At 37.9% G+C, this 72,089-nt stretch overlaps 1 non-coding gene across 1 annotated transcript; it reads right to left on the reverse strand.

Moving 5' to 3' along the window:
* Positions 1-24,039: 24,039 nt before the first annotated feature.
* LOC111549678 lies at positions 24,040-58,205 on the reverse strand. Its single transcript, XR_004229066.1, has 3 exons — positions 58,086-58,205; positions 24,688-24,758; positions 24,040-24,438 (listed from the first exon to the last, which is right to left on the reverse strand). It is a non-coding gene; the product is annotated as an uncharacterized LOC111549678 (transcript).
* Positions 58,206-72,089: the final 13,884 nt, after the last annotated feature.

Raw genomic sequence — 72,089 nt, forward strand, 5'->3', positions numbered from 1 at the left:
TGCTGCTAATTTTGCATCCAAGTAGAATTATACTGTGATTAGGCTAATAGAGTGGCATTGGAAATCTGTAGGCACTGCACTGGAGACTCACTATCTAGCAAGCAGCTGAACAGAAGCAGGAAAGCATCACTATCTCCACCTTACCTGGCCCATGAGATGCTCATGCAGAAACAAGCTTGTGCAGAGGCAGCTCGAGAGAGAGAACAGAGGCTTCCTGACATTCTCAGGAAAAGGATGCTAGCTTCAAGACCCAGACCCAAAAGGGCACTTAGTCTTGTGGGAATTGCATATATCTGGAAGTGCAATACTCAGACTTTTAAGGAAGCCTACTAATAACTTTTCTACAACCCGCCAAGTGTCTTGCCTGCAGGAATCCCACGCCTAGTAGACAGAGACTCCCAGAGGAGCAGCTTAGAAACAAGCCCCCTCTGAGATGAAGCCTTATTGATTTAAGCCAGGAAGGTCTTGCCAGGGATTTCTTTACCTGGGGTCACCCTCCACTCCAACTTCAGTAAGAAAAGAGAGCATTCCACAATGTGGAGATAAGGCGGTGTCCGAGACTACATATAAACGCTCAGCCTAACTGAAGAAACAAGATATTCTCCTCTATTCTTTGGCACTATCATAGTTCTCTTTTTCCCCTGACTGCCACCACCTCTCTCTTCTGCCGCATCCACACTGGGACTTGGATTAAAGGCTGATTTACATCTGTTGTGTGTCCTAATTTCCCAAGAGTGTATGAATGAATTTACAACAAAGGAGTTTCTCCTTTTATTTCCATGAAATGTGATGCGTGGTGTCATTCAGCAGCTAGTGACATGTGGGATGGCAATAATAAGGTCTTGCCTTTTGAAATAATCTGTGAACAATCCATGTTTAACTGTTCTTCCTATTCAAATTAATTCAGATATTGAAATTATACTGCAGAGTATCTGAATTCTTAAAGCACCACACTTCAGGTGGCAGCATGGTAGAAAGAGGCACTGTCTATTCCTAAAATGAAACTGGTTATCTGGTACTTATAGTGAACACTAACATGTTACAAACCACATCCAACTCGAAGCAAGGGCCTCAGCCTCCTGAGGTTCATGTAATGATAGCTGGTTTCTCAGCCTCATTCTCTAAGCTATGCTAACACCGTTCTAATTTTCATTCTACATATTCAAATCCAAGTATGCAGGTTAAACCTGCTGTTCTTTCTCTGAAATGATAATACTTGCTTGGTTTGGAAGCACCAAAGTGAAGACCTTCTCACCTATTGAACAAATATTATTAAATTTCTTCTACTTTCACACCTCAAGAAACCTGTCTATTTTGTTTTTAAGTCAGAGGCTCTCATCATGGCTCAAATTTCTTTGCTCAATTTCATGTACTAGAAACAGAGATGCACAACATACAAGTTTCATACTCAAGCCCTTCAAGTGTTTCTGACAAGAAACTAAATCTTTGAGTCTTTATAATACTCTGATGCTGATTTTATTTATTGATTCTTCAGTATAATTGAGAAGAAAACTGGTTTGGTTACTTAAAGACGGTCAAGTTGCTAGACAAATGTTTATTGAATGAATGACACGCACATAATAAATATTCAAATAATACAAATTCAAATGAGTACTATCATACCTAATTTTTTCCATCCAATAGAAGTAATAGTTATAATGGCTATCATCTGAGCTTTGTTTCAGATACCTTCCAATATTTATGGCGGGCAGAAAAATGGTCCCCCAAAGATGTCCACATCCTCATCCCTGGAAACTATAACTATGCTACCTTACATGAAAATAGAGGCTTTGCAAATGTGATTAATTTAGGGATATGGAGATGTGAAAATTATTTTAGATTACCCGGGTCAGACCAATTAATCACAAGGTCCTTGTAAGTGAAAAAGGGAGGCAGGTGAGCAAGAGTCAGAGAGAAATTTGGAGATGCCATGCCCTGGCTTTCAGATGCAGGAAGGGAGCATGAGCCAAGGAATACAGGAAGCCTCTAGCAGTTTAAACACACAAAGAAACGCCTTATCACCTAAGGCCTCCAGAAGGAACACAGCCTTGCTGAAACCTTGATTTTAGCACAGTGAGAGCCATTTCAGACTTCTAATCTCCAGAGCTCTTGGATAATATGCGTGTGTTATTTTAAATTTGTGATAATCTATTGTAACAGCAATAGAAAAAGAGTATGAGTCACATGTAACAGTCTAAGATATCCATTACAGGAATAATTCAATTGATCATCATCCACCCTAGAGTCAGGCCAGTTAAATACAGTAAGAATTGGAGAATGGGAGAGAAATTAATATTTTTAGTGCTACTCTGTGGTACCAGAGAGTGATGGGTAGAAGGACCTTCTGGTACCACAGAGTAACCACTACAAAAGTAATTTACTAGCGTTAATCCATTTGACTCTAAATGCAATACACATTTTACAGTTAAAGAAACTGAGGTATCATGGGGTTAAATGCCTCACCCAGATTCCCATTGCTAGAGGTAGGAGCATTGGAAGTCTAGCTCTAGAAATGGCACTCTTAACCCACCATATATGAAACTATAATGCATGACGTATGACCCATCGTGCTAACATTCTTTATCAGAGGTTGTCCATCAATCACAAACTATTTGCATGGCATGTGGATTGCATCCTGTTTTTTATGGTTCCCCCTTCCATCTCAGTCATTTCTCTGAAACTTTCTCATTGCTGACAATCCCTGTTGTCCTTAATCACTATGCCAGAGACGGTACCTCCACAACACACCACAGCACAGAAGAAAATAACAGGTAGAATCAGGGTTCTATCTTGTCCATATGCTAAGGAATGTTTGCTCTAAGATGTCACACCAAGAATGACTTGGTAAAGGCCTAATTCAGTCTGAGTAGAGGGTTGGATGCCTCATTACTGAAGCAAAAGTTACTCTGGACAAAATTAGGTTACAGATACAAATTTGAGATAGATGTTATCCAACATTTCAAAAAAGAAAATTCAGCAGGCTAGGAGAATTAGAATGGATTTTCAATTAATCCTTCACTTGATTATAAGATCCTTCTTGGTAGGAACAATATTTAAATTCAATTTTAAGTCCTCAGAATTTAATACAGTTCATTGAACTTAGTAGAAATTGATTAAATGTTGATTGGCTATGTTATCCAGAAAAATATCGCAGAGACACTGTTTCATTGCTCAGGAGCCTCTTTTGATGTTTTCCCCCTATTAGTCTTGAAAATATAGATCCATGACTCTCTCATACAACATTTTGAAGTTTGGCCTTCTGCGATTTTCTTTCTTACTAACAAGAGAATGTTAGCCTGTCTGCAGAACGTAATGTGGCATCATCAGAATCTTTGAGAACATAGCAGATTGTTTAACTTGCTTTTAAGGAGCAATAAACAAACTAAGAAAAGTTATGATCCATGGTACATATAGGCTGTGTCACAGGATTTGGAAAGACAGAACAGCCAAGGATTCTGAACAAGAAATTACTAAAATGATGTCCCTTTAAAATATAAGCTCCTTCTCACACATATTAATAAACAAAAATTACTTACAGAAAATTAACAGAGATCTCTAACATAAAACTCCTTTTGGATAAAATATCAACAACACTTAAACCCTAAAAACCTAAAAAGTATTAGAGAATGAGCAGGGAGCCATACTCGTTTCTGCTCTTAGATGAACCTTAGGTCAATTGGGAAAAAATTTCTAAAAGTAAATGTCTGTAAACTGTCTCTGATTTTAGGTTAACAAAAGCCATGCAACAAATTGGGAAAGAAAAAAGTCCATAGATAAGACATACATCTTATGTCCAATCTCTTCACAGTCTTCCTTGTGCCTGCACTTTGTTTAAAGCAGTCATTTCCATGGGGCTGAATGCACGTAAAGGGCTGAGCCAACCAAAGGGCATGAGATACTCTTGAGATGGAGAGCTTGGAATCTCAAAGGGGATCAATCAATTGCTCTGAGGGATGGTAAGTCGGATTTAAGAGATGGGACTTCAGGGTAAAGGCAATGTGGGCTCACTTGATTCTTCCTGCCCTATGATATTCTCCTGCTTCCTCCTGGATTTCCTCTTCCAGTTTGGGTCCTGTTGTCTTTCTCCTTTTGTTCTACCCTCCTAGTCCATTTCCCTTGTTTTTCACCTTTCTCTTTTTTCCTTTATTTCCATGTATAAATTTACGGTCTGCTTCTTTCTTCCTATTTAACTGGCTGTGACAATTAGCTGAAGCATATTTTTATTACTTTATGAAACAAAATTTTAAGTTCTTTTATTTTCATTTTGTTAATGAGCAAGTTGGCCATTTTATGTATCTTTTTCCTTTCTGATATTAGTTCATTTTAAGTTCTTCCTATGTATTTTTCTGTAAATTGTTTTTCAAAGACAGAGTCGCCATCCTTGCATAGATAGACCCTCTGCATTGCCTGCTTTTCTTCACTTCCTTCATTGACATATATGAAATCCTTGTGGCCCCTGTATTTCAAGAAGAGAAGCGGAATGTGGCAAGGAATGCTCACTCCTCTTCAGAAAGAAGCAGTCATTTGCTAAAATGCACAAAGGGCAATTGTGAAATTTTCTATGGGGGCTGTGATTTAATTTCTTATCATTGCACTGGTGGAGATAAAGGTGAGAGGTCTTTTATTGATGTGCTTTTCTTTTAAAATAACTTTCAGTGCTTAATGGTAATGTGAATCTGATCCACATTTCGACTGCATTTAGATTTTTGTTACTGGCAAAAATAGAAAACTCATTGATGCCCCAAAATATCTCTTTATAATTCAAGTAATATCATGTAGGATAAATCAGTATGAATTTCAAACTCTTGAAAGCATTAAAGACAAAGGCCTCTCTATTCCAGAGGGAATGTAGAAAATATGAATAAATCATAATGTTCTGCTGTTAAGGTATTGCTAGAGGTCAAGTGGACTTGGAGCTATGTGGCAATTTCTTATGTGGGTATTTTAATAGAATTTCATTTCTCTTAAGAAGGATAAAATTTTGCATCTTGTATTATTTTCAAATGAGGGATACTCATTTGAATTAATATCAAGAAGCATCCCACGCAGAATTTTTAAAAATCATCAATCTGCCATCTTATCCACATTATTTTGTACCTTCAGGCTCTTGATGTAGTTTTTATGAACAGGATTCAAATAAATTGGCTCTTTTTCCTTGGTGGTTTCTTTAATTACTTTGTTATTATCCAAGGAACTGGTTTAATTTAAATGAACACTGTGTTCCTGCTACTACTATCCAGAGAAAACACAGACTCAGAACATGCTGTTTTGTAGTTAAAGTGTATGTCTCTGCATGGGGACGCCAGAATTGGGTAGTTCAATGGCAGCTTCCTACTTTATATAAAGAGCAAATCCAGCCTTTCTTGTGAAATCATTGTCTTCTCCAAAACTCCTATTCATCTCACTAGATACAAAGAATAAATAGTACATGTATAAATAAATATTCTTTAAGTAAATATGATAGCATTCAAGCCAAGCAACCCAGCAAATTTAGGTAGTTCTTTTCCCCCCAACTATTTTTATAGGAGGTACATTTTAAAACCAATTATAGGCTGAAGTTATCATAAGTGATCCAACCCTCCACTCAACCTCCAAGATTTTGACATTACATCAAAGTCTTGTTACATGCTTATTTGTAACTGAGATGTTTGCAAAGGTGCTGAATTCCCCTTTCCCTTTGTAGCTTCCATCCAACAAAAGTATATTATAAATTTCAAAGGAACAATATATATATATATATATATGCACACACACACACACATATATAAATATATATACAAACATTAGGATGCCATAAAGTATTTTACAGACACCATGAAAATATAAAATTGTATTTCATTTCCTGAAATAGTTACAGTTTCAACCACAGCTCCATCTCTTTAACTGAAGCCATGTGTGAGAAAAGCAAGTTAAATCTTTGGAAACACTCTATTTTGGGCTATTGACTGAGACCCTCCAGAAATCATAGCTTTTCTCCTGCTGCAAATAGAGTGGAGAACAGACTTTCTCATCTGCTAGGGAATGAGAAAGAACTGGTATGTCCGGGGGAGAGTTCTTGACCTATGAACAAATAGCCAAATAGCAGTCTCATACTTTGTTTCATCGTTTATCTTTCACTTGAGAATTAACATTTCTGTCATACAGTAGAGCCTTATTTTTTTCGTGTGCGAAGAATTTATCTAAAACATGACCCTTTGCCAGAAGCGACAGCAAAACCCGTGGCACCAGCAGAGTGGGTACATCTCCTTAAAATGGTGCTAGAGAATACTGTATACATGATGAACAGAGAGGTAAAACATTGTCACTATTTGCAATGGAGTGTCTATGTCTCAAGGTCAAACTAGAATTATAGTTAGGAGCCTGCTTTCTGGAAGCAAATACACCTGGATTTAAATGTTTGCTTTGCCTGTTACTGGGTGATCTTAGCTCCTCTCAGCCTCAGTTTTCTCATTTCTAAAATGGGGATAAAAATAGTGTCCAACTCTTCGGGTGGTATTGTGAAAATTCAGTGTGAAAAAGCATGTGGAAAGCTTAGCATGGCTCCTGGCATATGAATGCTCAATATCGTCATCACTAATAGAGCCGGCTCAGAAAATTCCCTTGATCCCAGGAAGCAGACTGTCTGTTGTTACCCAACACACTCCTGTAGATTGCGTTTCTCAAAAATGCAGTTCTTGGACTACTTGCATCTGTCTCTCTCGGAGTGCGTTTAAAAAGTACAAATTCCTGGGCCCCACCCAGGACACCGGAATCTCTGAGTGTCAGGCTGGGCGTCTCCACCTTTAACAAGTTTACTAACTTTGGAAACCGCTGCCCTAAATGAGGTCACCCCTCAGCCCATCCACTAAAGCATTTGACCCTGACAAAAGGCGCGCTTGATTCAGACAGCTACAGTCATTACTGATACCTGCTGAGTGCCTTTTTACATAGGTACTTATTCAAGTGCAGAGATAATGAGAAAGCGGTGTTAATGAAACAAACTGTATTAAAGTGTGTGCTGTGCCTGGAGCCCCCTGTGTGTTTTTCTCTGGCTGGTCTTTCACTCGGCCATTTTATGTACCCACATCTCTTTCTGTCATTACCTGGTAAATCCTCCTGATCCTTCAAATCTAGCTTAGAGCCCACTTCCTCAGAAAAAACTGCCTGACCACATTCCTTTCTCCCATTCTTGTATTTCTAGCCAAATAGCATCTGTAAAAGTCTTCTGGCTCTTAGTCATTGCTGTACCTTGTTTGTACTGTTTCTAAAGCTGACATCACTTGTTCATGTCTCTTGCTGGTCTCTTGCCTCTCCACCTTTCTCATGGGAATATAAATCTCTTAAAGGCAAATGCCCTGTGTTAGATTTACACTTCTCAATTGTCCTCAAGTACTCAGCACAGAACTTTGAAGTTTGTTTTCCGGAAATACCTGTTGAATGGGTAGGTGTGGACCCCACTTCAGGTTTTCTTTGTATGTCTGATATAGAGGTCTTGAGTTTCCTCTGATTAATCTTAGCAACCTCAGGTAGAACTGTCAGATGTTATATGCCTCCTGAGATTAAGAAGTAGGAAATCTGCAGTATCATCTACTAAATATTCTTCCTTGAAATATTGAACCTGGATCAGAAAAAAGCCTCTAGATCTGACTACCAGGTAGAAGAAGGGTGATGGAATAATAAGTTAAGCACTACTATACAAAGTCATTAGTCAAATTCAGACTGGAAAGTGCTGACAGACAAATGATGACTTCGTATCATAGAGAAAGAGGACTGGGGGGCACTGTTAACAATAATAGGGCTTTAAAGACATAAGTATTTGCAGTAGGTGGAACTTTGAGATAATCAGGGAAATTTGAATGTGGACTAGGCATTTAAACGAAATAAATAATTACTATTAAGTCTTTAGGCATCAAAGTGATAGGGTGGTTATATTTTTTAAATGCCTTTATCAGTTAGATATGTGTACTGAATTATTTATGAATAAAATGGACTAATGTATTTTTAAATATTACAAGAAAAACATAGTAGGGGGAGATAGACAAAATGTGATTGGCAGAGTGTTGAGAATTGTAAAAGCTGAATAACAGGTAAATGGGAGTTTATATGTTTGAATAATAAAAACTTTAAAATGCTTAGACAAATAGTAATATTTTCTGAAAAATACTTCATCCTCATCTTTTCAGCTGAAATGAGAATAGGAGAGCTTGTCTTAGATATGAAAAGCTTTGTTTTTAAAGTAGGAAGAATTTTTTAAAGCTATCATTTGAAATATGCTAAATTTTTATTTATGTATGTATTTATATGTTGATTTGTTCCGCCAAGGATTTAAGGAGGAAGTTTTTGGAATGGATATAATTGCTGTGGAAAACATTGTTTATGCATTCGTTCATTTAGGTCACTTGGAGGAGGCTGCAGCACCAGAGGTCTCTGGTTGCATGTACAAAGAGAAGAAGATAATAATCTAAGGGACCCCCTCACCTGGATGATTCTCCCATGTCAGTCAGGCAGAAGCTTGATTGAACAGATGGGCCTTAAGCTTTGCCCTGAAGGCCAGCTGACTGTGTCAAAGCAGAGGGCAAAACAAATGGAGTCATATGCCCTCCTTGCAAAATCTTTTCTTTTTGGCAGAAGCAAGTAGGCAAAGTACAGGCATTAAAGTCATGGTTGACTGATTAAACATTTATTCCATTGCTACTCCCAAAGAGAATTTGAAGTGGTGTCATGGAAATGTATTCCCAGAGCCTCTTGCTCCAAATTTGGGAGTGGAGATGCCGGGAAGATGGTAAGATGTGTGGCCACGGGAATGGCTGAATTAACTATTTAGGTACAGCTGGAAAGCGAAGATTCTTCGATGCACTCTGAGCACCAGCCAATGCTTCAAATGTTGAGAGTTAAGACAAGGTTGAGCCATTTCCTAAAGGGATGAGAATCTAAACTTCATTTATTTCCCCTAAATCCAGGGAGACAGCTCTGAGCCTTTACTGTATTGGAATGAACCATTTGAAATTGCCACTATTTGGCCATGTTTGACATAAAAGAATAGCAATTTTATATGGTTCAAACTTAACAACTCAATTGTCAGATGAATTGTGTGGTGGCAGTAGAAAAGAGAAGAAAGAAAAAAGAAAAGATAAAAAGAACTAATAGAAAACTATGAATGACAATAGGAGATAAAGGACTATGTTTGTTTGTTTGTAGCCTGAGTACCTGGGAATATTATATCATTAACAGAAATCAGAATAGAAGCCAGGACTGGGATGAGAGAAATACTAAGTTTATCATGACATGTTCAGTTTGTGATGACAGCAATTGGAGAAATAAAAGTAATAATTTGAGAACAAGATCAGAACCAGAAGTAAAGTCAACTGCCAATGGTATAAATAGTTAAATATGAATGAGTAAATGTGTTCATCAGGGAAAGAGTCTAATAGGAAGAGAACAGAGACCGAGAACTAAAATCTGATGAGATGGAAGAGGAATTCAGAGACGAGATTAAGAAAGAGGACTCAGAGAAGCCAGAGAATTCCATGTGTCATGACAGTCACAGAAATGATAGTTTATAACACAGAATTTCTGCAGAGAACCCAGGTGGTTTGAATAATGCAGTTCAATGCCCCCATTGACCCTTTACCCTCTTACCTTCACAACTAGTTTTTGCTTATTTGTTCATGTGAGGAAACTAGTATATCCAAAATATTTCAGCCACGGTACTGAAGTTTTCTAGAACCATTTTTAAAAAGTATTCCCCCTCTCTCTCTTTGATTTTTAGATTCTATCTGGACTTCAAATGCCATTCTTTTTCATTCTTTCTCAGTGTCTTAAATCCTACAACAACTAGCATGATGATAACTGAGTTGCCAGGAGCAGGGAATTCCAGCCCCTGCCTGTCTCTCTTCTTCACATGATGCAGTGGGTTTAGAACCTGTCTCAGTTGTATGCTAAGCAGAGCCAGCACAGCCTCTGCACCATCCCAGGCATTCATGCATCTGGGTAGTGTGGCCTCAGAAAAACTCCCATGACTGCCCTGATTTTCAAGAGAGGTTTCTACAAGTTAGAGAAAACAAAGCTGTTCTGTTCATGCCCTTTTGTCCAGCCCTGGGAACAACTCGAATCCTGGAAAAGTTGCACATTTTGAAGATTCCCTAGGGTTTTATCATGATTTGGAGGAATGCCATTGTTTAAGTTGTTGCTAATAATCTGAAGTTTTCCCTAGTTAGACTCTAGCTGCCAGGACACAGGAAGAGAAGAGAGGACTGAGAGGGAAGACTTTGCTTTCATTTAACTTGACCTGCTATCACAAAAAGGCCCAGCACATTTTTCCTGAACAACTCAAGCTGGTTTTTCACTCCATCTGACCTCCCAGCAAGAAAGACTTCTTGTTGAACACCTGGGTCCTGCCCCAACAGTTCTGGGCCCAGTCCTCGCCCTGGCACAACTCTCAGCCGCATGTGCCCTGATCTCTCTTCTCCTTTATTTAAATATAACCATCCAGACTGGAGAGCGTGGCTGGGATAAGAAGGAGCTAATAGACCCCACAGGGTCTGTGGTCTCTGGGATGCCTGGAGATTATGTTTGCCTAATTAGTTCGGCTCCACTATCAGTATGGATAACCCAGGGAGCATCGTGATTGGTTTCACAAAGTTAATGGATGATCTGCCATGAAAACACGATCACCAAGGAGCCAGCCACAGCTCCAGCTGGAGGCTGAGTCCCAGCTACAGCCTTTCCGCACTTCATCTCACACTTCTTGGGCCTGTATAATAATCCCTCTTGCAGAAGATTTGAGCTTCTCTGTTCCGCAAAATATAAGCAACCCTCATCTTTTCTCCCTTATGCTAAACCCCCATGGCCTGCAGCTGGCTAAATTTGGAACAAGCACCGTATCTGAATGTTCCAAGGTCCTGAAAGAAAGAAGCCCTTAGACCCCCATTACCACTTAGACAACCGAGAGTTAAGCATCGTTTAGCTCCAGGCTGGGCCTCTGATAATTCTTCATTATTTTGATTTTTGACACAAAGAGAGAAAGTGCCTCCCAGATCAACAGCACTCCAGGACCCCACGAATTGGGGAAACTTAGAAATTTCATTTCTGTGCATTCTGAACTTCGTTGCAATCTTGCTGTTCTGGCTCCTGTGAACTTGCTTATGGTTGCAATTGTGACTGATAAGCATATCTCGCAAATGCCACATAAATCTTGGGACAACTTTTAGAGTAGTAAGACTGCCCAGATGACAAGGACCAAAAAGTGGAGCAATGTATATCCACAGGCAGCACTATCGTAAGCGTTTTCTGCTTGTTCAGCCTGCCAACTCATTGAATATCTGCCCTGTGCCGAGTACTGGTCTAGTTTCTGGGGCTACAATAGTAAATTAGATAGAGCACTTTTCCTTAAGGGTCTTTTACAGTCTAATGGGGAGAGCAGGCCTGTGTCTCATATTTTCTGCCATCCCCTGTCCATTATTCCAGACATGCCATTTATGGGAAGTGGAAGCAGGATAAGGAATGGTTCTGGTTTTTCAACACACAAAGGAAAAAAAATTCTTTGCTTAGTTTGACTCTAGCAGACTGTCTGGAACTTTAGTCCCTAGGATAATTCATCCTGCAATGGTTGTGGCCAGCCTGTGGCTTGCATTTCTATCCTGTTACCTGTAGCTTTGATGTGATTGAATAGTAAGTCCAAGCACAGAAAAACAGCAACATGAAGAGACGCTCACCATGTCCCCAGTCATGAGGAAAATAGACCTGAAATAGTCAATAGTTTTTAGGTATCCAAAAACTCAACTCAAATTGACAAAGACAAAAATAGCTTATTAGCAAATATAACTTGAAAGAATGTAGGTAACATAATGCTGTCATGGTTGGGATAACAGAACTTGGCCAATGTCACCAAGGACTCAAAATTACTATGTCTCCTTGTCCTATATTCCTCTCTGTTAGCTAAGTGAAGAAGAGAGTGCCCCTCAGACACCTGAGCAATAATTTAAACAAAAATACCAACTCTTTTTCTTATTTGACGATTTGGTCATATTCCCAAATCTGAATCAATCATTTTGGCCAGGAAATTGAATGTGTTACTTGTATTGTGTCACATGTCCAGTGTGGAAGTAGATGTGGTCTCAACATCACCCAAAGCCACACATAACAAATAACAGAAATGAAGTGGTCTCCCAAAAGAAACTGAGGTTAGTATTTTCAGAAGAAAGAATATGGAATGTTAGCTGACTGGGATTGTGGAGAGGAACCCACAAATGGCAACTCTAAGGATTTTGATTAGACATATTGCAAAGTAGGTTATCTGTGTTCATGTTGTTTCCAAAAAGCAGAACAACATACAAGGTGTCCCTGTAATTGGGTAAAACTAATCAAAAGAGAAACTAGGAATAGTCAATATTCCAAAATTCATAATAGACTTTTAGAAACTGATACGGTTTGGTGGTTACCCACATGATGCTGTTCTCATAAGTGAGTACTCACAAGATCTGATGGTTTTATAAGGGACCTTTCCCCCTTTTGCTCAGCACTTCTCCTTGCTGTCACCATGTGAAGGAGGACATGTTTGCTTCCTCATCCACCACGATTGTAAGTTTCCTGAGGCCTCCCCAGCCCTGTGGAACTGTGAGTCAATTAAACCTCTTTCCTTTATAAACTACACAGTCTTGGGTATGTCTTTATTAGCACTGTGAGAATGGACTAATACATAAACACAGGACTGAAGGGCAGAAGGGAAGGTGTAAGTTGAGAACAGAAGGCTTCAGTCCTAGGAGGACCAGGGCACCCAAGTCAGTTACTAAGGCAGGCTCCAGGCAAGGATCCAGTCAACTGAAGGGGTGTGCCAGATGAGGCTGGATTTTATGATAAAGCCAAAGTATCAAAATTGGATCATAGCACTGACTCTGACTTGGGCAAGAGTGTGAGGCAGAGTGGAGAAGCCAAGGGTGAAGTTATACTCCCTGAATCCCCACATGAAAAGGTCAAGGTCAAAAGGTTTCAACTGATCTACAGCTGTGGGGACTGTAGCATTTAAAAGATTGGTTTGACCCACACCTGCTAGACTCAAAAATCTCATAAAAAATGCATTTCTTGTCTAACTCTGAACTCAGGTTTTCTTGGCTGTATACTTCCAAATGGGTATCAAGTGTTTGGGTCTTTGTTGGGAAATGAACTGAAAATCTGAGTCCAAGTCCATGAAATTTTTCTGGTAGGAAATTATCACTCTTGCTCCTCAAAAAAGTATAGAAGTAAAGCAAATATCAGATCAAGGGTGACATATTGGCATGGCAGATAAATGCATAGACCTGGTTCTAGGCAGACACTATATGAGCTGTGGTAAGCGGAAGCTTCCTGTGTGGCCTCTGGAATGGTGGTGTTGAGGCATTTGGCACTTTAACTGATAATAATTCCTAGATAGTACCCTCCTGGCAGTGGAGGCAGCCACTTGTCCCAAAGTCCTCCACAGCTAAGACCTTTCCTGTTAGCACACTTTGCAGTGCCCCTTGCTCTTTGGTATTTCAGACAGCCCTGGACAACATCTAGACCTTCCACCACTCATCATCCTCTCAGGCTCTCAGCCACCTCTGAGAAATGCTGAGTCCATCACTCCCTCAAAGACCTGGTAGCTGGAGGATGCGGTTAAGTCCCAAATTCTACACAGCACAGGGACCCAAGTGCAAATCAAAATGGTCCAGTAAGGCTGGGCACAGTGGCTCATGCCTATGATCCCAGCACTTCGGGAGACCCAGGCAGGAGATTTGCTTGAGCTCAGGAATTTGAGATCAGCCTGGACAAAATAGTACGACTTCATCTCTACAAAAAAAATTTTTTTTTAATTAAGCATGAGTAGCACGTGCCTGAGAGGCCAAGGCTGAAGGATCACTTGAGCCCAGAGGTCAAAGCTGCAGTGAGCCATAATTGCACCATCACACTCCAGCATAAGATCCTGTCTAAAAAAATTTTTTAAAAGAGGTCCATTAATCTTGGTAATCTGATATCATTCAAGATATATCTTTAAACTAAATTTTAAAAGAGTAACTTTGGGTTACATTAGGGTGCTATATGACCTATAGAAGTCATTCAGAAAATATATCCTGATTAAACAAAAAATCATGACAAAATTACTAATAATACAATTTACACAAGATTTCCCTTTGTCTCTTTCTCTCTGTCTCTCTCTCTCTCAACATATATATATATATATATCTCACACACACACACACACACACACACACACATCACACAATTCTTCATTTCTACCAAGAAGTCTCTGCCCTACATAACGTAAGAGAGTAGAAACATGATTTCCACTGCCACTTTGTCGTCTCTGGGACACAACCTCTGATGAGAGACCACCCATTCAGCCAAAGAACAGTATCCCACTTCTTCAGCCTCATAAAAATATAAACCTGACAGCAACCTCGAACCTGCTCAAGCAGATCGGATATGAGCTCTCTCTGCGGTTAATTTCTGCAGCTTTGACAAGGCCTTAAGTCTATTTTTCTCTTTAAGATCCATTGCCACGCATCACCTTGAAGAACTGTTCCCCCCCACACAGATATAATCTAAAATGAAAAATGAAGTGCATTTTAGATCTGTACGCCTACAAAACTGTGTTCTCCCATTTACAATTCAGGGAAATGTATTTTTCTGAAATTAGATGGTGGAGTATTTTTGGTAGTGAGTCTCCCATGTCACCCTCCCTAGAAACCAAGTTCCTTCATGATTTGCAGTCACTGTGGAGGGATGAAAGTCAAGGTTCTCAGGAACACTGGGTCTGACATCCACTTGAGGGGTTTGGCATTCCTCTTTGGAAACAGTCAATGATGTTTGCAGATTTATAGAAAGTTTTTAAAAATTCAATTAATTCAGTAGCAGGTAATAAAAATTCAAAGGCAACTCACCAGTTTATGAGGCTAAATGACAGAGTTATTATGTGTCCTGTCAAATAAGAAGATCACACTTTTCTTTTTTTCTTTACCAAGAAGTTACACAATGGATATTCTTTAGATGCTTTCTTTTCCTCACTTTTGATTGGAAAATCAAGAGTATTATTTTGCCCTCAGCGAAACAAATTCATCATTTCCTCTGCAATTGTTTGGTCAATTGGCAAGGGTAAGAATAGGCAGGAAACAGAAAACTTTGCCTTGTGGTCTAATTATTTCTTTCTATTTATGTGTGTAGCTACCCTCAGCATCGTAGTTTAGTACTTGTATGCCAATCAATTAAAATGTTCTATTTTCTGAAACAGTAGGCACTTCCAAAGTTAAAAAACAAAACAACAAAGAAAAAACACTCTGATTTCAAAGTATAGCAAGGAATCCAGATTAACCCCATATCATAGTCCACAAAGAGATTTCCCAAGTTTAGCACAATTTCTGACACAGAGTAGGTATTTGGCAGATATTTGTTGAATAGTTGAATTGAGCAGCAGCAGCCTAAGGTGTATCGGCAGGTATGAAAAACTTGTGAAGGGGATATTCTTCTCTATAAAGTACTTCAGAGGGCACCTGATGAAACCTGTTTCAGAGGGAAGCCCAGGAGTCATTCGGGGAGAATCAGAGGCTGGAGGCCTTGTACCAGCAGTCATTTGTTACTGTTAAAGTGGCCCTAATTTGAACCTACACTAGTATGACCTGAGGAATTCTGAGTGGCAAAACAAGAAGAGAGGTGGACTTTTCTTCATCTTTACTGACAGAGGAATTGTGAAAGATGCTTTCCACTGTGTAAGAGCATGAGGGTAGACCTGTGTCTGGCTCTTTCCTGTCAAACACTGGAGCCCTCTTTGCCCTACTCAGATAGCAAAGAGTACAACGAGGGCCTAATTAGGGCTCCACTCAGACATCTTCCTTTCATGTTTTGATCTATACCCACCAAAAAGTAATGACCAGGCCTCTTATACAACCACACCCAGTTTAAAACCTAGCCTGTGAGAGCTCTTGTCTTAAAATTTTCAGACGAAAATTGCAATTGCAATTAACCACTAATAACCATTTTGAGCATTTAATTTTTGACTGAAGCATAACCCCTTGATGAACAAAGTTTCCAATTCCTGACAAGCAATGACTAGACCCTCACTTGCTATGGACGTTCCAAAGTCTTGCCTGGTATGCTACAAAAAGCAGATACAGTTCCTCTATGAACATGACCTATCTTCCAGGCTCACTAAGGAGTGGCAAATTATAACCATATAGGATCTTAAAAGAAATCCAGAATCAGGGGATAAATATCATGGGATTAACATTTTGTGGAAATTATCTGAGGCAAAGATATATTCCTACTTAAACCTCAAGAAAATGCTTCACTTAAAGGACTACAATAGTGGTTACAGACATTTAGATTTCCAGGGTGCATTGTTTCTATCTCCCAGTTACTTGGTCCAGTAGCTTGCTTTGGGCAGGTCCAGCTTATCACACAAGGGATTTTAGTATCCTACTGCTTAACCATTAATAATAACAAAAATAATACAGTTATGGGCCGGGCGTGGTGGCTCATGCCTGTAATCCCCACACTTTGGGAGGCCGAGATGGGTGGATCACGAGGTCAAGAGTTCAAGACCATCCTGACCAAGATGATGAAACCCTGTCTCTACTAAAAATACAAAAATTAGCCGGGCATGGTGGCATGCACCTGTAATCCCAGCTACTCAGGGGGCTGAGGCAGGAGAATCACTTGAACCTGGGCGGCAGAAGTAACAGTGAGCCGAGATTACAGCACTAGACTCCAGCCCGGGAGACAGAGCAAGACTCCGTCTCTAACTAACTACATAAATAAAGTTTTAAATTAGATCTAATTGAAAGATCTTTCATTTGTTCAGGGGCAAAACTGGGGTGCATGGGGATATGTGGGTGAATGGAGAGTGAATGGGAAGTAGGCATTGCAAAATAGAATGTAAAAGATTGAGACCTCAGGAGACTGACATTTCAGATCCATGCTGTACCAGACTAGTGATGCTCAGCTGTAGTGGGACTCAGAAAAGTCACAGTAGCCTAAAATAAAATGTGGGTCACTCAGGAAGGGTGAAAATGCTACCATTTAATCACCAGGACTGCATAAGTGAAACCATGCAATGTTCTGTGATGTTCCCACTCCTGTCTAGTGTTATTTCCTGGCAGGAAAGGGCTGATAAAGGACATGCTTTGAAAATCATACCATTGTTGTAAAGAGAAAACTGTGGTCAAGAAATGCTGGAGCACTGGGGAGGAGGGGCAGAGGAAAGAACATCTGGGGGCCATACATGACACTGCTGCAGATTTATTCCTCACTAAGCCCACTGTTGTATCATTTTACCCTTCCAGAAAATGGAGATGAAGCACTCACTTATTATACCTTACCAAGGGAAGCTTCATACATTAACGTAAAATATTTTGAAAATGTCACATAAAATCTATTATAGAAATACAAGATGTTACCAATGATTTTTCTCTAGCAGGATATGCCAGAGGGGAATCGCCTCCAACAGAAATGGAATTGTAGTTTCTAGCCCCCCTTGCTGGACAATCAATGTAAAAACATCAGTTTCTCAGGCTTCCAGCTGCACAGCAGATGTTAGTGGTAGAGAAGGTTGGGGCAGTGCAAACTGGTTTGGCTCACCCGTCAGAACCCTTGTTCACAGCCTCGTTTCAAGAGATCTCACTGGGTTCCCATTTCGGCTGAGAGTATTTAGAGGGAAAGACTGCCTTGTCTCCCTTCCAAGTAGAGAAAAATAAGAATAATAAAGCTCATCAGAAACCAACAGCATATTCCAATTTTTTTAAGTGAGCCATGGCATCTTTATAACTTGTCTGTGAGATTTCATAACCACATTCAGAAACACAGCCTCTATTGGGGTAGCGGTCCTAACACAGAAGAGGGAAGGAGATGGAAGGTAGTCACATTTAACCAAAACAATAGGGAACATTCGAGTAATGTAATTACTGAGATGGAAACGGTGGCCGGGACAGTGGACTTTAGTCACTCACGTGATCTTATGAGAGGTACCATCTGATCTTTGATAATGACACACTCCGAAAGAGAGACTGATATAGGATGCTTTTAACAGGGGCTCTCCTCTCTGCCACCTTCTTACATGTCTAAAAGAGGTTAGTGAACCGAACCTTTGAAGGACATTTTGAAGGCAGCAGACACAGCTTGAATGTTGGGTGGTTGTTTTTTAATGGACTTGTCAGCAGCCGTTCTCATTTGCAATAGAATTCCTTTTCTTTCCTACCCTTTCTCAGGTTTGTGTTTTCCCAGTGCTGTGCCAATGCTGAATAATTTACAAGGATAGAAAAAGAAAACTGTCACTATCACAGTCCCAGGGCTCTCCACTCACTCATCTGTCACATGGTCAAATGTCACTGGTGCCATTATTTGCGAGGGGTGAGATTAACGCCACGTAGCTACTTGCCTTGTTTCTTTCCCTATTGTTAATGGTACTGAACTCCAAATGTATTTTTTAGAAGAACTGGTTGCCATTTCTGCAACAAATGTCCCACCTAAGGAAATCCAAGTAACTGACCTCCCCATTCCATCTCACCCTTTCATCTGTCTTCATCTGTTTCTTCTTATCTGGCATTTCCACCCAGAGCATAAAAATACAATCTAGTTAGAACTATATTCAGAAGAAATGCCAGCATTCAAAGTGATCCCAGTCGTGTTGGTTCTGTTCCTTATTAGGAGAGAGAGAGAGAAAAAAAAAAGGCTATCCTGGTTGCAATAATAAAGAGTCACAGTGAATCACAGAAGGAGCCAACAAAAGATCCCCTGCACACAGATGGCACTTTGCAGAAGGGAAATCAGAGGCATGGCACTCAGGGGAATTACCAAAGTGCAGAAATGCGAGGATCAACATTTTTTTATTCTTTATTAAGAGGGTAAAATATCAGTATTGATTATATAAAAGAAAACGAGAAAAAAAGTATAAAATTATAATAATCATCTAGTTTTAATGTAATAAAGAAAACAAATGTCACATAGGTAGATGCTGACATTAACTCATCAAAATTTATTGCTGTGTTCTAAGCATGGAAGAACTCCCATCCCTGATTGAAGACCAGGCTCTCTAAAGAATGGTGAAATGTGTAAAATTCCTATCTATTGGTGTCTCAAGTGCGAATATTCAGAAATAATAATTATAGCTCATGTCAATCAAGTACCTAGTAAATGCTTTAAATGTACCATTACCGTTAACACTCATAAAGATTGCTACTATTAGTACCCCCATTTTACAGATAAGAAAACTGAGGTACAAAATGTTTAAGTAAATGATCCAAGTAAGTGGTAGTGAACCTGAGACTGGTCATAGAGTAAGACACTAAACTTCTATTTGAAAAATGTGTATCTACACACTACTGAATAATTGAGGGAAGACTGAAAAATTTAATTCACTCTTATGAGCTTGGGTCAGGTTAATATCCTTACAAAGCCTATACTATTTGTTTCTGCCTCTCCTCGTTTGAGTGCCAATTGACTGAATTAAATTCTTAAGAATTAACTTGCTCCTGTCCTGTTGAGAGAGCTATTTGAAGTGACTAGAATTTATTTGCTTCCTGCTCTTCTTCATGACATATGATTGGATCTCGGCTCTGGTTCATTAACAGGTAAGCTACAGGTACAAGTTATCCTGTCCCAACTTAACTTCTCATCCTTGAGTGTTTATTTGTGTTTCCTTTTGGTGTGCTTTGGGGAAAACCCTGATATCTTATCTCAGGTGATACCTTAGAAAGGCAGATAAAAATACAGAGCAGCTCTGATCCCATTAGCTGCCTTAAAAGGGCAGGGAGGAATTGAGGAGATCTGCTATCTTATTCACCACTAGCAGATAAGTGCTCTCAGAGAGCTACAAAGGCAAAATCCCCAAGGAACCTACAATAAAGACACCTGGGTCATCTTGTGGAGCAATGCCAGCTGAAACCCAGCAGCTGTTTCTGTGAGCATATAAAATGACCTGGAGAATCCAGCTTCACCCTGAACACACTGACCACTTTTTCCAAATGTCAAATGAAAACCTGAAATTTCAAGGTAAAGATCTGGAACCTTCTATCTCTTAGTTACAGGGACAGAGATTGGCAAAAATGCAGTCATCTGGGATGTTATCAAGTCCATGAGCAAATGGATGCTGCATGTGGAAAGAGATTTCAGTGAACACATTCAGCACATAGATAGTCATGTGCTCCAACTGATTTCTATTTGTGTGATGGTGACGCCAAGTCATCAGATCTGATGGAAAATTATCAATCCGTAGGCACAACTAGTGGTGGATACAGGTGCTTTGGAACTAAACAATTGCTAGATTTGTGGTTCCTTCACATTGAACCAATCTTTTCTAATTCCAGATAATTAGAATACAAAAGAAAAAAAAAAACTAAAAAAATAGTTGTGCAAAGTTGTTGTAGGAAACTACTAATGGTTACCCTTAAAGGTTTTTTTAAATGTAGCTATTTTTGGAGGAAAATTGAGCCCATTCTTGCAAACGCAACAACTGCTGAAAACAAAGTTTATAAATTGCACTGTGATCCCTGATCCCTTGAACAACAAAAAGAGGCAACATAAGCCTTCTTGTATAGGCTCACTTAAGAATCAACTTTTGCAATATTGTTGGCAATAAAATACTACTGTCATTAAACCTCAAGAGAAAATGTGATTTGAGAAAGCTGTAAGGGCTCTTTGTAAAGAAAAATCCAAGAGCACTGAATGCCCATGAGGTCTTGCTTCAACTTCCAAAATTTCTCTTATTTCGAAGTTTCTGACAAAGTTCTCTTAGCATTCTTCATGGGACTGGTTTTTATATTTTCTAGGCCAATAAACATGTCTTGATAGAAAAACAATTGCTTAAGGGGAAATATTAAAGAATTTATGTTGAAAGTCACTTCAAAAGATTCATTATCTGGCTTCATTGTCTGGCAGAATCTTAACTTTCTGAGCCCTTTAGTGTGTACATAATTCTTTACTTCACCAAGGAAATCCACGAAAATTGTCAGTGAAAGTAAAACACATAGATTCATTCATTCATTCAACCAAAAATGATTATCATTGCAGATATGACATGCGAGTCACTCTACTATACAAAAGTGGTCAAAAAGATAAGATACAATTCTAACTTAAAGAGGTTTTAATTCTACTGGGAGAAAAGAACATACAAACTGAAAAATAAAACATGTTATGTAAAATAATGGAAACAGAGCCAGAGTATTATGGGTAATACCAGACTCAAGATTTTCTGTGATTTTTTTTCTTTTTTTTTTTTTTGGCCTGGACTGGGTTACTTGCCTTTGCGTAATATAACCAGGGGTATCATTTTAAAAATGAATATAGCCATTTCTGTAGAAATCTCTACTTTCAGAGAGGAAGTTTTAAAGTATATTAACATATTTAAGTGTGACAATGAATATGGCCTATTAACAGAAAAATTAATCATGCATTAAAGCAAACTTGAAAAGAATGCTCACTTAATAACATACTTTTATTTATTATATAAAGTTACATAATTCATAATTTTTAAACATTTATACTCACTGTTTGGAGGAACGGAGGCAAGATGGTGCACTTCCGGGTTCTTCTTCACCAGCTTTTCCCCAGCGCGCGAAAACGCAGCCGGGCCGGGACGGTGCAGATCAACTGGGCATGCGCCAGGTGACGTCAATCCGAAGAGACCAAGATTTACCTGGTCGCACCTGCGGAACGCACCCCCCCGACAGGCCCGTGCCCCGCCTATTGCCCTCCCACTCCTAGAAAAGCCACTCTTGGCCAAACTTGCAGTTTTGCTGTTTTGCCTACTCGCTGGTTCTTTTGTGCCCGCTGGGCTGGTCTTAGAAAAAACAAATCACTCACCTTCATACACATTAGTGAGGTTGTAATGTATATTTGATTTCTCAATTCAGGCATCAGCAAACTACCCTCAGCATACCCAGGTGTGCAAAAGTTTTTGATCAAAGAAGGTCTTAGTAAAAATAGGATGTTGAAGGGAATGATAAGTATTACTAAAAAATAATTTGGGAACAACTGAATTGTACACTTCGTAGGGCCCTTATGAAAGGTCTGTGCTATGGTCTGAATGTTTATGTTGGCTCCTTTTGCCTTTCCACCATATGAGGATGCAGGAAGAAGACACCATTTACGAAACAGAGAGTGAGCCCTCACCACACAATAAATCTACAGGAGCCTTGATCTTGGACTTTTTAGGCTCCAGAACTGTGAGCAAGGAATTTCTATTGTTTTTAATTACCCAGCCTAAGGCATTTTGTTATAGAGGCTCAAATGGACTAAGACAGTCTGTCTATAGTCATATACACATATGTATAATATACATGCACATTCATGCTGACCCTAAGAATCATAAAGATCAATCTTTCATACATGCTGTCACCATAGGTCTCAGATCCTTCAATGTAGTCTCGATTCCAGATATTGTCTCCAACTGTCAGACTGTGCCAGAAACTGTGTCCACATTTGGAGTTTTAATATGTATGTATTAGTTTGTTTTAGAAAATATTATTGATTTTTAAATTATTGTTACTAAAGTAATAGGCATTCCAAGAGAGAAAGCTTCGGTTCATGGTCATTAATTGTGCAGTAGGATTATGTGGAACAAGACGGAAATTATATATAGCATTGGTAACATGTGTTCCTAGAAATTCATTAACACATGGATTTTTGAAATATGAAAACAGCAATCTGCTTGAAGGTTTTCATAGTAGTCAAAGATCAGTATGGACATTTGCAAGCCTTCCCAAAGATGACTGGACAAAATAATGGGAGTGAATGTTATTATTTTCTTTTCCTAGAATATTTCTTTTGTCTGATTAGTAATGTGGATACTGTGAGCTTCTGAAAGAAAAAAATCTTTCCAAACAGATGGAATTCATTTAAATAAGAAAAGTAAGAGGAGTGCAGACAGAAGCGCATGGCTCTTGCTATTATCATATGAAAGTACTGTCTAGATCATATGACTAACAGCCAAGCAAGCCAGCCATGATGTCCCATGTTATAATAATCCACCGCTGAACATTTCACATGGGCCATGTGTGGAGTTTTTAAACCTTTCTGAATTTTATGAAATACTGCATTACTATTATTGGTGTTGTTATAGTTATCAACTTACTTCATATTATGTTTCTTTTGACAAACTTTAAATTATCATACAGATGTTAATATCCACAATTTAACAAAGCAGATGCACCACATACTTGTAAAATAAGCTCCATGTGGTTAAGGTTGCAATTCACCTCTTTTCTTTAACCAGCACTATTACTCGGTAACAGGGCTAGCCATCTCCATGTATGTATGTGTGTATGTGTGTGTATGCATCTAAAGTAATAACGGATTAGATTTCTTTCATTGCAATAGAAGAGGAACCAAGTTTATTCAACTTTAGAAAGAAAGGGGCATTGCTAATTAAGACACAAAGATATCCTATGTCTGAATCTGAGCATCTTCTCTGAAAAATCTGCCTACTCGTTCTCTCTCTTTTGACTCTTTCTCTGACTTCCAGCAACATGTGGATTTATGATGACATCCTATAGCTCCTGGGTTGAGGCTTTGTCATTCAACAAACCAACTTAGACTGGACTCCTCTTTTCATCTCACTTTGAAAATGCCTGGAAAAAGAGTTTGATTGTTTGAGCTTAGGTCAAACAAAGTTATTGGACTTCTAATCCAATAACTTTGGTCAAGGGGATAGGATCCAGAACAAATATGGCCCCTGAGGTTGCCAGGCATGTAAATAAGAGAAGCATTGAAGAGTCAAAAGGCATCTTTACAAGCTAGGCAGACTATTCCAAATGTTACAGTCATAAATAACTAATAATGTATGGCAATTTATATTTTTCAAAGATGTCATATGTATTTTCAAATTTTATCTCATTTGATCCTCACAACACCCTTCAGTAGACGTAGATATCATTATTCTTATATTTTAAATGAGGAAACAGAAAGTACAAAGACTATGTGAATTGCCCCAGTGACACAGCTGGACTATGAAGGAGCTACTACTAAATCTCAGGTTTTCTGATTTGAAATTCAGCACTCTTGTTCCTGTTCTATGGGAACAGCAGTTTCTGATTTTGTCAGAGTATGAAAAAAACTTGAAAACAGGTTTCTGATCTTTATTTTTTTTCCTAAAATAGGACCTCTACTTTCTTTCCTGAGAAGGTTCTCCTCCCCACACTCTGACCAAATGTAACTGGGATTCCTCCAGTGATTCTCCCACATGTGGTCACAGGCAATTTACCAACCAGATTTACCAGGAAGGGTCTGCTTTATTCAACTTTTCCTGCCATTGCTTTCTTCATTAATTCCACTGCCACTGATGGGCTCTGAAGACACTCATTTTTGCCTCCATAGGCAGAGACCATCCTTGGGTGGCAGATATTCTTTCCAAAGGAACTGTGTCTGCTGTTTCCAGAACTGCCTTCTTTGAAGTACAGAGCCTTGCTGAGATTCCTGTGAATGAAGTAATGGCCTTCAATGCCTCTCATCACACCGTTTCACCTGTGCCGTGGTGCACCTCTGCTTGAGCCAAGTCTCACCAGGTATGTCAAATGTAAATTTCCTCTTTTAATTCTGACCTCTCTCTTAATAGCATCTCCAATAAAGTAAGAGAGAACATATAGACAGGAAACATGATGCTGGACATCCCTAGCACCTCTCTGTCTCTCCCATGTACTACTTTTCTTTCATTCATTCTTCACCTCTTCATGTATTCATTCACCCAGAAAATGATTCTTGTTTAGTGCTTACCATGTGCAGTGTGTCGAGAGACACAGTGGTCAACTGGAAAGTCAAGGTTTCTCCCCTCATTGGGCTCAATTCTAGTTAAGAGAGGGGAGGGAAACCAAATACATGAACAAATAAAGAGAATAATTTCTGATAGGAAGAAAATATATCAGGGTATTGGGGATGTTAGTAACTAGTGAGGTAAAGGGGAAACTTAGATGGGTCTCTTTTGAAGAATCGGCAATCTATAAATCCGATTTATGTAAAACATCATTTTTGCAAAGATAGGCAAGTAGAAAACTTCAGGCCAAGGAAAGAATGAGTATAAAGGCTTTGAAGAGGAAATAGTTTCGTGTCTTTGAGGAAACAGAAGACTAAAATCTTAGGAGAGTAGTAAGAGGTAAAGTCAGAAAGGTAGAGAGAAGCTAGGTCATGGAGAGTTTTGTAGTCTACAGGAAGAAAGTTAAATCTTATTCTAAGTGCAATGAAAAAACACCGAAAGTTTTTCAGCAGATAGCATAACAGTTTTAAATGATCATTCTGACTATTGTAGGGAAAATAAAACATTGGCATTAAGAAAACCCTATTCCTCCCTTCCTTGTACCATAAATAAATGAATAAATTCTCATGAATATAAAAGTCTTGCAAATACTTGCTTGGGAAGAAGAGGGATGATTTGCTGTCTAAATTGAAGTACTGGATGAGATATGATTCTTCCACCTGTATACATCAGCACAACTTTTTGAATCCATAATATATGCCGAATTGTACATTTAGCACTGGAAAGATAACCTAAGCAGCATGCAGGGCCTATCCTCCAGGAGCTTTCAGTCCAAAAGAAGGTCCAGACAAGAAAAGAAACAATTTCAATTTAGTGTTATATTAGTTATATCTTGCTGTGTTTCAAACCACCCCAAACTTAGTGGCTAAAAATAACATGCATTTATCATCTCACAATTTCTGCAGGTAGAGAATTTGGGAGTAACTTAGCTAGGTGGTCTGGCTCAGGGTCTCTCCTAAGATTGCAAGCAAGATGTTGGCCAGGCTTACAGTCATCTGAAAGTTTGACTGGAGCTTAAGAATCTGTTTCCAAGATGGCGCCCTCACACAGCTCTTCGCTGGAAGTCTCGAATCCTTGTCATGAGAACTCTTCATGAAGGTGTTTGAACTTCTTCATGATGCGGCAGCTAGCTTTCCCCAGAGAAAGCAATCCAAGAGATTGCAAGAATAAACACACAAGGTCTTTTTATGACCGAATCTTGAAAATGGCACACAGTGACCTCTACCACATTCTATTCTTCAGAAGCAAGTCACTCAGTAGAACCCAAACTCAGGACAGGGGAATTAGTTTTCACATTAGGGAAGGAAGGGGTGGCAAAGGGTTATGGGGCATCCCTTAAAATCACTATCCACAAATGTGATAAAGTAATGCTATGCAGGCAAATAGTGGCATCCTTAACTTAAACCTGGAGAATTTGAAAAGCCTTCCCACAGGAAAGTTAAGACTGGGAATAGTAAGTGAAGAAGAGTTCAAAGAACACCTTATGCAGAAAGAATAGTTAGGGAAATGTCTGTCCAAATAAGAAAGGGTGGTACATCAGGGAAATGGCAGTGCAGCATCTCACTGAATCTCTAAGTTACCAGTTGTTGCAGGGTCCTTCATTTTATACACCAACAAGAAACAAAAATCGCTGCCACTTACATGTGACAAATTATTGATGGTAAAACACATCTTAATTTTAGAAGTGTGAAGATATGAAATGAAATCAAAAGGCAACTTGGAATCAATGAAATTGGTAGTTTGCTATTGAAAGGGCTTAGAATAAGGTAGGAGAGTGTGGAGTTTGAAGCTGGAAAGTTAACATGGGCCAGATGATGAGTGTATCAGGTCATTCATGTGTTCATATAAAGAAATACCTGCAACTAGGTAATTTATAAAGAAAAGAGGTTTAATTGGCTCGTGATCTGCAGGCTGTACAGGAAGCATGGTACCAGCATCTGCTCAGCTTCTGGAGCGGTCTGAGGGAGCTTTTACGCATGGTGAAAGGTGAAGCAGGAACAGGTACATTACATGGTCAGAGTAGGAGCAAGAGCAGAGGGGAGGTGCCACACATTTTTAAATGACCAGATCTCATGCGAACTCACTATCACAAGGACAGCACCAAGGGCATAGTGCTAAACCATTCATGAGAAATCCACTGCCATGATCCAATCACCTCCCACTAGACACTACCTCCAACACTGGGGATTATAATTTGCCATGAAAGTTAGAGGGGACATACATGCAAACTACGTCAATGCGGGATCCTAGAAGCCTCTAAGTTTAGTTTTTAGCCTATCGTCAGTGGGAAGTCTTGGAGGTTTTAAAACAATGGCGAGTACACAGATCCGTATTTTAGAAAGATCACTGTGGCTGCAGTGCATAAAATAACTGGAAGGAAGGCAAGGATACCAGTTAGGTTTTGGTTGTATTAAAGATCCAGAACAGATAAGATGGTGACTTGAACAAAAATTAGTGACAGTAGATGGATTGCAGATATATTAAAGAAAAAAATCAGCCAGAGCAAGTGATTAATTGGATGTGGGGGTGGGAGAAAAGAGAGTGGGCTCTATAATATTAAAACACTGCACCTCCATAAATTTTACACAATGACAATATGTAGAGTTTTAATACCATTCTGATTGTTATTAATCACCATTATTGGCATCATTATTCTTATCACTTCATATTTTATTATCTTGCTGGGACTAGATGAATTCATGTTATTTAGAGAGACAGTATGATACAGTGAAAAGTGCAGGGTCTTGGGAGACAAACGAAAGGTTGTTATGCAATGCTGCCCTGATCCTGTAGTAGCAAGTGAATTTGGGCAAGATGTATGACTTCTCCAAGACTGTTTTCTCACCTTTTAAATGAAGATAGCAATTCCTCCTCTGCTGGTGAAACAGGGAAAGTTTATGTTAAGTGTCTGACTTATTGCTTCATTGCTTGACATACAGTGGGTGCTCAATTAATGGTCGCTATTATTATTACATTCATATAGCACTTAATTTGACAAGCCAAATGACCATTTAGTTGGTTATTTTTCAGAGCAATTTTTTTGAAATAATGGAGAAGATAATGAAAATGGATGAAGCCATTAAGGCAGGTGAGTGATACAGGGATTCACACTGTAGCTTCTACCCTACCATGGGTATTACAGAGAAATAATCATACATGTTTAAGTTCCACAGTCTATGTGCAGAGTATTCTGCCTATGGGTAGCGGATCATTTTGCAAGGCATGTAAGACTCTAATTTTTCCACAACTAGGCAGGTTGTTAATGGGTATTTTATAAATTTTTAAAGACAAGTTTCAATGTCAAAGAAGTTTAAGAAATGCTGGGATTTGTTAAACCAGTTTCTTTTCTGCAGAATTTACCAAAGCTTTAAATATTCTGAAGTGTGCTATAAATCTCCAAGAAGGGAGATAAGATGCAGCATCTTCCAAACTTATTTGATGATGGAACTCTTTTGAGACTAGTTTTCCACAGAACACGCATTTGGGAAATTTTGCAGCAGACTGTATTTTCTTGAATATCTGCATCTTGTATGCATCCTGTCTCTACCCTACTTTAGAAATAGCCACCATATCTGAGCAACACAGTAAAAAGATCTTTTTTCATGACTCAGGAAAAGAGAATCTTAACAGCACCCAAATCTAAGGACCTTTTTTAAAAAATTATTTAACATTGATTGTCAGAATTAAAAAAAGAAACAATAAAATTCATGGAAAGTATTGAAAGGTTAACCATTCCCATTTTATTTTTGTAAGTACATAAAATAAGATAAATAATACCTATAGGTAACAAGATTGTATATCAATTTAAGGTACAAAAAAGCTTTTTCATATATGTATTTAGATCAAATGGAAGCTATGAAGATGCCAAAACAATAAATACTTATCTTTAAAAGTGTGCATCTATATATCTTTCTTAATTATTTATTTGGAATGTATCAGATACATAAGGATATAGTCTTATATATATCTGCTAACTACAGCAGTGTACATAGAATTCTGGAATATCACAGAAATCAGAGTAAACTAAGCAATAGTACCCAGAAAAAAAGAAAAGGAAAGCAATCAATAGTTGGCTACTAAGTATTATTTTCAATTAATACTGGTTTTAACATCAAATTTAATATCTGTGGTTGACAAAGGATTAAAGAGGTCCGTCTAGTTAAACACTCTAACTCATGCTCCATCCCAGAATACCTCTGAAGGTAGCCTCACTTTCCTTGGCCAACCTCACTGACAAGACTGAATGGCCTTATGCTTGATCCTGGGCACTTTACGGTATGGTTTTCTATGTTGGTCTGTGCCTTTATTAGCCTATCAGTCACCTTAGTTTTGATTTGGGGATTTCAATGTATGACCAGCATATTTTCAATCGATTCCTTTACGTGCTTTATGGAATTAATTTTTCTTCCCAGGAACAGAATTATAATGAACCCTTCATTGCTCTGAAATCATGTTGTTGGTGTTACAACAGGCTATCTACATACTTCTGGAAAGGTAATGGCTCCATGTAGCCCACTCACTTGTTTTTGTTGTTTTTCTTTTTTACTCTTTTACTCTTGAAGCAAGTCTTTGTGTCAATTTTCAGAAGTATATGTACTGTACATTAGATTCTGTCCAACAAGCTCTCCCTGTGCAGTGATCCCTCATATCATTGCTACAAATTGTCAGTGCCCCAGTGAAATGAAGATATTGATTTCTCCGTAACTCCCTTCACCACCTCCATAGGAGGCTCTTTCTGTGGATGCAGAAAACGCATTAAAGCCCCATGCTGTCATGAGGTAGATTAATGCCCTTGTGTCACAGCTCTCCTTGGAAACTGCATCAAACACCAAGCATTAGAACTGAATTAGAAGCCACAGAGACTTTTGAGCATCTCAAGATTGCCACTCTCTTCTGTCCCATGTGAACAATAGATCCATTTGCAAATAGAGTCATGAAAATGAAAATGCCCGAGGACAGGAATGCATAGATGCCCTTGGGTCAGGTCCTCGCACACTAAGCAGAGTGGACTGTCTTGTGGATAGTGAATTAGGCAGCATAATCAAACTGGGTAAGAAAGGCAGAGAACTGGAGATGTCAGACACCTGAAAGTGCTTTTGAAATGTAACACAATAAAATTATGTATAAGAAAAGAACTGACTTACCTGAGTGACTTCTTGTCACATCAGAGGTTCCATTGTCCTGAAACTTTCTTTATCTAATACCTGCTTCCTGATCTCAGCTTTCTGGGATAACAGCTTTTGCTACTTCCTGGCTAAACCTTCATTACTTGCTTGTTATTCCTTGGAACTCATCTTCACTCAGGGATGCCTGATAAACCTGTCAGTTGAGCTTATTACCTGCCTTTGTATTTTTATTATTCATTTATCATGTCCCTAATTTTAGACCAGAACCCTTTAAGCAGATTTGGCATTTCTGCCACCATATAAACCATTTCTCTCTGCTTTCCTTATAATAAAAAGAGCTTCTCCTTCTAGACTGAGAGACTGTGTCCATTCTTTCCTTTAAGAACAGAAATAAGGCTGGGTGCAGTGGCTCATGGCTATAATCCCAACACTTTGGGTGGTCAAGGTGGGAGGACTGCTTGAGCCCAGGAGTTCAAGGTCAGCCTAGGAAACATAGGGAGACCCTGTTTCTACAAAATAATAAAATAATAATAATAATGATAATAAATTAGCTGGGTGTGGTGGCCTGCTCCTGTGGTCCCAGCTACGTGGGAGGCTGAGGTAGGAGGATCACTTAAACTGAGGAGGTTGAGACTGTAGTTATAGCACCACTATACTCCAGCCTGGGTGACAGATGAGACCCTATCTCAAAAGCAAACAAACAAAGAATAAAATTAACATATTTTAAGGACTATATTTGAGTAGCACAGACCATACATGATGATAACGACTATAAAAATCCCAATTATGTATTCATTAAAATAAAAGTGTTAAAATAATTTTGAAGATGTGGACATCAAGGACTTTAAAGCAATGGATTATTTTATTCTTATTTATTCTGGTATTTTATTAAAGTAATATAGGCATGTGGTGAAACATCAAATAAGGCAAAAAGATTTGGAATGAAAAGCAAGTTTTTCCCTTTTACTACTGCCTCACCTCATCCTGGCCCATTCCCTCATCCATGTCCCCAAAGCCAATCACATATGATTTGGGGGAACTTTAGTTCCTTTGGTGTTTTTGCCAATCCCTTTCAATGATGAATTCCATCTGCAGTTTCCTTCTTATTGACCTCAGGATTCATCTATTGCCCATGTGTTATGATAACCAGGGGAAGCCTACTTATGCCACACAGATCCATTACTTCTTTCTCATTTTTATTCCAACAAATTACAGCTCTATTCCCAGTTTCTTCGAGATTACCTCTGATTCCATCAATGTTCTCCAATTTTGAATTGCACAATTGTAAGTTATTTTAAATCTTCAGATGTGACAGAGGATATTTTTTCTTATTTGTTTATATTTGTTTTAGAATGAAATTTTATTTTGGGCAACTGCAACATTTCAGGACAACTTTTGAAGCATACCTATAATTGCATTATAACACGAAATGTGAGCAAATAAAATCGAAGCTTGATTAAAATGAGGGCTGGAATGCAAAAGTTAAATAAAGAGCTTAAATGGTGAAAAAAACAAATTGGATTTCTAAACTTACTTTCACTTTGATCATCGAAGGTGTTATGTATTACATTTTGATAGCTCAGAGAGTGACTCAAGTGGTAAATTTATAGAGTATCATTCCATTTAAATGAACAGCAGGATGTATTTGCAGAAACAGATTAATGTTTCTTGGAAATTTATTAACACCTGCTTGTTTTTCTACACTCCCGTTGCTATGTGGTTTTTCTATCTATCATATGTAAATTCCATTCTTATTTTTTAAAATAAAAGGTAATTAAACTGAAAGATCTGTTTTACACATTACAGCTAGTGAGGAGCGCAGTCAAATGTAGTCTGTGCCCCATTGCTAAGAAGGATGACGAGGCATTTTGGAAAGCCTGAGCGTGGGACGCAAGAGGGCAGCAGAAAAGGACTGTTTCTTCTTTCTCGCTCTCTATTAAGTAGGTACATTAACTACATCTACCCAAATTGAAAAGGAGAAGAATTCTCCCGTGGAGTTTGCAGCCTCCACTGCTGCTGATAAGGAAGGTTTTGGAGATATTTGAAAATCAGTGTGATGAGGTGGGAAGGAGTGAGAAGGGGCTTCTCTTCCAAGCACTTAAATGACCTAGCGTTCCCCTAGGAGTACAGAACAGACCCTACTCAACCTGAGTACTCATCTCTCTGCCGCCTTGGTTACTGCCGTGTTCTCGGTGCCAGATATGCAATCAGGCACGGCCTCACTCCAGTTCACAGATTGATGCCTGCTCTTTGTTTACTCTCACAATCCTTAAGACGGTGGGGATAAGGGTTGTCTCACAATGAACTTTTGGAAGTTCTTAATTCTCAAATCAAGGGCAGAATATAGTTCAACTTCTTTTTGTGACACCTTCCTGCATCTTCAACATTGGAAGTGGAGCATACAATTTCATGCCTCTACATTTTATGTTACCCCTAAATGTACCTGGGATCTTATCTTCTTCTCTTAAAATGAAATTAAATAAACAATTTAAGGTCAGAGACCTCCCCTTTGGAGACTACTTGTGTAATTGAAGGTGTATATTGTCTGCACTGATTTTTCTTTTTTTTAAAGGACATTGTTTGACCTAAACCTAAACACACTGTACAATACGGCACATGTTATAATGCCAACCTATGACATATAGCTAAGTCAAGAAGGCTGAACTCTTTAAAGCTCTTTAAAACTCTTTAAACCTATTTTATCATTAGTTATTCTCCTTTTAGGTTTGGATACAAAAGATGAGTTTGTAACCAGAACAGCCAATACTTTGAAGTGGATGAAAAGTCCAGAGTCTGAGCGTGTTGTTTAGAGCAGGCACCACAGAAACCAAATGAAGTAAACTAGACCAGGTACCAGACAAATCAAGAGCCAGGAGCCAGGTATTAAAGGCAGATCAGGCAGAAATTCAGCATCATGGTTACATGATAATCCCCACCCTACCTAACCTAGATCTTCACGACTCCAAAGCCCACACTATGCCATCTCCTTAACCTTGCAGTTAAACACTCACAAGAGATTAACTACAAATGTTTTTCCTTCTGCTGACTTTGCTGGGTGTGCTATTCACAACAACAACAAAATGCAATTGTAAATGCTGCATTATTATATTGGGTGGATAAACTATGGACCCAAGTGAATGAAAAATACTTTAGTTAATGTAATAAGCTGGGTGGTTTGCAGCCTTGACCTTTCTCAGCATTGCTAGAAGCACTTGCTTTGGAACTCATGCAATCTGAAAGGGCCACCCACAAAACAGCTCTTCTATGAGGATCACACAGCAGTGGTCAGGACCCTCCTGAAGTTCTCACAGCTTTGAAACCTGACAGCTGCCCTCATTTCCTGCAACTGCTGAATACTGAATACATACTGAGCACCTCCTATCCAGCATGCTCCCTCCACACCTTCCTCGCCCTTCCTTTCTCTCTCTCTCCTTTTTTTTTTTTTTTTTATCAAGACAGAGTCTTGCTCCATCACCCAGGCAGCCTTGCTCACCCTAGTTCTATACTCATGCTTGCAAATATAAATTATAATATTAATTTTGGGGTGGCAAGGATCCTCATTCTCTGACAGTATTCTGAGATCTGACGCACAACGTCTATCTCCACTTTGCACATTCCTTCTTTTCACTGCTGTCCACACTGACATGGGTTCCTTCCCTCCTAGTTGCTTTTGGAAGCCCTTATATGCATATTGGTGTCTGAGGATTCGATCTGCTTCTAGATTCATTGAAATGGGTTCCTTTCCTTAAAAAATTCTAGTTATTGTTTCTGCATGATTTCTAGGAGTTTAAAGAAGAGATGATGAATTTTGCAGCCAAATTCATGAAAGAAATTCTACAAAAGTTATTTCAAAGGGAAAATGTTCAGGACTTGTGAATGAATAGGGGGAAAGGAATAAAAAAGTAAGCAAGAAAAAAGAGGCATATTGAATTAGTATTAACTATGAGCAATAATTATTTTCTTCATATTTTATTAACTAATTCATTTACAATTGGCATTGAAATGGTAAGTAGGAATTTTTACTGACTTATTCTTTTGCATGTAAAATCTGTTTTAATATGATTGGTATTTTACCTAAAAAAAAAAAACTGAAGATGACAAGGGCCTAATACCCAGAACACACAAGGAACTCAAATAATTCAATAGCAAAAAAACAAATCATCTAACACAAACAAACAAATAAAAAGTGGGGACATGAAGAGAGATTTCTCAAAAGAAGACAGACAAATGGCCAGGAGATATTTGAAAAAATGCTCAACATCACTAATCATCAGGGAAATGCAAATCAAAACCACAACGAGATATCATCTCACCCCAGTTAGAATGGCTATTATCAAAAGACAAGAAATAACAAATGCTGGCAAGGATGCAGAGAAAAGGGAACACTTTTGGGGTGGGAATGTAAATTAGTACAGGCATTATAAACAATAATATGGTGGTTTCTCAAAAAAACGAAAAAGAGAACTATCATACAATCTGGCAATCCCACTACTGGGTGTTTATCCAAAGGAGAGGAAAGCAGTATATCAAAGGAATATCTGCACCTCCATGTTTACTGCAGCACCATTCACAATAGCCAAGATATGGAATCAACCTAAGGGGCTACCAATGGATGCATGGATAAAGAAAATGAGATAGATATATACAAGGGAATACTACTTAGCCATAAAAAAATCCTGCCATTTACAGCAACATAGATGGAATTAGAGGTCATTATGATAAGTAAAATAAGCCAGATATAGAAAGACAAATATCACACGTTCTCATTCATATGTGGAAGTTTAAAGTAGAACTCTTCGAGGTAGAGAGTAGAGGCTTGGGGATGGTGGGGAGGGGATGAGGAGAGGTTGGTAAATGGGCACAAACACAGAGTTAGATAGAAGGAGCAAGTTCTGGTGTTCAATAGCACAGTAGCATGACTATAGTTAGCAAACATTTATTGTGTATCTCAAAACAACCAGAAGAAAAGATTTGGAGTATCTCAACACAAAGAAATAATAAATAATTGAAATGGTGGATATCCTAAATATCCTGATTGATCACTATATATTATATGCATGTATCAAAATGTCACATATCTGCCATAAATACGCACAATTATTATGCATCAATAAAAATATTTTAATAAATTAACTTAATTTTTTTCAAAAAGGAAGCTGAAGACATAAGTTAACAGAGATGATAGTGCCTGTGCTCACTATACTCCACTAACTTTCAAACTCTTTCATTTATAAAAATGTCATATAAAATGGAAATGTTTTCTTCAAAGAAATGTTTACTAACTATAGTTTACCAAAAATTGTTCAAGCTTCCCAGAATAGCCAACTGAATGGCCATAATTTGCTGGTCCATCTGTATTTCACACTATTCCCATTAATTACTTGAAACACTTCCTGATATCCTGCCAGATACCATTCTCCCTGCCATGTGCCCAAGCTGGTAGCAAACTGAGTATTCACTGTGTTCAATGTACTTGTCCTGCCCCTGTGCAGATGTTGATGCCTCTCTTGCATCTTTCTATGACCTCCCAACATTTTCCACACTGCCTAATAAAATAGTGCCCATTCTTCAAGGCCCATTTCAAAGTCCATTTTCTTCAAAAGTCTCTGCTGAGCTTCCCTTTACTGTCAATTCAAAGGATCACCTTTGCAAAATATTCATTGCATGGAAAATATTTCAATAATTTATTGAATAATCTGAATACAAATAAGCATTTGGAGACAGGACTTAGATCCAAGAAGGCTTGGAGAGATTTGTAAATCTTTTGTATGGTTGTGGCAGCTGATACCAGGATAGAAAAGAACTCTCTGAGGAATGCAGTGTAGGAGTAAAAAGCACAGGGGTTATAGCCTGAGGAAACACAGTGAACTACCCCAAGACTCAGGTAGACATACGGATATGGACATCAGATATTCAGGATGAGTCAAGAGCACTGCAGGTGTTCTTGTCCTGATTTGATCATAGTGATGAAAGTATTTTTCTTTGTGGGTGGCTATTTAGAATACTCTTTCTCATTATAATATTTTCTATTAAAAATCACAGCATCAATACAACTCATAATGGCACTTTTTTTCTTCAAGGTTGTTTCCAAGTTTGTGCATGAAGTCTGGAGGAGCCACTGAAAACCTGAAGATTTTGCCATGATACTCACCAAGGAGACCAGTGCCTGGGTACCATTTGAGGAAGGAAATAAGAAAGATTTATTGAGTTTGGAATATCATGATATGTTAGAAAAAATAATAATTAGGTGATGGTTCACATTCTTTTTCTCCTCCTTTAGGCTCCAAGAAGAACTCCATCTCTACCTGATTAATTTCTAAGGTTTTATTGTGTAGAATTGGGGTAATGGATGACAGGCACAAGATAGAAACTTGATCTGATTGATCCATACTGGAAAGGACAGAGTTATTTATAGATGAGACCATGAGGTGAGGATAGGGCGGTAATAAGAAAAGCAGTATCTAGTATGTGCTGTGTTTGAGGAAGAGTTTGGGAGAGTTTTGAGAGAAGGAGGGATATTTGGTTAGCCACCATGACATGATTTGCAAAGATTCAGATAATACCTGGATGAAGGAATTTTTTTATTTTTTTTTTTAATTTTGAATTCAGGAGGTACATGTGCAGATTTGTTAAAATTGTAGTTTGTGTGATGCTAAGGTTTGGGCCACTATTAAGCCTGTTGTCCAAATAGTGAACCAAATAGTGAACATAGTATCCAGTAGAAGTTTTTCAGCCTTTGCCGTCTTCCTTTTGGAGTCCCCAGTGTCTATTGTTCCCATTTTTATGTCCCTGTGGACCCAATGTTTAGCTCCTGCTTACAAGTGGGAACACCTTTGAAACAAGTAATAAAAAACCTACTAAGCAAAAAATCCCTGGGCCAGATGGATTCACAGCTGAATTCTGCCAGACATACAAACAAGAGCTGGTACCAATTCTACTGAAATTATTCCAAATAATTGAGGAGGAGGGAATCCTCCTTAACTCATTCTATGAAACCAGTAACATCCTGATACCAAAACCTGGCAAAGACACAACAAAAAAAAAGAAAAAAGCAAGTCAATAGCCCTGGTGAACATAGACACAAAAATCCTCAACAAAATGCTAGTAAACAGAGTCAAGTAGCACATCAAAAAAGTTAATTCATCATGGTCAAGTGGACTTTATTCCTGGGATGCAAGATTGGTACAATTTACACAAATCAATACATGTGATTCACCACATAAGCAGAATTAAAAACAAAAACCATATGATCATCTCAGTAGACACTGAAAAAAACATTTGATAAAATCCAACATCCCTTCATGACAAAAACCCTCAACAAACCAGGTATTGAAGAAACATACCTCAAAATAATAAAAGCCATCTATGATGAATCTACAGCCAACATCATACTAAATGGACAAAAGCTGAAAGTATTCCCCTTGAGAAATGAAGGGAATTTTAAGAGAATTTTGCTGTTTGTTATTAATGAAACTTTTCTTTGGTCTGTTTTGTAGTGACTGTGCTATTTGGATTACTTTTAAAATCCTTTTGGATGTCAAACCTATTTTTTTCTTTCCTGAATGTGACAGTAGATGTGCCAGTTTCATAGCAGTTCCATTTAGGTTGTTGTGTTTGGGTTAATGGAGATATATAAATGCGGAAATGTCTTATAGACATTTAGAGATATATGACCTGAGTTTAGATCAGAGAAGGCTTGGAGAGATTTATAAATCTTTTGTATGGTTGTGGCAGCTGACACTAGGGAAGGAAAGAGCTCTTTGAGGAATATAGTGCAGGAACAAAAAGCACCAGGGCTAAAACCTAAAGAAACACAGTGATCTGCACCAAGACTTGGTTACACATACAGATACTGACATTAGATATTTAGGAATGAAAAGGTAAGGTGCACTGTGGTTAGCTGAACAGGAATTTCAACAAAATAGGTTTAATAAGGGTGACTGAGAAATGCAATCTTACCCAAATAGACTGAATATTTGGAGTATGATATCAAAGAAACAGGATGTGAGCAAGGAAACAGAAAAACCACAGGCAAGAGCTGTGATAGTCTTTAAAGAGGAGAGTGGAGCCAATAGAAAGTGGCTACCAGCTACTTACCTGAATAGAGCAACTCTGTTTACCTGAATAAAGCAACAACTGGCATAGCTGTGTCGAGCTTTGTGTGGAAGATCTTTAAAGGGCAAGTTATTGAAATGACGGTAGGGAGAATGGAGGCTGTGTCAGGATCTGGGGACACAAGATATTCATCAGCCAAAATGGCAGATTAAGGGCCTCTGAAACCCCACTTCCCTGTAAAAACAATGAGAACAATGGCAAAAATGGGCAGAATCAACTTTTTCAGAAACCTGGAAAGTAATCAAAGACTTGCAAAAATCTGAGGAGTGTTTATTCAAAGATCTGGGAAGACCTGCTGTCCGTTACTCAACTCAGGAATTATCTGAGTTTCTCTCTGGAAGCGCTAACACTATCAGGGTACAGCAGGGGCTCTGCTCTGCGTTTCATAATAACCACATCCACTGAGTCCTCAGCTACATCTCTGAATCTTTCCCTACAAGGGGGTTTACTTGAGTCCAAATAAAAGAGCTCAGGAGAGTACAAAATTATATGAACTATGATAATGTCATCCAGAATAAAGAATGAGTGGGGGTGAGATGGGGATTTGTTTGTACAGAATAAATAAATTTGAAGAAATCTACTTTATAAGCAAAAAATTTAATGTTTCCTATGAAGTTAATTCTATCCTAAGAGTTTTCTAATCTTTGAAGACCCACTCAAACCCAAGATTTTTATGACTAGTATAATTCCAGAGTTGCATTAGATATTAATATATTATTTTCCCCAAAATGTGTAAGTTACTTTATATTTTTATAAAGTGCTTTCCATGCAGGATTTTTTAATCCTCATGAAATTTCTTTGAGGAAGGTGATATGATTTCCATTTTAAAGGTGAGGAAAATAATGTTTAAGGAGATCATGGAATTTCCTAAGGTCTCCAAGCCAGAGAATGCTGACCAGACCATTCTCAACATCTGCTCCTCATATTAATTTTTCTCCTTTCCTTCCTCCTCCCTTTCCTTCTTTTTAAATATTTTAAATGTAAGGTTTAAGAGGCATGTATTCATAATCATCACTCAGGTCAAAAAATAAAACATTACCAGAGCCTCCGAGCCCCCTTGCTGTCATCTCTCAATCATTACCCTCTCACTCTTCTCCAAGATAGCTATTATCTATGTATATTGCAAGACCCCCTTTACCTCTTAACCACTGAAACATTCATTCCTAAAGGCTGTGTGTTTGTACTTGATATACATAGAACCATTATATATGTCTGTATATGTACCTTACACACACACACACACACACACATACAGGTTGAGTATATCCTAGCCTAAATGCTTGAGACCAGAAATATTTCAGATTTTTTGCAAGTTTTGGAATATTTGCATTATACTTATTGGTTGGGCATTCCAAATTTGAAAATCTGAAATCTAAAATGCTTCAATGAGCATTTCCTTTAAGCATTATATTGGCACTCAAAAAGTTTTGGATTTTGGAGCATTTTGATTTCAGATTTTGGGATTTGGGATGTTTAAACTTTCTGTGCGTGTGTATGTGTGTGTATGTTTGTGTGTATGCTTGCATGTGTGTATGTACACACATATGTAGTTTGAGTCTGACATTTTTCACTCAAACTATGCTTTATCCATAGTTTAGCTGTAGCCAAATTTTGTATTTTTCTTCCTGTATACCATCCGGTGGTATATGTGATATATAAATATATCACAATTGATGTATCCATTACTGATGGATATTTGGATTTCTTTCAGTTTTTAGCCATTTCCAATAGCTACTATGAACATATTTCTATGTGTCTCATGGTGCACCTGTGCACATATTTCCACTGAGTGTATACCTGGAAATAGAACACTGGGTCACTAGGTACACACGGCTTGAACTTTGGTAGAAAATGCCAACCACTTTGTATACCCTCTTTTGTTAAGTGCCTGTAACAGCTGCTTCCCCATTTTTCTACTTGGTTGTATTTTTCTTATTAGTTTATAGTGTTAATTGGCTTGGACCACTGTAACAAAATACCATAGACTGGGTGGCTTAAATAGCAGACATTTATTTCCAACAGTTCTGGAGGCTGGAAAGTAAAAGACCAAGGTTCCAGCTGGTTCAGTGAGGGCTCTCTTCCTTACAAGACAGAGAGAGAACCTCTGGGCTCTCTTCTTCTCATAAGGACACTGATCCAAGCATCTCATCCCCCTACTCATGTCCTCATCCAAACCTAATTATGAACCAAAGATCTCACCTCCAAATGCTATCACACTGGAGACTAAAACTTCAACATATAAATTTGGGAAGGACACAAACATTCAGTGAATAAAAAGGAGGTGTTTTGAGAAAAAAAAAAATTCGGGTTTTCAGCTCTGTATTGGTTATGTGTGACAAATAGCTTATCCTATTCTATTCTTCCGTTTTTTCTTAATGGTGATAAACACTAATTCTTAGCTGTATTAATTTTCGAATAAGTATGTTCTATGTATTATTCAAGAAATAGTTCTCTGTCTTGGGACAATCAAGATATATTCCTAAATTAACTCATAGGAGGTTTGCTATTTAGTCTTTCACATTTAAATCTAAAATTCATCTAGAATTTTTATTTTGTTGTCTACCATGTGAAATGGGTGTTACAAATAGATATCCAATTGTCTCAGGACATATTTAAAAGACTCTGCAATGCCATCGTTTACAAAAGGTAGAGTGTCTTCATATATGTAGGTATATTTCTGGACTCTCTATTCTGATATATTGGTTTATTTATTTTTCTGTACCAATATCTCACTGTTGTAATTACTGTAGCTTTATAACAATTCTTGATATCTGATTATGTAGATCTTCTAACTCTGTTCTGCAATATTGCTTTGGCCATTTTTGGCCCTTAGCATATCCATATGCAAATTGAGGATTAGTTTCTCAATTTTCACAAACTACATCTACACACATAAGAAACTTAATGAGATTTTATGAAAGTATTAAATCTATAGATCAATTTGGGAAAAAATGGTATCTATGCAACATGAGTCTTCTAATGCATGAATATGGTATTTTCCTTCACTTATGTAGGTACTCATTTGCTTAATAATTTTTGCCAGTTTTGTACATTTGGATCTTACACATTTTAAAAAGAGTTTTGTGTTTTACTCTAGAAATTTAATAATTTGATACTATTGTAAAGCATCACAGAAATTAAGAATTTAAAATTTTATTTTTCCAAATGTTTGGTACTGGTATGTAGAAATACAATTCATTTTTATATGTAGATATATAACTTGCTAAACTTATTAATTCTAATATTGAAGGTAGCTTTTTTCTATGTACACAACTATGTAATTTGTGATAATAAAGATTTTAATTATTTTTAATCAACCTTGGTATTAGTTTTGTAAATGCTTTTGCCATTATCCCTTCAAATATTTCAACTGTTTCAGTTTCTCTGTCTTTCTCTTCTTGGACTATGGTTACTCATATTAGACTTCCTCCCTATAGTCTCTTATGTCTTATATCCCTTTCTTTTCTAATTTCCATCATCTGTTACTCCATTTTTCAGTTTAAACATTTTCTTCTGATTTATCTGGTAGTTCACCAATCCTTTCTTCTGTGGCATCAAATATGTTATTAAATCCATCAACTGAGTTCTTTATTTAGGTCATTTTAATTTTTCTAAATTCTAAAATTCTCTAGTTCTTTTTTAAAACTTATATATCCTCTTATTATAGTTTCCAGCTCTCAGTTTTTTACTTTAACTTCTCCGAGTTTCAGATTTTCTATCTTTGCTTAAATATTAGACTAGCTATTAAACCAAACTTTGAAAATATTTACTCCAGGTTTTCAAGTAGTCCTCACTAGAACAGTTGGTTTGAATTAACCAGAACCCCTCATTATTAGAATCAGAAGTCAGCCATCCTTAAACTTCTTATCTTTTCACATCTGCCATCTTTTAGACACATTCCTGCCATTCTGGACCTTAAATACGGCTAGGAAAATATGGTGCATGGCCATTAAGCATTAAGACCCGGCGTGGTGGCTCATGCCTGCAATCTCAGCACTTTGGGAGGCCGAGGTGGGCGGATCACCGGAGGTCAGGAGTCTGAGACCAGCCTGGCCACCACGGTGAAACCCCGTCTCTACTAGAAATACAAAAAATTTAGCCAGGCATGGTGGTGGACGACTGTAATCCCAGCGGCTACTCAGGAGGCTAAGGCAGGAGAATCGCTTGAACCTGGGAGGCGGAGGTTGCAGTGAGCCAAGACAGCACCATTGCACTCCAGCCTGGGCCACAAGAGCGAAACTCCATCTCAAAACAAACAAACAAAAAAAACAGCAGTTACCGGACAATATAAGACAATCAGTCATTAAATGAAAGATACAGACTTTTAAGTGCTTAGGAAGTCAAGAAAAGGTGATAGATGTATATAGCTGAGAGGATATATAGGGCTTAAGAAAGCACACAGCAGAGAAGGAGGCCAGAGGCCATCTGAGTTGAGAAGGCTGGATATAGGAAGCCCAGGCCAAAAAGTGCAGTGAGCATGGATGGTTGCTGGACTGGTAGAGAAGGGAAATATGATTTGGAGTTCAAGATACCATTTCAAGGAAAACCTTAAAAATTAAATGGAGGTGTTTTGGGTTTTACTTTGAAAATAACGCCAGGCTGTGAGATGTTTTTAACACGATTAAGCAAGTCTGGGTTACGTGCTTGCCTCTAAAGCTGAATGGGGAGGTCAATCGCACTTGAATCAAATGTCCTGAGAGTGGAAAAGGGCCAGAATTGTCAGATTCACCAAATGAAGATACGAGTTGCCCAGTTAAACTTTAATTCAGATAAACAATTAATAATGTGTTAGTATAAGTAAGCCCTCTGCAATATTTGGGACGTATTTACATTAGCATATTATCTATTAATTTTCTGAACTCAGATTTAACTAGGAGTCCTATATTTTATCTGCAATTCTAAAGTGGGTTCTTCTGTTAAGGCAAATTGGGATGCTATCATACAAAGGGGAATAGATGCTCAGCAAACTAAAATGCAAAAATGCAAATATCTGCCAAGAATAGACTGGGGAAGAAGCTAATAAATCTCTGTCCTTTTGAAACTCTACCATCTGAGGTATTGAAGACCCTCTTCAGTACAAACAAATAACATGCTGACAACATGCCAATTTGCAATCCTAATTTTTAAAACATTTGGAGAGAACATGAATTATTCCAAAATTTGTCAAGACAATTTGTTCACTTACAAAGTTACTTTCTTCTTCCCTAATTATTAAACAGCTTTATTTCCATAAACCTGACTGCTCCAGGAGGTTTTAATGAAAATAAGTGGAACAATCTTCAAAATGTCTATCTAATGAAAGAAATAATTCACTGAAGTATTAAAGAATCAGAATTATGTCACCACTCAAAGATTCCTCAGGAGGAAGTTAGAAGAAAATCTGATTATCATGATCTCTTTTATCCAGATCTGATTCCTGATCTACAAAACAAAATTTCATTTGGGCCATTCACATAGTTCAATTTGCAAAATTAAATTTCAAGTCCACATAATGATTGGAAAAATAGAAGTTTCACAAGTTTAGTGACTATAGCATACTTGCAAAAATGTTCCACAACAAAGATACGTTGCAGAGGGACAAAATATGTCAAGTGGAATAAACTAAGTAACAAATATGTGCCTTGCGAGGGCATATATATAAATTCATATAGGAAATGTTTATTCCTACTCATGCCCTGTAGGAATATAAACATGATTTTAAAGAGAGGTAATTTTACAAATTATAAATCATCCATTGCTGGCCCGAGCCAGAAAAAAGAAAATGCATTTTAACCGGACCCCACCCCAAGTCACCCCGGCCCTGTTCCCAACATACATGTCTACCTGTCCAAGCTGTGGTGTGCCCCTCAGGCATTGATAGAAATAACTAAGGGGAATGAAGCAGATGCCCCTCACAATATCAAGGCATCTATTTTTACCCTAAAGGAGTAACCATGCTATTTGTGGCTGCTAGTTTACCATATATCATCTTCCCCCTCTTTGCCTCTCTTTCTCTTTCTTGCTTCTCACACCTGTGTTTGTGAAACAACCTTAAGATCTTTTTACAAAAGCAAAGCATAGCAGCTGGGGGTTGTTTGTTTCACATACCTTCTGGCAACTGCTGCTCCACAAATGTCCAATTTGCACTTCCGTCCTGCCTGTCCACAGGGAATATTCTGCTATTCCTTGCCTTATCTGTGGACATTTCTTTGCTGCATGTGGGTGTATGTATGGAGGTGGAAGGGCAGATGATGTGCTCTTTGCATTCCGAGTTTAGCCATATCATCTGTGATAGACAACTTTCAGTGGTTCAGTGAACCCCCACCAGCCTTTCTAGCAAGAGAATAGATAGGTACAAATTAGAAACAGTCATTTGCTACAAGGAAACAACCAACATCGTATTTGCATCTGTACATGTCAACAATGCAATTAGGACAAACTTTTGAGAGAATTAGATTGAAGTGGTAATTAAAGAATTGTGTTGTGAATTTTAATGTGATTGTTGAGAGGTAAATTATTTGGTATTGTATTCATCCACCTTAGAAAAAATGCCATGGAACCTTTAAATGAAAAGTGTCTGAATATATCACCAGTGCTAGGGATCTGATGAAGGCAGAAACTGCTTATTTAAGATTCAAATAGCTCAGAGGCTCATTATATTAAACTCCACCACAATGGTGAGTCTTCTTACAGTGTTTCAGTACAGGATGCATGACGGAATTTTTCCTCATGTGTTGAAATTGTAGTTTAGGTCCCCAAAGCTGAGGTCATTAGAAAAAAGTACTTCTACATTCTAAACAGCAGTACTAGGTAGCCCATGCTCATTTACTAAAAGTTAACAGAACTTGTGTTGAATGATCAGTGGTCATCTTCCCTATCACCCATCTCCATTTAAAGAGAGTGAAAACAGCCATTGAATTTGGGCATTATGGACCTAATGGCTATGTGATTTCCCCCTTATTCTAGCCAAACTAGAAGGAGTTAAGAGAACTGTCTTAAGACTGGCAGGATCTATATGAGGGGAGACAGGAAACCTCTTGCCTGGCTGAGCCGTGCAGTTGCCACCATGAGCCAGGAAATACATTTGGTGAGTGATATGTGCCCCCAAGTACAGAGACGGGTGCTTGTTTTTGACCTGGTGAGCTCAGAAGGCCCGAGATTGGCTGAAGTTACCTATGCATGAAAGCAAGGGCTGCCGCAGGGAGAATCTTGCACTTGTGCCAGCTGGCTTGGTGGAGTGTGCCTGTCATGGGGGCTTAGGTGCTTGTGATTGGACCCTGCACAAAAGGGAAGCCAGTAGGGATTAACAGATATCAACAAGAGGTTAAAAAATGAGGGCTGCCAAAGCTCAGCCAGAGAATGCGTCACCCATATCAGAGTATAATGTGGTAAGGAGATTCCTATGTGTTTTAAGAGTATCTGGGATTTGTTTTAATCAGACATGGTAAGACACAAAGACATGTAAATTGCTCTTATGAAGAAAAAGGTTTATTATACTCGCAGTTCCCTAGGAACAGGGAGCATAACCACTACATGGTGGGAAGGGTGGGTGGGGTGCACATGGGGAAGCACCAGGGTTAGTTAGAAGGCAGAGGGAGCTGGAGGAAATTCAAGCAAAAGCCTTTATTGTAATTTCCGTGGAAAGGAACACAAAGCAGGGTAAGCAGGACTGGCTAGTTTAAATAATTTCAGAGGGCTCCGGAGTGTAGGGGCTCTCCCTAGTTGTCTGGTACCTGGCCTTGGTGTGAGTAGGGCAGATGGATAGTGGTCTGGGTTGTGACAGTCCCATAAAGGAAATGATTGGGTGTGGGCTCTGGATTAAGCAGTTTGCGTGTTTCTAAGCCAGGGAGTTGCTTATCATCTCTAGGAATTGACTAACCATGTAAGGGCTCAGGTATCTCCACTTTCAGGAAGGCCCCAGATGTCAATCAGAATACAGAAAATGAAAGACGTGGGTAATACATTGTGGATGCCCTCCAAAGAATCCATGTCTGAGCTCCAAAAAAAAAAAACCAAAAAGCTGGTATTTTGATGCCTGCCACAATGGGAGTAATGATAGAGAACCAGTGTTAACCAAGAGATAATTAAAGCAGCACCAGAGACGAAACCTTAGAGGGACACATTCTTCCTCAAATCATTCTCCTGATGGAGGAAAGATAACCAGAGTGGCAGATATATGGCCAACCGCTGTAAGGGGAAGTGGGGACTCTGCTTGAGAAACTGCATTTGAAAGAGTAATTTTCAAAATTACTTAGGCTGTTTATTTAAAATCCTATGTACACCTTTCCAACCCTTACTCTACGTGTTTAGTTTATTTAAAGGCTCATTGAGAATTATCTATCATTCCAATTTTCCCAGTTTTCTACTTTTTAATTCTTTTTATATAAGTTGGATGTATCTTGCAAAAACATTTTCCTTTGATAATGATATGAAAATGGTGCCTTTGTTCCTGAGCCTTTACCTATCTAGGTATATTTCTGTTGTCTTCACAAGCAAAATTTCTTGAGTTTTTAATTTAGATCAGAGCTGTTAATATGACTATGGACATGGCTACATTTTTTCTGGAATTTGATTTTGCCAAGATGAAGGACTGGAGACTATTTCTAATGCTTATTATGTTTTAGATGATCTGCTTTTCTAACTTGATTCATGTAGAGTTTTTTCTCTTTTTTTAAATTGAAAAAATTTCCCATCTATATCTTGAAGTGAATCGATGTTTATTTTTTGGGCTGATACACAATGGCATGTTTAGATCATCTGGCTCATATTTTCTTTGTCAGGCAAATTTTCTTCTATCATAATTTTGATTGTTTCTTCTGTTTCCCCTGGTTTTTAATTAGAAAATTCTGGTATTCTTAAACCTCTCTGTCTTCCATGTCTACTTTCCTATCTTGTAATTTTTTAGTCTTTATCAGTTAGGAATGTGTTCAGACATTAATAACAGAATATATGGCTAAAGAGTGGATTAAACAAATAGGGCTGTATATTTCACACAACAAGAAGTCCAGAGACTGGCAGGTTACGACCAGTGCAGCTGATAGATACAGGAGGCAGAAAAGCGGGGGTCCCTAGAGAGTCTCCAACCCACCCCAAGTGTTTACATCAGATGCTTTTGTGAAAATGAGGAAACTTCCCAGAGCCTTCTCTGGGCATGTGTGCAACGGACTGGGGATCCACCTGCACACTGGGAAAATAGGGTGGAGCCATTAAGAATTCACACCTTATGCAGTGGGGAGGAGTCTGGCCTCTTGGTATTTAATCTGTGAGGTAGGAGCCTGTTGGCAGGACCCCCTCTTTTTTACTGAGAGCTTTCTTTTAATAAATTCCACTCTCTTCACCTTTCAACATGTCCACGTGCCTAATTTTTCCTGGTTGTTAGACAAGAACCCAGATTTTAGCTCAACTAAAGAGCAAAAAATCCTGCATCACAATGACTATAAAGTAACATCAGTATGTCAGGCTCATTCTATCTCTTTGCTCTGCCAGCCTTAGCATGCTGACTTGTGGCCTCTTGGTTTTAAAATGGTTGCTGTAACTACAGGTATCATAACTGTGTTCCAAATAGGAAATGGGGCGGGGAGAGCAAAAAAGTGAAGCAGGCCTTCTCCCAGAGAGGTTCTGCCTTTTTATTTGTCATAGAGGTAGTCTAGGAACCAATTTTGTGCCTCATTGGCCAGAACTGGTCACATGCCACCCCCAGCTGGTCAGTGGTTGGGAAAGGGGGTGAAGGATGGGGTTGGTCAGCCAGCCAAGAGTGCCTGCTTGCAGTGTCTTCCTGTTCCTCATCATCATCCTGGAAGAGGCTTTCAAGTTGATTTGTTACATAAGAGAGACAATTTTCTAAGATCAATTCTGCTCATTTGCGTTTCCAATATGGATTTTAATTCTGTGATTTTTCTTTTTGGTTTCCATGGTTTTTAATTTTTGTTTTATTATTATAATCACTTTGTTATTTCAAGCATCTGCCTTTTAAAGTTTCATTCTGCATGTCAGCCTAACTTTTACAATCTAATTCTGATCTCTCCTTAAGACTTTTTTTTTTTTTTTTTTTGAGACAAGAGTCTTGCTCTGTCACCCAGGCTGGAGTGCAGTGGCCATATCTCAGCTCACTGTAAGCTCTGTCTCCCGGGTTTACGCCATTCTCCTGCCTCAGCCTCCCGAGTAGCTGGGACTACAGGCGCCGGCCACCTCGCCTGGCTAGTTTTTTGTATTTTTTAGTAGAGACGGGGTTTCACCGTGTTAGCCAGGATAGTCTCGATCTCCTGACCTCCTGATCCACCCATCTCGGCCTCCCAAAGTACTGGGATTACAGGCTTGAGCCACCACGCGCAGCCGATTTTTGTTATTTTTCTATAGAGACCGTGAATTTGTCTGTCTTGTTGAAAACAAGAAGTCTATTTTTTATTTCCTGTAACAAACCATTTATAATGATGTAATTTCCTCTGAGACTTTGATATAATAATACTTCACTTTACTCAAGCCAAAATCTTTTTTTCCCCAAAGGTCTCATGTTATTGATTTGTATTTATTTTTAATTCCTCCTTGACTTAGGATGACTCTACACATATAAACCCATGTATACTTTGTATTTGCCTTTGCCTGTGTTCGTAACATCCACTTTTAAGTTCTCCGTCCCATTCTCACGTCTCGTGTTGTGAATGAATTGATGATTTATTTTTCCATGCCCCAATCCAATTTCCACTGTTGATTAGCATTCCCCTGTTGGTCTGAGGTAGGAACATCTGTATCTCGGCTTCTCAGTTTTCAAGTGTGAGAAGAGTTTATGTTCAGTACAAACAATTAGAACAATGCCTGAAACATGGTTAGGTCTCAATACATACTACATCACCATCATCATCATTATCATTACTATTAGATGAAAGATAAATTTTAACCCAATAATCATATACATTGATATAAAATCTCACAGTGAGGGCCGAGCACGGTGGCTCAAGCCTGTAATCCCAGCACTTTGGGAGACCGAGGTGGGTGGATCACGAGGTCAGGAGGCCAAGACCACCCTGGCTAACACGGTGAAACCCCATCTCTACTAAAAAAATACAAAAAATTAACCAGGCGTGGTGGCAGGTGCCTGTAGTCCCAGCTATTCGGGAGGCTGAGGCAGGAGAATGACATGAACCCAGGAGGCGGAGCTTGCAGTGAGCCGAGATCGCACCACTGCATTCCAGAAGCCCAGGCGACAGAGCAAGACTGCGCCTCAAAAAAAAAAAAAAAAAAAAAAACTCACAGTGAGATAAAAGAGATGAACAACATTTCATGAGAGCACAGAACAGAGGAACTTGATCTATCCAGGGCCAAACCAGGGGAAAGAGGCTATGGCTGTGTCACAGAAGACTCCACTGAGGAAGTCATACTTGAGCTGAGATGAGAAAGATAATGTGTCAATTGTGAATATTTTGTTTGCCAGTGGGTTTCTAACAGACTTAAATGAAAGGGCACTGCTTGATTCAAGAAATTGTAAAGCAAAGTCAGTCTTCAGGCGTGGCTAGATCCAAGTAAGTTGCCTCTCCATCTCCTGACTCTACTATCCTCTGTGTTGGCTTAATTCTCTGAAATACTCTTCACAATTCTCAGAAAGGCCAAAATCAGCTCCAGTCTCACTTCCTGCCAGGTTTGCTATCCTAAGAAGAAGGCTTCTCATTCCCAATGATTCCAACCTAAGTCCGAGAAATAAGTCCTAGAAATAAGTCCTACTTACCTAGATGGGTCACATGACCGTCTCTAAGTGAATTGCTGACACCAGAGGAATGGAATGCCTTGAATGAACAGGTCTAGGCCCTGTGTCCTTACCTGGAATGAGAACTGATTGAGGGGGAGAAAAGGCAGAGAAGGTATTACCAAAAAGCTGACCTGGTTTCTGGACAGGCAAAACAATAGCCTATAGTGTACACAGAAATGAAAACTTCATCAGAATAGCAAATAACAGGGTCCAGTCTTCATTTTCTTCCTGACTGTCTGTATCTCTCGCTGCTTTCAGTGCCTTGAGTATATTGTCAATTGAGGAATGTGATCTTTGAGTGGCTGTATAAAAAGAAGCACCATATCTGGTCACTGAACACCCTAGAGCAAATACAGTGCTTATAATTTGTGGATACCCTGTATCACGAAGACAGTCAAACAGTGGGGAGGGGCCCTTCCTTCCATTGTACCTGCTCAGCTACCTGGTTCTATTTCAGAGAGTAAAGTATCCAAAGGACACTGATTAGGTTCAGAAAGTCAGCTCAAACAGACTTGAAAAGTGAAAGAGGAACTAATTAATTCTGTAACTAAAAAAATTCCTCCCAGACTCCAATAAATTGCTGACTGTAAGCTTCAGTTTCTAATGTCATGAGATTTCATTCTTTTTGTGCTATCATGAATTTTTAAATTGAGAGTTACGAGAGGCATTTTTCAGGAACTGGATATAATAGCCTGAAACCATTTTGTCCCTGTTGGTCGCACAAGATCTAGTAGCTAATTAGTCAACTCTTGGTGACCAACTGAGTGTAGGGGGTCACTGAAGTGGTGTTTGCTTCTGAACTAGCACGATGCTAACAAGGCTGCTGCTTCACCTGGATTGGGTGGAGAGAAAGTCAATCATTGGATCAACAGCTAGAGTAAATCAAGGCTTTTAATGCCTCCCTCACTCTAAAATTCTGTATCTTCATTATCCTATATTTAAGAATATTTATAAAACAATGCCCAAGTAATTCAGCCTGTGGATAAATTATTTGATTTTCATTGTGACATTCTTTCTCCAGCTTGCCACTTCATTGATATGAAGAAAGAATAATTCAAAACAGTATTTGACATGGCAAATTATTATGCAAACTGTTATGAAAAGAAACTTAAGACAAATTAAAATTAACAGAGTTTAATCGAGCAAAAACCTAGTAACAAATCAGGCAGCCCCCAGAACCAAAATAGATTCAGAGCAGCTCTGGGGCTACCACATGGTCCAATAACAATTAAGACAGAAGAAGGAAAGCGAAGTACAGCAAACAAAAGTGAGGTGTACAGCTTAGTGTTTGCCTTATGTGAACACAGTTGGAACAGTTGACTGCCTGTGATTGGCTGAGACTCTGCTACTTGTTACAAAATCAGGTAATAGTCTATTTACACATCCAGTTAGGTCACAGTTCACTATGTGCGAAGAAACCTTTAGGCCAAATTTCAAATATGTAAGGAGGCAGCTTTAGGCTAAACTTAACAAGACAACGAAAAATAAACTCTAAAATTTCTGTGAGTCACTGCAATTGCCGATTCTTCCAGAAGGCATTCCACCCAAGCTGACTCATTTAAAACACAGAGAACTTGTCAGAAGATAGGTGGTGCAAAGACTTTCAAGCCCAAGGAACTGCTGAAGAGATTGCATCGAAAATCCAGTGTCCACAGTGTACTTCGTGGAATCCAGATTGTGCCAATTGACAGCAATAGAGAGGCCTCAGGGTAGGTATTAATGGTGAATGACCAAGACATATTAGATCCAAGTGTCAGATCTCCATGAGGAGCAATGTGGAAGTACCTTGCAAAAGGCAAATCTCTCTAGACAATTGATTATTGTATCTGCAGCATCTAGCCAATGGAGGAATCTGTCCTCTTTCCATTTGCTCTTGGTGGAAGCAGCAGTAATAGCCTATGTTATCTTTTCTGTCCATCATGAGTTATAAAAGTACATTAGTAATGCAAACAAAGGAGGCACACTAACACTTACCTACCAGGAATAGGGATGAATACCTACTGTGTGCCAGGTCCTCGCCAAAAGAGTATACATGATTAAGCATTTAACAGTCACCAAAAATATTTTTGACAAATACCATGACACCTACTCATAAAGAAAAAAAACCCAAAAGCTCAGAGTATATTGTTAATTTGCCCTAAATAACATAGTAAGCAGGTAGCAAGTGTGAAAGGAAGGGGTATTGTTCATCTGAGAAGAACAGTGGAAAAATAAAAGCGTTATTAAAAAAACAGAACCAAGGAAACTAAGAACAAACATGGTTTAAAGTATGACTATGACACAGATTTAATGAGAAACTCACAGTGAACTAGAAGATTGCAGATTTACCCAGGTTTTAAAAATAATTTTTAATTAATTTATTTATTTATACTTTTGATATTGACTCTACATCATTTAACCCTGAACATGGATGAGGAAAACAACAGGAATGTCACAAGGCCCAGGGGTCATTGTTGCTGAGTGTGGATATCACAGCTCCCATATGTGGCTACAGAGACGCTGTGTGTTCTCATATGTAACCCTATCAGACCACATTTTGTTTATCAATAGCAATATTCATGCTTCTAAAACATCACATGCCCACTCTGCCCAAGGAGCAAATATCTGATCCAGAACTTAATGCAATAATTACTGAATCAGATATCCCTGGGAAGCAATTATTTTTAAATAGCCATAGCTATTTTGATTACATGGACATTTAAGTTCTTTCTTTGCCACATTTGTCTTCAAAAGAGAGATGGTAGGATCAAAAGAAAAATGTAATATTGGCGGCATGAAAGTGTAAGAGAGATTTAACACTTCAGGAAATAGAGTGAGACCAGAATTATTTTAGCATCTTAGTCTTACCCGGAAGATATATAAAGATGCCACCATCGTTGTGTTAACAATTGAACAGACGCCCCTTTTCCCCCATTTATCTTTTTCTTTGTCATGGGAAAGTGGTTTTACAAATTGCAAATATTATCAACACTGCTGGGACTTGTACTAGTCAGAAAACCTCACAGTGTCCCAGTTTTGGTGTTTTTCTTTTTTCTTTTTTTTTCTACCTATAATATGAGTTTAATAGTGCTTTGTGATCTACAATCCCAGGGAATACCTTTTTGCCTTATTCTAAACAGTAAGCAATGATGAAAAAATAGTTGAAAAGCTACACAAATTAGATTTCCCATCTAATGTTTATTACAAAATTCTGTAACAGGTTTTTAATTCCTGAAACCCACTCTGGGAATCCCCACAGGATCCCCCACATCATTATACCAGGCTTTCTCAACACAGTCATGTGCCCCATAACAACATTTTGGTCAAGGATGGACCACATATATGGCAGTAGTCTCCTAAGATTATAATGGAGCTGAAAAATTCCTCTTGCCTAGTGATGTCACAGTTGTCATTACATAGCAGCACAATACATTATTACAAAAATCTATGATAAAAAAAGAAACAGATCAAGCAAACCACCATGGACATATTTTTGAAAAGAGTGACATCTCCTCAAAAAGAGCCTCAGGCAGGTCCTTCAGGAGTTTCTCCAGAAGAAGGCCTTGTTATCATAGGAGATGACAGCTCCGTGCATGTTACTGCCCCTGAAGACCTTTCAGTGGGACAAGATGTGGAGGTGGAAGACAGTGATATTGGTGATCCTGATTCTAATGTGTGTGTGTCAGTGTTAACTTTTAACAAAATAAAGTTTAAAAATTTAAGAAAAAAATTAAAACTAGAACAAAGTTTATAGAATAAGGATATGAAGAATGGAAGTATTTGTCTGCAGTTGTACAATGTGTGTTTTAAGCTGTTATTACAAAAGAGTCAAAAAGTTTTTTAAAATTTATGTTTATAAAGTTAAAAAGTTAAGCTAAGATTAATTTATTATTGAAGAGAGAATTTTTTTGAATTTTTTTTTTTTTTTTTTGAGATGCAGTCTTCGCCTGTCTCCAGGCTGGAGTGCAGTGGCGCGATCTCAGTTCACTGCAACCTCCACCTCCTGGGTTCAAGAGATTCCTTTGCCTTAGCCTCCCTAGTAGCTGGGACTACAGGTGTGCCACCATGCCCAGCTAATTTTTGTATTTTTAGTAGAGATGGGGTTTCACCATGTCGGCCAGGAGAGTCTTGATCTCTTGACCTCATGATCTGCTCACCTCGGCCTCCCAAAGTGCTGGGATTACAGGCATGAGCCACCACACCCAGTCTTTAAAAATAAATTTAGTGTCGCCTAAGTGTATAGTGTTTACCAAGTCTACAGTAATGTATAGTTATGTCCTAGGCTTTCACAGTCACTCACCAACAGCAACTCTCAGTCCTGCAAGCTCCATTCATAGTAAGTGCTCTGTACACGTGTACCATATATTTATCTTCAATATCCTAATTTTACTTTACCTTTTCTATGTTTAGGTATGCTTAGTACACATTTGCTTCCCATTGTGTTACAATTGCCTACAGTATTCAGCACAGCAACATGCTATACCAGTTTGTAACCTAGGAGCCACAGGCCATACCATGTACCCTAGGATTGTAGTAGGTTATATACCTACTTGAAGGTTTGCGAAGTACGCTCCATGATGTCAGCACAACTACAAAATTGCCTAATGATGCATTTCTCAGAATCTGTCCCCATAATTAAGCAATATATGACTGTATGTCTTATTTCTTCTTCTTCCTTCTTTTCAATTACACTTCCTTTCTCATCACTTCCTTTGTCCCTCAATATAGCTTTCATATTGCTATCTCTGTATTTTCGTACTATTTTCCCTCCCTTTTATTCTTCCACCATTCACGCTTCACTGCTACTCTAGTGAACAAACCATTACATGTAATTTACATGCAATTTATCAATATTTAAAATACTGGCTTTATTTATGAATAAGCATCTGGTTCTTATTTTTATTTAATATTAAATGACTTGTAAATCTTGTATTCTCTACAAAACAAAATGAAAAACCCAATACCAACTACAATTTTCTCTCCATTTGAAATTTCCCACTTTTACTTTTGATTCTTTGTGCTTAGATATTAAGAGTATTTCAATTTGCACCATAATTTAAATTATACTGTAAGTCACCATGTAATGAAACTCTTGGTAACATAAATTAGTTAAGTATCTATTTAATATATGTATTGAGATTTAACAATACTTGATGCATTACTTTCTACAGGATTCTTTCCTTCCCTGTCGGATGCAGAACAGCAGAGAAGGAAGCAGAGAAGATTTCTAAATTAGTTTCTCAACTGAATCCTTCACTGTACAACTAAGTACATTGCTTCTTACCAAAAAATTAAAGGTTAATTTTTCAAAATATGGTAAAATTTAAACTCATATTTTAATTAAAAAATTCTATTAAATGCATTTTATATGCTATTAAATAATTATCAGTCTGGTTTTTGCTTTTTAAGTAATATATATTGCTATAATAAATATTTTATATCTAGAAACTGATATATATCTACACACACATATATGTGTATGCATATATACATATATATTTCTAGATATATATAAATCTAGAAAGTCATGTATATGTACAGATTTAAAACATCATGTGGTATTTCATATTAAGTAAAAACTAATCTCTAATATTTTACAATAGTAATTTTGGTATATATTCACATACTCATGACTAATATAATTTTTAATTACAAACTAGTCATTAAAATTATATATCTTATACATTTTGACATTTATCGTAATCCTATTTTATGCAAAACACAGTTTGAGAAGTACTGTTGAAAGAATTATTACTTTTTACTTCCAGTATTTCATGCTAACTCATGAACTAAATCAAATCGTTAGTTAATTCAGGTGTATAAAATTTGATAAGAGTGAGTCCCACTTTGGGCAGTGAATTCCCACCTGTGACGCACCCTTTGGAAAGCTTGGCTCACAGCCTCCTCACTCCGTGTAGATTGTGTGGTCTGGAGTTTTAGTATTCCAGCCTTCAGCAGATCCAAGGGTGTGCTTCCTTCTCTGCTGTTCTCCATCCAGCAGGGAAGGAAGGAATCCTATAGAAATGACAATGTCTGCCCTCCGGCAACTGGTGCCTGACTGCCTACATGCCTGTGGGAGCTGTTTCCGCAGCCAGCTTTGTCACTTTCTTCCTTATTCTGCTCCCTTCTGCATTTCTTCCATCGTGTCCCTTTTCTGTTACCAACAACTGTGTTACTTAGATAGGTCCATAACCTGCTCCAGCTTCATTCATCCCCCACCTAACTGTCTATAGTAACTGTAGGAGTTAACACAAATGGAAAGTGAAGGACATGCCAGTTACTGAGTGAATGCTTCATAAATCTATGAGGTAGGCACTTTTGGTATCCTTTTATAAATAATAACACTAATACTTAGGATGGCTAAAGTCATATGGATTCAGCCCCAAAAACAAGATTTCTAAATTAGTTTCTTAACTGAATCCTTCACTGTACAACTAAGTACATTGCTTCTTACCAAAAAGAATGTTTGTGACAATAATAATTTGAGTAGAACAATGGTTGTCAAAGGCCTTCGAATACTATAAAATATTCTATCAGTGCAGAGTAGAAGAAAATGCTAATTTATAATTTCAAGCCCTTTTATATCACCTTATATAACTTACTGTCAGGAAAATATGCTGATTGTTCTAATAATTGGTTAATTGAGAGCATTCTGTATAAACCACACATGGGCTATCAATTTCAAAGAGTTACCAAAAAAGTTTACTCCATCTCAGGGTTATTTTAATATGGTTTTCTCTGTCTTTGGTGGGCAGAGAAGACCTTACAGGAATATCATGAGCTTGGAGTCTGCCTAACTATATTATTGTACAATAAGCACACATTAATTAAGCAGTACCAATAATCAACATGAAAGAATAAAAACAAGTTTTTACTATTAAGACATTACTATTGATTTTTATAAACACCAAAATAATATCCCTCCTAGGCCCATTAAACAGGTAATAATAACCATTCATTTAATTAATAGTGACTCACAGTGAAAATTTTAGAGTACTTGTAACACCCACATCAATATCAAGAAGGTTCATTAGGACTAATACTACAATAAATATAAAATGAATTAGTAATGATTATACCATTATTTTAAAGCATTCCTATTTGTACAGTTGTATTTACTTTAATCACCATCACTCTAAATGGCAATGAACAAAAGCCAGGCTGGGTATATTTATGTAGAAATAACGAGGCATATAAATGCAACTCAGTGAAAGACATGCACATCTTATCTGCACCTGTTCAGCAACACACCCATTTGTGTGGAAGGTTACTAAAAAGACACACTCTTTGGAACATTTGTGAGGGAAATTAAAACCATCCTGTAATTTGTCCTCCTCTCTGGTTTGAAATTGTTCCTTCTGAATATCTACATTCTGATTCAAGATGCTAGTAGAGTGCCTGGCACATAGTAGGAAGACCATAAATATTTGTTAAATAATGTCCATGCCTCCATGTTACATTCTCGTCTGGGAGGACTACTGGCTACTCTTGAGTATGTTTAATTTTAACTTTGATTTCAAAGAATCTGTTGATGATTGTCTACATTTACAATCAATGTTGGACAGATTTTATTTACTAGGGGGCAAAAGGGAAAAGGAGAGAAACCTCTATTTCTGCCAGCTAACCAAAGCGGGGCAAAGAATATAATAAATAACTCTTGCTTTCAGAATGGGTCAGTAGGGAGGAAAATTTAAAGAAAAAGCTACAAAGGTCTATTTTACATTCTCTCTTTCCATTCTTTTTTTCACGGAGTCTCTCTCTGCCACCTAGGCTGGAGTGCAGTGGCATGATGTCGGTTCACTGTAAGCTCCGCCTCCCGGGTTCACGCCATTCTCCTGCCTCAGCCTCCCAAGTATCTGGGACTACAGGCACCTGCCACCACATCTGGCTAATTTTTTGTATTTTTAGTAGGGACGGAGTTTCACCATGTTAACCAGGATGATCTCGATCTCCTGACCTTGTGATCCACCTGTCTCGGCCTCCCAAAGTGCTAGGACTACAGGCGTGAGCCACCATGTCTGGTCCTTCTTCCTATTCTTTATGTCTGAATCTTTCAGGATGTCAGGAAGCTGATGGTTTCAATAAACGAAACTCTGATAAAAGGCAAAGAGGAAAAGAGAGAACAAAACTCTCCTCTCTTCCTTTTATATCCTTGCTAATGACAAACATTTCCATATGGGCTCTTACAGAATCTTAAGTCCTGATTACTTCTGAATTAGAGCTGAATGGACAACATAGTTAAATTGCTATTATTTTTTAAAGTTACTTGTATTTGCTCTTAAGTACTGGGTAGTCAGAAACCGGCCATTTTATGAATATTGACAACATGATAAAGGGACAGTTCCTCCAAAATAATGACACAGAGTCCTGAGCATCTTGGAGGGGAAAATGTGGGTGTTTTTGGTGGGTAGAAAACAGATACTTCTCTTTGAAGATCTGGTTCTCTTTGGAGTTCACATGCTGCTGGATGAATGCTGTCAAAGTTCTGGCCCATGCTTGCTTGCCCTCTGAATCCTCTGCCCTAGCTTCTTGTTGCTTTGATTTTATGTTCTCTCTACTCACATGACTATTTGTCCAGTGGAGAAGCTAAGGATTTGCTAACTGTGAAGAAAAAGATTATGTGTTTCACCACACTGCAAGCCTTAAAGCCACAGAAGCAGTGAGCAAGCTAACATTTATTCTAAAGATAAACATGAAATCCAGGTAAAGAAACAAAGCACAATTTATTATCCTATTGATCACTAAGAGACTAATGTCTTTTCCTTTCCTAAAGACATTTATCCAATAAGCTTTGTACACACCACAGCAACAATCTGTAACCCATTACAGAAGTGTCACTAACATAGCGTTAATTACCACAGTATGTGACTTGGAAATGGTATCTTGAGTAAAGCGGAATATTTGGTCCACAACCCAGCATAAAACCACATCAGAGTCTTTTGCCTCCAGCTTGAGGCCATTCTCCACCTCTGGGTCAGGAAATAGGATTTTCTAAGGAGTGAAGAAGTAGGTTCCTGATGTTTCTTCTTTTCCATTCTCAGTTTATACCTCCAGGTCAACACTCTCATCTGATCTCAGAAGAATGCATCATTTTTTGAGGACCTACTTTGTGCTAGGAACTTTATGTAAATTTGTTCTTTTAGTCTTTATCACTCTATAATATGTTAGTATACTTATTTATAGGTGTAATTCTATGTATATAACTCAATACACGGATAATACAAAAAGAACTTTTAAATTGGTATGCCCACCTCACCAAAGCTCTTTTTATTTAGTCATGAAGCTTCATAACTAAAGGAAGTTCACAAACTGAAGACTAAAGATTAAATAACACAGGTAATAAATAACACACATCATTACCACTAATTGCACAGAGCCACCTTTGAAGCCACTCCTGTGGGAGGTTATTTGTAATTACATTGTATGCTAGACCTGCATGTGAAGTGGATAGACTTCTTCTTACCATCCTTGTCAAAAATATTTTATTTAACACCAGGTCTAAATGCAGACTATTTTATTTTTCTCTAGTACCTAGAGAAGTTTTAAGGCTTTTGCTCTAATATGTGAGAACACAAGTCTTTCTCTCTCATTTTAGATCAAGCTATTACCTCTCTTCAATTTGCATGTTAGCTTTTAAGAGCACTCTTGGAAATCATAAAAGTACCCAGGCACTCTGCCACCATCTACTTTGGTCTGTAGCATGATGGAAAGGAGGGTGAGAATAAGGAAAGTAGATAGATGAGAATCAAAATAGATGATGCTCTGTTCTAAATAAATTAGGGACAGAGAATGTAAGAAGAAATTTTTAAAAATGAAAGGTTAATAATAATAATAATATCTAATCTGTCAGAGTTTACTATGCAGATGCAGTGGGAATGAGTTATACACATTATTCATTTAAATCCTCAGGATAATCCCTTCATTTAGGTACTATGATGATCCCCAAATTGCTAATGAGACAGCTGAGGTTTAAACAAGTTAGTATCTAACCCAAACTAGCTAGTAGATGACAAAGTCTGGATTCCAACCCAGAATGCTTGCACCTCTAATCATCATGTGTCAGGAAGCAGCAATTTCTTCATGGAAGAGCAAATATGAGCCTGTGTTCCTAATGCCAGTGGCATACTATGGAATTAGGAGCCAGTATTCAGGAGGGGGCCCATCCAGGCTACTGTCCCATTTGTTGTTTTTGCAGGCATGTTGGTTGTCTCTCCCTCTCTCTCTCAGGTTAAATATTCATATTAATGGAGAAAGAATGGGCTAGACAACAAACAGTTTTGGAACAAAAGAAAAATTTAGCCAACTTCTTATCGAACTATAGCATGCATACAGAAAAGCAAAGAATAGATGTTTAGTTCAATGAGTTTTCACAAAATGAACATACCCCTGCATAACAACTCCCGTGTAATACCAGAGAGATCAAGAAACAAAACTAGTCCTCCAGCAGTCACTCTCATCCCAATCACGAATGCCCTTAAGGTGTAACCACTAATCTAATTTTAAAACTGTGAATCAGTTTTGCTATTTTTAGACTTTATATAAATAGAATTACATGTTACAAATATTTTATGTTGGCCAGGCGTGATGGCTCACACCTATAATGCCAGCACTTTGGGAGGCCAAGTCGGGTGGATCACCTGAAGTCAGGAGTTCGGGACCAGCCTGGCCAACATGGAGAAATCCTGTCTCTACTAAAAATACAAAAATTAACTGGGTGTGGTGGAGCACGCCTGTAATCCCAGCTACTCAGGAGGCTGAGGCAGGAGAATCACTTGAACCCGGGAGGTGGAGGTTTCAGTGAGCCGAGATTGTGCCACTGCACTCCAGCCTGGGCAACAAAAGTGAAACTCTGTCTCAAAAAAAAAAAAAATTATGTTTCATTCCTTTTATTTAACATTTTGTCTGAAAGCATGAATATATGCTGTAGCAACCAGCAATAGTTTATTCTATTTGATGTGTAGGGTATGTTGCACAGATAAATCATAATTGATTTATCCAATACACTATTGATGAATATTGGGATTCTTTACAATGTTCAGTGTAGACTAGAGAGAAATCCTAGAGTTTAGAAATCCAAGGTAGGCAGTTTGATAGAAAATGAAGCCAGAATTCTAAAAAACATAAGCTAATTGCACAGAAGAAACTGCAGAAATTTGCCTGTCTAGGCCTTGGCACAGCGTGATAAAAAATATAAATATAGTCCCTGAGTATTTGTAAACACAAATTGGATGTATCTTTACAATCAAAATTCACAATACCTGAGTAGTTCTTTTCTAGGGGAACACAACTTCAATCCAGAATGAAAGTATTTCCACAGATAAGTTCTGAGGAACATGAGCTCATAGTTAAGAGTGATAAAACCACCCAAAGAAATGATGTCCCATGACAGAGTGTCTGCAGACAGCTACTCTCTCAGATCCTTAATATTTAAAAATATGAAAGAGAAATCACAAATAGAAACGTATGAGAACACTATTTTTCAAAAGATCACACAAATTTGAAAAAGTATCCAAATAGAATGTTATAAATTGAACACATAAAAGCAAGGATTTCAAATTCAATGAATAGTTCGAAAAGGAGACCGGACAGAAGAGATTATTTGTAAAGTGGGATATTAACCCAGTCATTACCCAGGCTATAACATAGCAAAACAAAGAAATGGGAAATACTAACGCAAGATTAAAAGGCATGGAGAATAAAAGGAGAAGTTTTAACATATCTAGTTGGTGTTTTAGGAGAGGATATTTGTGGAAATTGTGAAAAGGAAATATTCAAATTACAAATTTTTATGAACTGTTGGGAGAGAACAATTTTACAATTCAGAAGCCCAACATATTCTGACAGGAAAAATAAAGCAATCAAGCCCTAGACCCATCATAGTGACATTACAAAAAGCAAAGACAAAGTTGGAGAAAAATAATTTTCTATAAAGGGTGGCAATTAGACTGACAGCTGACATCCTGACCTCAAGAATAGAAGTAGAACACAGTGGGATAATATTTTCAATGTACTGAGAGAAAGATAGTGGTATATCTGAGTTTTTATACTCTGAAAATCTTTTAGAACATAGGTTAAATAAAAATATTTTCTGAAAAATAACTGAGTTTACCACTAGCAGAGTCTCATTAAAGCAAATTTTAAATAATGTATTTTGGGCTCAGGGAATTTATCTCAAATATAAAATACAATATGCAAAAAGGTATGGCAAGAAAAGATGTGTATGAGTTAAAATTTGAGTAAATCTAAATAAATACTGATTGCATACAACATTTATAATCATGTAATGGATGCTCAAAATTAAGGAATTGTAAAATTATTGCATTGTTTAGGTAATGATAAAAGCTTCAATTTATTTAAATATATTTATGTTAAAATACGTAGATTTGTGATTGAAGAAGTAGTATAGAAAAATTAACTTTTAAACTAGAAAAAATAAACTTTATATATATTATATTTAGATTTAGATTATGTATTTATATTATGGTCAGATACATATATGAAAAATAATGCTGACCAATTAATATCAATGATCTTCATATGGAAAATTATAAAAATTATATTGAAAGACATTTAAAAATTTTAAATAAACACTATATTTATGGATAGAATATTAAATTTGATTTATAGATTTAAAGCAATTACAGTGAAAACTATAAGAGTTTTGGGTAAAATTTGTTAAAACAATTATAAAATAGTGCAGGTAAGAAAGTCAGGAATGGACAAGTCACTACTGAAGAATCAGACAAAGAATCTATCCTATCAGTTGTTAAGACTTTTTATGAAGCCATAGTAATTATAATGTGGCATTTATTCAGATTGATAAATCCAGCAAATAAATGAAATACTGAGCTCAGTAACAGACCCACTTAAATATGAAAATCTTCAGTGTGGAATTTGAACTGCAAGTCAATAAAGAAAGGAGTACTCAAACAAGTGGTAAATAAAAATATAAATTAAATCTGTAACTAATATATAACTAAAACTCAACATCAGATATATTAAGGATATTAATATTTCAGAAAGAAACAAGTGTTTTATGATATTAGGGGTAGGAGAGTAGATAATTGTAAATTAGAAAAGAAAATATCAAAACTTCAGACTGCATGAAAAAGTAACTTCTGCTAACCATAAAAAGAATGAAAGAGTATGCCACAAATGACTGGAAAATATTTCTAGCAATTTTAACCTATAAAGGATTAATAACTAGAGAATATAAAGAACTACTATAAATTAATAGTATATATTTTTAAAAGACAAACAAGCTCGACCAAATAAACAAGTAAAAATTATGAACAGGCATTTTACAAGATAAGAAAAAAAATGGTCCATTTATATTTTAAAATATTCCAACCTTTGTTAGGTATCATGACAATGTAAATTATAACCACAAAGAGATTCAATTTCCCACAGATCAGATTGGCAGGATTAAGGCAGGCAGTACCACATGTTACCAACAATGCAGATTAATGTTACATCTGAAACACAGCTGGAGGAAATGCATATTGGTAAAAGCCACATCAAAGCTTTTGACATTTTCAGTAAATATTATCATGCACATCTCCTGAAGCCCAGCAATTCACTCAGGCAGAATTAACTTCCAGAGAAATTCTTACAAATGCACATTGAAACGTGTTCAAGAATGTTCATAACAGCATTATTTATTCATTGCTAAAAGTTGAGAACCAGCTCAGTAGTCCATTAATCATGTATAAATAAATTGAAATATTCTTACAATACAGTATTCTGTAGTGATGAGTATATAGTATGATCCATAAATAAATAAATAAATAAAATAAATGTATCTCAAAACATAGTGTTACAGAAGAATGACTATAAATATATATAAATGATCTCGTTTTGTAAGACTCAAAACTAGACAAATTTAACTAGTATTTTATTTTTGATACATAAATACATGAGCATTTCATAAAGCAAAGCAAAGGAGAAAGAGGTCAAAGAATGAACAATGAGGTGAGCAAGGCAGAAAAAAATTTAGAGAGTGGGACTTCAAAATCTCTGGGAGCAATCCATTTTATAAGCTATGTGTCAAGGACCTAGATATTAGTTTTGTTTTTCTTTAAATTGTGTATATTAATTGTACACACTTTTTTTTCTACTTTAGGATTTAAGAAAATGATTTTGTGCCAGTACAGCAACAGAAGACAAATGAAAATAAGAATTATGAGTGAATCAACTCTATGTACATGTAAGAAACATCGTGAAATTACTCTGTAATTACTGATTAAAAATATAATCATTTTTACATAAAAATTTTATAGTAAAAAATCATTTTAACATAAAAAATGATTAATTAATCATTAACATTGGCAGATGATTAGGTTAATCATTGGCAAAGAAGAATTTCAACAGATTTCTTTATCCACAGACATTATTTTAAGAGAGATTTTAACTTTCTTTTTTATTGTTTTTAGATCACTTTATTGTACTTTAAAAATAATGTATGCTTATTATTTAAAATTCAAACAATACTATGATCTACAAACTGTTCACTAAAAAAGTAGCTATGCAAAATGTTATCATCCTAAAATAACAACTGTTAACATGGGATGATCATATGTACTGAGGGAATAATGAGAAATTAGGAGGACATAAAATTATATACACTGCTTTTAAGTTAAAAAGCATTTAAAGTTAATTTTAAGTAATTTTGACAAAAAAATGAAGCTAAAGTGAAAAAGGAATGCTGAAATGCCTCTTCAATATTCTCATCTCATTCTATAGTTTTATCATTTGATCTTTAAACTCCAACTGTATTTTCATAGGATGAAGCATATTACATTTCTTTTACTTTTCTTCATAAGAAATATTCTAACATTTCAGAGGATTATGCCATTAATTATGTTCTTTCCCATGTTTGACATGAGAAAACATAATGACTTTAAAAGTAATTGATATAGTTTGGTTTTGTGTCCCCACCCAAATCTCATGTTGAATTGTAATCCTCAATGTTGAAAGAGGGACTTGGTGGGAGGTGATTGGATCATGGGAGTGGACATCCGTCTTGCTGTTCTCGTGATAGTGAGCGAGCTCTAACGAGATCTGGTTGTTTAAAAGTATGTAACACTTTCCCCTTCTCTCTCTCAGGCAGGCCATGTGAAGACATAGTTGCTTCCCCTCTGCCTTCTGCTGTGACTGTAAGTTTCCTGAGGCCTTCCCAGCCATGCTTCCTATACAGCCTGTGGAACTGTGAGTCAATTAAATCTCTTCTCTTCATACATTACCCAGTCACAGGTAGCTTTTTATAGCAGTGTGAGAATAGACTAATACAGTAATGGACTCTCTGTAGGTCTTTGATAGGGTGTTTTAAAAGTCTATAAAATACAAATTAAGTTTTCTCAATAAATTTTTTTCTGTTTCCAGACATTTTTGACAGCCTCTATTTGCTATGACAAAGTGTGATAGAATCTCCATGATTTATTCCTATCAACCTTACCTAGCTAATGATCTTCTCCCCTGAAGATACAACTTGATGACTGGGCATTGATGTCACAGAAGAGGAGATTATGTTTGCCTGCCTCTGCGTGTGTATGTGTGTGTGTGTGTGTGTGTGTGTGTGTGTGTGTGTGTGCATGTGCTATAAGGTAGAAAAGGAGGATGATAGAAAACTTATAGGGACTCTCTCTCTCTCTGTCTGTCTCTCTCTCTCTTTCTCTCTCTCTCTCTTTCTTGTCTGATGGCCTATATCAAAGTCAACTCCACATTTTTGGGTATAAGCTACTAAGGAGGCATAAGTTAGATATTGTAACCACTAACCTATTTAAAGGAGATTTTGTGTCAATTGAGGGCTCTTTTAAATTTTATTTTTTAATTTTGTGCTGAAAACAACATTGGTTAACTATTTCATACTTAATTATGTTTAAACTTATCCATTACCCTTCAGGCAGAAAGGAAATTTTTTTAAAAGGGAAAAGATCCTTGAAACCTTAAGAAACGGAATCAGTATTTTAGACATGCATGTGAAATCACTAATGTAGAGAATCCTTCCCTGGAGAGGGAGACTAATTCTTTGTTACAGCCCTCAATAGGTTTTATTTTGGAAAAACCTAGGATTGTCCGTAAGTCCCATGCCAAATCTCCTATTCCTTCAGCATATTGAGATGATGCTTAAAATTCTGAAGTGTTCATAACTGAAGTTAGAATTCTTACCACGTACATAACAGATAATTTTCTGAAAGTAAGTTTTGTTCAGGATACATCTCGAGAATTTGGCACTTGAATTAGAGGAATCCTCTGAGGGTACAAGACCATCTGAGGACTCATGTGACATTTGACAGTTGTTTTACAAATTGGCTTAAGCTTGGTCTTGCTTCCCTGAAAAATCCTTTTTCCGATGGCAACTATGCCAGTGTAGGACATACCCAATCAATGAATTTCAGCTGTCGTCATGATCGACACGGATCACTGAACAATTGACTAGACTGTGATGATCAGTATTGATTGTGAATGTGTCTGAAATTAAAATATTGGATATACTATGGACTATTCATTTCATCATTTCATGAATGTGGAATAGTCATTGAACCAGGAGTTTGAATTCCCATGCTGGTCACCTCATCTTATGCAGACCAGAACATTCACTTTCCTTTATTTTTCTTCCAAAAGAAGGAGAAATTTAAATGGCTATGCAGCATATGTAGGTAAGCATTGAAGATAGCTTGAATTTGATATTTTTAAAAGAGAAAACAAAACGTGCTCTAAAACAACTCACAAACATGGTGACTATTCTTGTGGAAGTGTACTTTATTTATACCTAAAGTCTCCTGTATAAACTCTGTGAGAGTAAGCACAGTATTAATTAGCTTACTCAACAGCTGTTAAGAAGGCACTACCATGTGTCAGGCACTTTCCAAGTGCAAAGATAAAATAGTGCTATGCCTTCTGCTGCTCCCATAGTCTAGTCGGAGAGAGTCAAACTTGATGAAATAATCACATCAATAAATGTAAACTTTAGAAGAGTGTAAGTGAATGTCAGTGAGGCATCAGGTGCAGACAGTGCAGAATGGGAGAACTGGTTAAATCAGGCAGCAAGGGTGAAGTTTGCTGAAGAAATGATCATGAGTTGAGGCATGATGTTAGAGTAAGATTTTACTGAAGAAACGTAACTATGCAAAGAGAAGGGTGGGGCTGAGGTGGATGCAAGAACAATCCAGACAGAGGAAAAAGTGCTTCTGTAGTTAAAATGGCACAACACGTTTGAGAATTAAGAGAAGGCCAGTGTGACTAAGGGTAGAAAGCAAGATCGAGTGACGTGAGGCAGGAGGCTGGAAAGAGAGTCAGGGACACTCAAATGCAGAGGCTTGGAGTAAGACATTTCCCCCAGTGTGTCTGACACCCAACCTTTGTGCCTGCTGTCTCAGCATAATTAACAATAGCACACCCTTTCGTTCTCAAATGCAGTTTGAGTTTTCTGTTCACTAAGAAAATTGTATGATCACTCTACTTAAAGGCCATATTAAAGATTTTGGTCTTTACCCTAACAATGGGAAATCTTTAAAATGCTTAAGCAAGAGAGTAACATGATCACATATAACATTTGAAAAGATTATCCAGGCTATACGGTGTACAAAAAGCTAACTGGGGCAAAGGCAGATGCAGGGACACCAGTTAGGAGGCTGATACCGGAGTCAGAAAAAGGATGACAGTAATATGAACCAGGTGATACTGGAGGAGATAGAGTGAAAGAATTTGAGGCAAGGAGACTGTATCAGTCTAATCATGTCTGCCTCAGCCTGGATAAGCAATCAATACAAGCTATAAAGCATGTATGATTTAAACTGCTTGCTACTCAAAACTAGAGAAACTGATGAGGAACCTTTTGCTAGAGATGAGAGAAGACTCAGAATGGTAGTTAGATCACACAACAGAAAGTCTGGTGGGGCGATCAGAGGCTAGGAATTGATGAAGGCTAGTGTCTTCATGTTCCATCATAATTATTCTGAAGCTTGAGGCCACCAAGAAGCTGGTCCCGTAGTGGATTGTCAGGCATCTCCAGAATAGTCTATAGCAGGGGTCCCCAACCCCGGAGCCATGGACAGGTACTGGTCCATGGCCTGTTAGGAAGTGGGCGGCACAGCAGGAGGTGATCATGGGCAGGTGAGCATTACCGCCTGAGTTCCGCCTCCTGTCAGATCAGCGGAGGCATTAAATTCTTATAGGAGCACAAACCCTATTGTGAACTGTGCATGCAAGGGATCTAGGTTGTGTGTTTCTTACGAGAATCTAACTAATGCCTGATGATCTCAGGTGGAAGAGTTTTATACTGAAACCCTACTCCGCCACCCCATCCATGGAAAAACGGTCTTCCATGAAACTGGTGCCTGGTGCCAAAAAGGTTGAGAGCAGCTGGTCTGCAGTATTGTGGGGAGTTTCTAGGATTCATGTGTAAAACTCGTAACTGCACATGGCCACAGAGGAGACAGGTGTTTTCTACTGGTATTCAGACTGAACTGACTTCTTCAGTCTGCCCTCTGGCAAGGTATAGTGGAGCACAGCTTAAAGAATCAAAAACACAAGTCAGGCTCTGAACAATTTACAGCAAAACACCGCTGAACAGATTTAGGTTTCGCCTCAAACTGAAGAGGTCATTGAAATACATGTTATTACTGAACCTTGTTTAAGAGGAGAAAGAGAAGGGGAACAACATGGCTGCCCTCAGGGATCAAGACTAAAGAAGAGGGTTTCAGTCAGATATGCCACAAAAGCAAAGATGTGGAATCAGCCTAAGTGTCCATCCATGGTGAGTGGGTGAAGAAAATGTGTTATATACACAATGAAATACTATTCAACCATTAAAAAAATGAAATTGTATAATTGGCAGCAGCGTGGATGAAACTGGAGGTCATTATCTTAAATGAAATAAACCAGACACAAAAAGACAAATATTGCATGTCCTCTCTTATATGTAGGAGCTAAAAAGTTTGATCACATGAGAGTGAGATGATAGATAATGAGACTGGAAAGCGTGAGTTGGGGGAAGGGATAAGGATGAAAAGAACTGGGTTAAAGGATGCAAATATACAGTAAGATGGCATAAATTCAATGCTTAATAGCAGAGTAGGGTGACAATGCTTTACCAAAATATATTGTACTCAGTTGGCGGGCACCCTAAGTACCCTGACTTGATCACTACATATTATATACATGTAAGAAAATGGTTCACATACCGCATAAACTTGTACAAATAAAAATAAATAAATAAATTGAAGGTGCCAACGGTGGCTGGATGAGCAAGAATTACTGCGAAAATGATCACAATTTAACAAAGCTGGGGACTCCTAGGAAACTCCTAAGGGACAGTTAAAGATGTGGGTAAACTAAACTGTGGTGACTCTTTTGCTTTTGATGTGCCAGATTTGATCTTAAATAGAATGTCTGTGCAAGTCTTGACATTAAATTCTGTGTGCCTTACGGACCGCAGGATGGTTATGCGATTTGCTGACACATGCAAGATAGTCTCATACTGGAGGGTTGGTGATACCCGTGTGAGTATTTCACTGTGGCAAGAGGTACAAACGTAAGGGAGTGAACTGCGTGGACATCCATCTATCTCCCTTCTCTTGCTAGATAGATGTGGAGAATGCTGACGAAATCAAGTCTGAAACTTCTGGATTTACTCTCAAGAACATTTTCTAATTATTTGGCTTCAAGATACAATAGAAGAAACTGTGATAAACAATAAGTTAAGAGAAGTAATGCCAGCTGGGTGCAGTGGCTCACGCCTGTAATCCCAGCACTTTGGGAGGCTGAGGCGGGCGGATCACCTGAGGTCAGGAGTTCAAGAGACAAGCCTGTCCAACATGGAGAAATCCTGTTTCTACTAAAAATACAAAAATTAGCTGGGAGTGGTGGTGCAGGCCTGTAATCCCAGCTACTGGGGAGGCTGTGGCTGGTGAATCACTTGAACCCAGGAGGCGGATGTTGCAGTGAGCCAAGATCGCATCACTGCACTCCAGCCTAGGCCACAAGAGCAAAACTATGTCTCAAAAACAAAAAAAGAGAGAGAAATAAGTAATGGCATTTGAATTATCTCTCTTAACCTAGCAAGACATAGGAAAGGAAGATTTCCTAGAAGAAAGCCTGAGTGTCCTCAGTGGGCACAATGATTCACTAGGAGAACAGTGTGACAGTGATTTGAAAAAAATGTAAAGGTCTTTCCTCCATTCAGCAGTCATTCTGCTACTAATTGTTCAGTATCTATTGTACGATTCAGTGTTCTAGGCTGTGTAATTATAACTGTAGACATGAAAAATATGGTTCCTGTCTCCCTGGCATTTACCCTCAAATAAGACATATGCCAGACAGACAGAAGACAGAAAATGAACAAATGTATGCACAAATAAACAGAATTCTTACTCAGAGTTATGACTGATGTTAAGAAAACAAAATGGACTGACTGGATGGAAGATTTGTCAGATAATGGTGGTAAGGGAAGGCTTCTCATTGCAGGTGATAATTGAGCTGATACATGAATGAAAAAAGAAGACAATCATTTGGAGCTGGGAATAAGATTCTGGTCATAGGATATGCAAGTGCAAAGGCCCTGCTTGAAATAGGAGACAAAGGGGAAGGCTAGAATGTGTGAGATGTTCTGAGAGATGAGGGTGTGTTATAAAATGAGGTTGGGGGTTAGAAAGCTGGAACCAGGTATTGTAAGAATTTTCAGTTTGCCCCAAATACAGTGGAAGCCTTTGGAGAGATTCAAGCAGAAGAACTTCATGATATAAATTACAAAATTTTTGTAAAAATTATAGTTTCAGTTTTAAAAGCCCACTGTCAAGTATCAATAATTATGTGTCCAGTTAGAGGTTTCAGAAGTGATTATTTCTGAATCTAGGATGATGGAAGTGGATGGATTTGTGATCTGTTTTAAGTCAGAAAGGAAAGGTTTTGCTGATGGATTCAGTGTAACGATTAAGGAAAAGGATAAATTAGCTCTTCCCTTTAAGAAAGTTAGTGGATGATGGTGCCATTTGCTGATACAGGGCAGAATAGAAGAGAGAATCAAAGGTTCCATTTTGGGCATGTTACTTGGAGTTAACACTTAAGTTGGTAGTTGGCTATAAGAGTCTGTAGTGGTTATCAGACTCTATAGACACTTACAAAATATGAAAATTTGGTGGACATTAGCATATGTATATTACATAAAGCCATGGGATTGGAGGATCACTAGGGAAAGTGTATTCCGTTGGAACTCAGTGGAAGGAACCAAGCTCAGATTGTTGTATAGAACAAGGAGCGGGCCACAGCAGGTGAGTGGAAGAGGAAGAGAAGGAACAAGGTGAAGGAAGGAAAGAGTAGTTTTAAGAAGAGTGTAGAGGAGAATTAGCAATGATTGAGGCAGCTGCCCTGTGGGGTTGGATCTAAGGAATACAAACGGGTAAAGATTTGGTTTTCTGTGTGGCATACTGTCTAAGCTCCTCCCTAGTGCTCCCAAGAGATATATAGAGAAAACATTCGTGATTTTTGAGGTATTTTGTGTGAACTCACATCTACTTTCCTCATGAATGTGTGGCAAAGTAGAGACTGGTTACAAGGTTATAGCTCAGCGGTTCAAACGTTATTTCACTTAATTCACCAGATAGCCTTGTAAAAGAAGTACTACTAGCACTCCCATTTTATGCTTGACTGTAAGATAACATCACTTTGGGATCTGAATTTATAATACCTAAAGGATTTTAAAACTTATTTTCTTTTACCTTAAGGCTGCCCAGGAACTAAAACTAAAATCACAGATTTAATTTTAAAAGATTATTTGTCCCATCTTTACTTACCCAGAGAAAACAAAAAAAGAAATGGAGGGAGGAGGCACCTGTTTTTTTCTTTTGATTCTTGGCTCAAAACACGGAGACCCTCATAGACAATATATCCGATCAAACAACCTGAATAGCTCTCCAAGAGCAGAGGTCAAAGCTTTTATCTTTTTAGGTGGCCGTTCAAGGTTTTTATTTGCTAAAATGAATGTAATATAATCCTTGATGCTTCTGTCAGAGGGATCCTGGACTGAATAGCCAGGCAGTGTGTCATCTCTCTGCAGGGTTTGCATATCCCTGACCCAGTGTTCCAGACGTCTTACCTTGAGAGTTGGTTCTTACTTAGTATTTCAGATGTTTTTTTTCCTTCTAGGTGCTATTTTAGTTCACAATGTATGATCATCATGTTAACTAATGACCTTGGCTGTTACCAACTTAGATCATTTATAAAGGTAAGCTTAATATATACTCCGATAATTACATATAATTTTCTACTTAAAATTTTATAGTAATCCAGATTCATAAGCAATATTTTATAGCACACTTGCACCAGAAATAGAATAGCTAAAGTGTTTAAGCAGCTATGTTTCACCTTCAAAGAGTTGAGACTTACCTCATAAACTTCTCTCTGCCACCTAAAGATCATGTAAGTTGCC

Source organism: Piliocolobus tephrosceles, chromosome 7 (assembly GCF_002776525.5).
Source record: "Piliocolobus tephrosceles isolate RC106 chromosome 7, ASM277652v3, whole genome shotgun sequence".
Classification (NCBI taxonomy): Eukaryota; Metazoa; Chordata; class Mammalia; order Primates; family Cercopithecidae; genus Piliocolobus; species Piliocolobus tephrosceles.